General features: G+C 40.1%; 4 protein-coding genes, 1 non-coding gene and 1 gene segment (V, D, J or C); all 6 read left to right on the forward strand.

Annotated features, from left to right (window-relative positions):
* eomesa (eomesodermin homolog a) overlaps positions 1-1217 on the forward strand; it is a 10368-nt gene extending 9151 nt beyond the window's left edge. For both annotated transcript variants that reach the window (XM_053642246.1, XM_053642247.1), the window contains exon 6: positions 1-1217. This exon is cut by the window's left edge and continues 138 nt beyond it. In XM_053642246.1, the coding sequence (XP_053498221.1) occupies positions 1-625 (625 nt within the window). In that variant the 3' untranslated portion in view covers positions 626-1217.
* A 15144-nt stretch (positions 1218-16361) lies between these two features.
* On the forward strand, positions 16362-17282 carry LOC128618300 (immunoglobulin kappa variable 3-15-like). The segment is given in 2 exon segments: positions 16362-16629; positions 16736-17282. Coding segments are annotated over 2 exon segments (405 nt in total).
* Positions 17283-19226: 1944 nt separating this feature from the next.
* LOC128618285 (procathepsin L) lies at positions 19227-27748 on the forward strand. Its single transcript, XM_053641829.1, has 8 exons — positions 19227-19314; positions 21476-21594; positions 23953-24075; positions 24216-24371; positions 25204-25428; positions 25837-25996; positions 27178-27283; positions 27420-27748. The coding sequence occupies exons 2-8, from the start codon at positions 21481-21483 to the stop codon at positions 27514-27516; spliced, it is 981 nt and encodes a 326-aa protein (XP_053497804.1). The 5' UTR covers positions 19227-19314; positions 21476-21480; the 3' UTR covers positions 27517-27748.
* Positions 27749-29106: 1358 nt separating this feature from the next.
* Positions 29107-34063, forward strand: nrm (nurim). The gene is made up of 4 exons (XM_053641830.1): positions 29107-29409; positions 29976-30169; positions 30313-30489; positions 31011-34063. Exons 1-4 carry the CDS (start codon positions 29259-29261, stop codon positions 31332-31334), a joined length of 846 nt encoding a protein of 281 aa, XP_053497805.1. The 5' UTR covers positions 29107-29258; the 3' UTR covers positions 31335-34063.
* trnak-cuu (transfer RNA lysine (anticodon CUU)) lies at positions 29612-29684 on the forward strand. The gene has a single exon. It is a non-coding gene; the product is annotated as a tRNA-Lys (tRNA).
* A 5255-nt stretch (positions 34064-39318) lies between the features above and the next one.
* ppp1r18 (protein phosphatase 1, regulatory subunit 18) lies at positions 39319-51857 on the forward strand. The gene is made up of 3 exons (XM_053641828.1): positions 39319-42078; positions 49476-49671; positions 51293-51857. Exons 1-3 carry the CDS (start codon positions 39334-39336, stop codon positions 51310-51312), a joined length of 2961 nt encoding a protein of 986 aa, XP_053497803.1. The 5' UTR covers positions 39319-39333; the 3' UTR covers positions 51313-51857.
* Positions 51858-72089: the final 20232 nt, after the last annotated feature.

Consider the following 72089-nt stretch of genomic DNA (forward strand, 5'->3'; position numbering starts at 1 on the left):
TCACCGTTTATACGGCGGAGAACGTGCAGTGCCCCAGACCAACGGCCTCCTGTCTCCACAGAGTGACGACTCGTCCATCTCCGCCACATCCTCGTCCTCCGCCGCTCAGCGGTGGTTCGTCACACCTGTCCAGCAGAACGAGGCCGATTACTCCGTCCTTCCTTATGGCATCAAGCCTCTCCCACTTCAGAGTCCACACTCCTTTGGTTATTACCCAGAATCCTCTGCTTTTGCCTCGATCTCAGCTGGCTGGAGCAGCGGGAGAAGTTCCTACCAGAGGAAAATGGCTGCCGGTCTTCCTTGGTCGCCTCGTCCGAGTCCGCCGTCCTTCTCTTTTCCTGAAGATCCTCTCACCACGACGACAATAACGACGAGCATTAAAGATAAGCTGCAGGATGAAGGGACGGCAGTGACTGCGGGAGCTGGAGGAGTCTGGGGTCTGGAAACGGCCTCAAATTTGAAGCCGTTGGACAAATTCGATGCGCCCTATGCCATGGTGTGTAAAAGACGACGTCTCTCATCCGGCACCGACGCCTCACCAACCATAAAGTGTGAGGATGTGACGAGCGACGACTACGGAAAAGAGCAGCCCAAAAGCTACTACGCCTTTTACACCAGTCCTTAAATGAATATTTTTCTCGGGTTTTCTCTCTATGGCGCCATTCCCCTCGCTCTGCTATTTTAAAGTGCTTTTAAAATCTTTTTTTTTTCTTTTAAACATTTTTTAAAATTTTTTTTAATTTTTTTTATTTAAAACGCAGGTGCCAACGCTCTGTGCTCCTTATCGTGATCCTGATTTTCATTTTTTACCTTATTGTGAAAGATGGGGATTGATTTATTTTCCTTTATCTTTTTAAATAATCTGCTGTTTTTAATTTTCTTTTCTATTTTAAACATAGATATATATTATATATAAAATCAATGTGATGGGTTTCCCCCCCCCCCTCTCCTTTAATTTAAGCTCCTTTGGTTGTACAGTATTTGTGCACTTTAGATTGTGTCGTATCTTGTATAAATTGTCTACATGGCACTGGTATGAGATGTGTAATAAAATGTGCTTTTCATAAAGTTCTTCATGTCCTTCTTGGTTTCTTTTCTTTTCCTTTTTAACACACTCAAATAATTAAATGCCAGAGAAAAAAAAACCTATTAATCCAGGGTATTTATTTATTTATGTATTTATTTATTGGAAGCTGCATTATTATAATTTGAACAGTTTTTATTACCCAGAACTTAATTTTACCAGTTCTTCACAGTAATGTGGCTACTTTATTTATTTATATATATATATATATATATATATATATATATATATATATATATAATATACACACACACTGCATTAATTGCTTCAGTTTTCTCCTTTTTTTTTTTTTTTTTCTTTCTCTTCATTTTTAAAATCTGAATTAAATTAATCCTATTTAATGTTAAACAGCTCTGGTTTCATCGTGCTTTATTATTTTGTCCTGATGCTCACCAACCATTAATGATGAATAAATTCGTGATATTGATCTTAAACATGACACATTTCTTATTTCTAAATGATTGAGTTTTAATTATGAAGTCCTAATTCTTATTCTTTCTCTCCAAAGCTATTCTCCGACAGAAAAATCTATTCATGTTGTTAAATAAACTGATCAAATGCAGGGATTAAAACGGAACTTAAACGTTAAAAAAAACAAAAAAAACCTTTTCCTGTTTTTATATCTCTGTTAAAGCGCTTAAATCATTCTGATAATCAAGAAGGAAACGTCAGAGTTGTTTTTTTTGTCTGTAAAAAAACAACTAATTCTTCATACTATATTTGATTAATAATCGTGTTTATCTTGTGCGAGTTGAGTTTATTTTCTGGAGGAACTGTAAACGCGGTATTTCCGTTTATTTAGTTACAGTTTTATTTAAATTCAGACTTTAACCTGCCTCATTCTGCCTCCTTCTCTTTAGGAAATGAAATGGAATTAGTTGGGCTAAATAAAGCGGGTGAATCCACTGAAGCTCAGATTTCTTTTCTTCTGAATTTGCATTCATTATCTCACAAGGAGATCAAAGCTTTCCAGACAGATTATTAGAAACGCACAGATAAATATATATGAATAGATCCAACATGATAGAAAGAATGGTAATAAAGGAGTTGAATGGTTCTGCCGTTTATAGCTGGAAAACATTTAGGCTATTTATACGATTTAAGCAGTGTTCTGAATTCTAGCGCATACTAAATGAAACCGTAAAGTAATAAATCAATAAATAATAAACAGCTCATTTGAATCTTTCGTATCTCTTTCTACGACTCGCGCTTCTCTGTGGAAGTCAATAATGAGACCCTGCTGTAATTTTCACGTTTAAACGTTAATTATCAGATAAACAGCTTCACACAGTTTGGGTCTCGACTTCTGTCCTAATGAGACTTTAATAAATAAAGGTAATAATAAGCTAATCAAATAAATAAAGCGCTATATTTCAACATCCCTCATCTTAAATAATTTCTTCTTTCCTCGTCTTTATTCAATTGTTTTGTTGTCCCCCCCCCCTCCAAAATTTTATTATATATTTGCACATTTTTATTTTATACACAGAACAACGCCTGGGGAAAAAAAATCTCCAATTAACACCGGAATTACCATTAAAAGTAGACCAGTGTTCGCTTTTTAATCTCATCCAAAACATAGAGATTTACATTAATTACATTTGACACCTAATTTAAGTACTTTTAAATATATTTTAATAATTAAAGGATTTTTTTCACTCATAAACGCTAACAGGGACTGAAAGACGGTGGTAGGAGGCAATCGGCGCACATAAATGACATCATGCTCATTTGTAATAACTAGCATCGGTTTTTAATGATAGGTCTAGAACAGCCGTGAAATAGAGTTTTAACCATGTTCTGTTCACTGTTTAACATTAGATGTACCATTTAACATCTAACTTATATTAATGCGGTTGTTGTTGAAATGTTTATCAAAATATTTGGTATCGAAATTTCTTGTCAGGTATTAGCATATTAAGCTGCAGAAAGAGCCTTCCCTGCTGAAAATAACCCCAACAGAAACCATAGAAATGGTTTTAATGGCAATTGTATTGGTTCCTGTTGGTCTCTACTGGTAATTTGTTGCCACAACATGCCATTGGTGGCATGTTGTGTCAAGTGAATATCATTAAGGACCAATGTTGGTAAGGGTTTTAATGGTTAGCTGATGGTTTGCAGTGGTATTTGGAGTGAAAACCATTAGAATTTCTGTGATGGTTTCTGTTTTTTGTTTTTTCTTTTTTTCTTTTTTTCTTTTTTTTTTTTCTTCACCACGGTTCTCATGCTTGGTGCTCCTTCTAACAGACTGAAAGGTTGATTTTTTTTTTTTTTTTAATGAAACAAAGACACGTCTTTTCACCACATCCATTTTTGGATTTGTTATGGCTTTATATATAATTCAGACAGCTAGGCTACGTGAAAGATTGAAGATTAATTTCTAGATCAGTGCAGGAAGATCAGTCATTTCAGAAATCTTGAGATAACAAGGATAGGAATGAATAGCTGAGTGACCTCCATGAAGAGAAATGCTAAATTATGTCGAAACAGCACAGTAAAGGTGAAAAACATCACGTTAGACATCCATCTACCTCTCTGTCTGAATAGGTTTAGTGACTGTGTTATCCAGGCGAGAAACACAAGTGAGGAACAGCAGGGAGGGGAACCGTGCTCGCTTTTACAGCAAAGTCGATACACTCAGAGATGCTAACATTCATTCATGCACTGATGAGTTACACTGATCAATACACACTACTGACTACAGGTAAACCAAAGAGAGAAACGTCTGTCTGCCTGTCTGTCTGTCTGTCTGTCTGTCTGTGTAGTTTAGCGCTTAGGCCTAACTGTTTATTATTCCCCCTTTGTACACTTACACACACTTACAAAAATCACATACATTTCACACATGATCATATGTTCTTTACGTGTGATCTCTTGAATAATTTACTGGTGGAAAAACATCATGTGAAAAATGTCATCGCATTTGAAAATAATTGGATCATTCCAAATTCATATGTGAAAATAAATTCATAATTTAAAAATCCAATTATGAAACATGTAACTTCACTACATGTAATATTAGTCATTGTTTCGGTGCCCTACGTACTGCGCTATATATCCAACACCGAGCAGTTTTTGGAATCTTCTCTCAGATCTTTCAACATATTTTGACCAGTGACCCCAGGGTAAAGGCTCAAAATTCTTGTTGTGATCCCCCGCTCACACACCTACCCCCACCCCCAAACCTCCACTCAAATAATTCACAGTGGGAGTTAGTAAATATATATTTTTTAAATCATATATCGCACTATATTTAATTGTTAAACTCCTACTATTAAAGAGGGAAAGACAGCAAATGGGTTCTTTATATATTCTGATTATGAATCAGAGTGTGCAAGAGTGTGTCTCTAATAAAAGGGCTGGGCTTGTGCGTCACACTGCAGATGTAGATGTAGTTGAAATCATGTATCGCATCTTCCCTGTTACATCCAGCCTCCAACTATCCAACCTGATATTTTCTTGAGCGTGAATCCCATTTTTCACCAGAAGTGTCCGATGTAAAGGCACGTTGAATAACATGACAGCATGTTGGCTGTGGCGCCGCTGTGGTCTGGAGCAAAATGGGATTAGGAAGCACTCCAACTAATGAAGGCTAACAACATATAATAATAATAATAATAATAATAATAATAATAATAATAATAATAGGACAGTTATAAATACTATTAAATATTCCATAAATCAAGTTTATGTGCACAGAACTACATTATAAATAATGTCGGAGAACCTGACATTTGGTGTGGAACTATTGCATGCATGTCCTACATAGTACACTGCATGTCCAATAGGATATTTTGGGATTAAAGTCAGTCCATACAGTATAAAATAATGACGCCTATGCCCTAATTAGTGTACTATACTGTATGTCCAGTGTTATAGGTTTATATACAGGATAAAGGCTTCCACAACCTGCATAGCACACTATAGCACTCCTCTCTCAGTAGGTGAATTCTCCTGCTGATGATATTGTGTGGATTGTAGTCACTGTGTGAGTGTCACCCTGCACCCAGCCAAGAAAAGTGCACACTGCTGGTTTTTTTTTTTTTTTTTTTTTTATAACGAAGCAGTTGTCCTTTATTTTCATTAATTTTTTTTATCAGCTCCTCTGAAGTGCGAAGGCCGTAACAGTTATGTGTGTACTCTCTCTCTCTCTCTCTCTCTCTCTCTCTCTCTCTCTCTCTTTCGGCTGCTCTGTGGCATGTAAAACTGTAATAACTGATAGTTTTTTATTGATATGACACTTTCACGTAACACGAGCGTGACAGATCCGGTGTGATTGCGAAAGAGGAAGCAGACCATGGAGTGGTTGTAGCTCTTCTCTCTTTCACTCTTTTACATGTTACCATATAATACACAGTAAACTGGCCGTGCATCTGAGTGTCCTAGAATGCTGTTTTAGATGTTTTGTTTTCATGGTCTGAATAATATTCAGCCATTGAATGATACACACACACACACACACACACACACACACACACACACACACACACAAACACAAACACATGCTTTATCTGCCTTTTTGTCTCCATCTTTGTCCATCTTTACATATGTGTGTACAGACAGACAGTGTATACCATCGAAACTCTGACCTCCATGTATGTGTGTGTGTAGGTGTGTGTGTGGGTGGGTGTGTGTCTGGCTCACTAAGGTGTGAGTAACAGCTGCCCCCTTACGACCCCGTCAAGCCCCCCCCCCCCTTCCACCCCCGATTTCCCTGGTTCCTGGTTCCTGCACTTAACACTGAATTGATTTCAGACACTCCACATGATCCTCAAAGGGGACATGATTTCCCCTACAGACTCGGTCACACACTCCCCCCCCCCACACACTCAGTGGAACACTGGCCAAGTTGTTTGGAGGCGGCGCCCCCGTGTGGTCCCTTGGGAGAACCACAGACGCCCCAGAGCACTAAAGTAAAACCCGAGCCATGATGTGTGTGTAACGTGAAATCGCCAGGCCGTAAAAAAAGTTGTGCATAAAATCAATGCAGCGGCACTTTGAGGAATACCACAGATTTGGGAGTGTCCCTGTAGAGCTGACCTCTCTCTCTCTCTCTCTCTCTCTCTCTCTCTCTCTCTCTCTCTCTATCAATTTGGTTCTGTTTAAAGTATTTTACTGGCATTAATTTTTTTTTTCTGTCAACCATGTTCAGTATGGAACAGCAGGTCCAGATTCTACTGTAGACCCTGTTCAGTAGAGGACAGCAGGTTCAGGTTCTGCTGTAGACCCTATACGGCCACCTCTCCATTTTTTTTACTCCATCTCCAGAAATGAGAGAAAACATGCTCTCTCCATCATCAAAGGGAAGTCTCTCTTCTGTCTCACTCTCATGGGGACTGGAAATGACATGCTCAATAGTCATCACCCTGTGAAACATCTACTGAAACATCTACTGAGGTAGACACACACCTGCATTTAACCTCTCCAACACACACACACACACACACACACACACACACACACACACACACACACACACACATACTAGAATCTAGCTAATGTTAATTAATCGTGAAAACTAGCCTTGTTTCTGTACAGAAGAGCGTTTTTAGAAAATAACTGTTCTCTTGAGCATTATCTTTTGTAAATGTAAAGCTGACTAAGAATCCAGAGAAACAAAACATGAATATTAAATACTGATTGTGATCTGCTTGAAATTTAACACTCTTCAGCCTGTTCACATCAGAATATAAATGAAATATTGAATAACAAGTGTTGTATTAAAATACATTTTCACTTTCAGACCACGTTTCATATTTGGCAGAGAAAAACCTGCCATAAAAACTTAAACAATATGCCATTTACAGTGTTTAAAAAGCTGTGTTAACTCGGTGCTCAGTGTTCATGCACACTGACTTTAATACAGAAACACACACACTTGGCTTCGGCCGTCAAGCTGTGAATCCCGTTCTCTGTTCCACTGTTTTCACACTGTGTCAGGATGCCATTTTCACCACATACAGAATCTGAAAAAAGCAAACCTACAAGTATACAATATTCACCATTTTCTAGAAGATATTTCCAGTGATGGATCGAGTCCAAGCATTGTCAAGATGCAGCATTAATTTATGCGATTTGCCTTCATGAATATTGTGGCTTTTGTTGGGATTTTGGATTCCATGACAGCTTTGTGATTGGCCTAATTATGCCCAAAATAATTAATAAAACAAAACTATATAAAAAAAATATCTATTAAAAATGCAAAGATATTTGCCTTTGGTTTCACTGACATGAGATGATTGTGTGTGTGTGTGTGTGTGTGTGTGTGTGTGTGTGTGTGTGTTTAAATCTCACCTCAGTCTGCCAACTTCAGTGTATCTTTTATTATTTTTTTAATTATTGTTTTTTAAGATGGTAATTTCAACTGCTACTTGAAAAAAACACTTGTTCTGAAACATCTCAGCTGTTAGGTATTATATTGTAACCTTAAAGTTTAAATAATATTCTAGGGTTAGTGGATAGCATGTTTGCCTCGCACCTCCGTGGTTGGGGGTTCGAGTCCTGCCTCCATACTGTGTGTGTGTGGGGTGTGCATGTTCTCCCCATGCTTTGGGGGTTTCCTCCAGGTACTCTGGTTTCCTCCTCCAGTCCAAAGACATACATTGTAGGATGACTGACATCTCCAAATTATCCATAGTGTGTGAATGGGTGTGTGTTTGTGCTCTGTGATGGGTCAGTACACTGTCCAGGTTGTCCCCTGCCTTGTTCCCCAAGTGACTTGGATTAGACTCCAGGCTCCCCGTGACCCTATGTAGGATAAATGGTACAGAAAATGGATGGATGGATGGATGGATATTTTAAAATATATCCAAATGCCTGTTTGGAAATTTTGAGTTAATTGTTGATTACACCAGTGCTGCTTAATTCTGGATTGTGATTGGTCAGAAGCTGTTGATTAATTCTCTATTAATAGTGCAGCTGCAAATCACAGGTTTATATGAATCATTCTAATCATGTCTATAGTAACAGCTCATTCACAGGGATGTGTACAGTGGATACACTCTGCTAATAATAAATTACATTGATATGATGAAGTTTCCTTTAAGGACATTTGTGTAACATTTATGGAAGGAGTCTCCAGTGTCAGAGGTAAAGCTGTAACTTTAAGTTTTTCGACATCTTCAGGACAGAGGAGTTTACACTTCTTTGCAGTTCCTCGTTAACATGAGAAGCTACATTTTTAAAAATCTTATTAACTTCAAGAGAGAATAGAGAGAGGCTTGTGAGGGAATGACTGTTTGTAGCTGCTACAACGCAAGTGAGAACAGGAACTTGTTTTACAGACATTCCACAACAATAACTGTAACTATAAAGGTATAAAAAGTATAACCTGTTATTCTTTAATGAATATAATGTTGTAATTGTTGACAAATTGCTGTTGTATTGTTATAGGAAAATAATCAAGTCTAACAGTACCACACACATCAAATTTAGGAGGCAATCAGGTTTTAGTTGCAAACACAGCCTTGGTTTACCTGGTGAAGGGGGCGTGGCATATCAGTAGGGGCATGTTTGCATCCATCCATCTTCTATACCGCTTATCCTACAGAACCTGGAGCCTATCCCAGGGAGCATGGGGCACAAGGTACACCCTGGACAGGGAGCCAAGCCATCGCAGGGCACAATCACATACACACTCACACACCCACTCATACACTACGGACACTTTGGACACACCAATCAGGGTATGTTTGCATAATTATTGATTTTGGATTGGATTTGTTCCTAATGGAAAACGAATCAGTTGTTCAAAATAATTTTGACAGAAAATCAACATTAATGCTTTTCAAAATACTGTAATATAGATTTAAAATGTCTTATAACTGCAAAACTTTATTCTAGAAAATAGAAACAAAAAAATAAACAAAATAAATTAGATCACCCGAGCACCAAAATTCATCAATCAACTGATTTCATGGAAGATTCCACTGTTTCGTCTGACAATGTATTCTGCACCTGAAGTATTTGAGTCATCTGTGTGTGTGTGTGTGTGAGTGTGTGTGAGAGAGAGAGAGAGAGAGAGAGAGAGAGAGACATAATAAGCTCTGAACAAGAGTTGGCATCGGGGCACAATTAAGAGGTGCGATCAGCTCCCTCCTGCCTGATCAGTGCTATTTCCTTACTCTGGTGTGACTTGCCTTTTGGGGAACTGAACTATTTAAAGACAGAAAGCCTCAATGCTGAGAAATCTGGAGTCACGATCTGATCAGACAGCGGCAATAAATGAAAGACCAGTGAGACAGAGAGTATGTGAGAAAGGTGGACAGCTATCTCATATCATATCTGTAGTCAAAAGCCCTGTGTTTGTTAATAATAATTCATTATAATCTTTTAGATAACATTTGGGGTGTGTTTTTGGATGGGTTGAGGTGTGGCTTGGTGTGTGGTTTTGATGGTTTGGGGGTGTGGCTTGGGGTATTTGGGTTATTTTGGGATGTGGTTTTAGGGTGGTTTGGCGATAAAGACCTACCTCTTCCATGAACACGGGGGTCGGGAGTTTCGTCCTTTAAAAAACAAACAAACAAACAAAAACTTACTCTGGCTCTTGCACCTGTACTCTACACACTGCTTTTCTAGAACTCAATTAAAAGATCTTGTAGGGTAGCACTACTTGTATTGTTCTCCTCTTGATATATCGCCTTGCTTGTATTTCATCATTTGTAAGTCACTTTGGATAAAAGTGTCTGCTAAATGAATAAATGTCAATGAAAATGAGTGTGGTTTGGGGTATTATGGGGTGTGGTTTGAGGTGGTCTGAGGTGTGCTAGTTTGGGAGTATGGTTTTGGCTCATTTTGGGCTGTGGATTAGGGGGTTTAGGGTATAGTTTTGGGTGGTTTGGGGTGTGGCTTTGGTGGTTTTAGGGTGTGATTTGGGTCATTTCAGCATGTTCTTTAGGGTGGTTTGGGGTGTGGCTTTCAGTGGTTTTGGAGTGTAGTTTTGGGTAATTTTGGGCTGTGGTTAAGGGGGTGTGGGTTGTGGTTTTGGGTGGTTTCAGGGTGTAGTCTGGGGTCATTTTGGGTCATGGTTTAGGGTAGTTTGAGGGCAGGGTCTGACACTAGAAATAAGGTAAAGGCAACAACAACTTCACGTGAATAATCAGGAGTTAATTCTTTTTTACACAACCTTTGATTCATAGACACTTCCCATACTATATTTTATATTAAATATTACATCTTGTATGCATGTTTTTTATTACACACACACACACACACACACACACACACACACACACACACACACAGTGGTGCTTGATAGTTTGTGAACCCTTTAGAATTTTCTATATATCTGCATAAATATGACCACATGATACACTTCCACAAACATGTGTTGTGAAGATCAGACCTTGATAGATCCCTGTTCTTTAAATAAAACAGGACGTCACTCACTCACACCTGATCATCATCCCATTGATTGAAAACACCTGACTCTAATTTCACCTTCAAATTAACTGCTACTCCTAGAGGTTCACATACTTTTGCCACTCCAGATATGTAATATTGGATCATTTTCCTCAATAAATAAATGACCAAGGATAATATTTTTGTCATTTTGTTTAACCAGGTTCTCTTTATCGACTTTTAGTACTTGTGTGAAAATCTAATGATGTTTTAGGTCACATTTATGCAGAAATCCTACATTCAAAAGTGTAACCTTATCTGTTGTTTCAACCACTGATCATCTTTTCCTCTGCAATGTTGCCATCTTGTGGACATCACATGACAACCATCCCAGTTTATTTCCTTTATTTCCTGAACCCTTTCATACATAAATTAATTAAAATATTCTTTAGATGTTTAATGTTTTTTAAAAAAAAACTTTATATTGCATGTTATGTAAATTTTTCCATTTTCTAAATATCACTTAAACTATATTATAATATTATATATATATATATATATATATATATATATATATATATATATATATATATATATATATATATATATATATATATATATATATATAAAATCTTATAAGTTTGCAAATATACTCGAGAGACATTGGGCAATAGGCAATGTATGGAGGGGGTACATTAAGTTTATTTAAAGGCTTAAATTTAAAAAAAAAAAAAACACATTCAAGCTAGAGAGCAATGGAAAACAGGGAAACTATTTTCAGTGATTTGTACTAATAATAATATCTCAGCGAGTGAAGATATGTTGAATAAAGGAAATGTTATCTAATATTAGACCGTTACACATATTTAATCACTTAAAGCTTACAATGTTCTTATAAATTTAAATAAAAATATCTATTTTTAAAATTAAATATTATATTAGTTAAATTAGCTTGAATTAAAGATATGTTCCCTTTCAAAGGGAATTCAACGTTGCGTGAGCTCAGCGCTGTGGGAAGAGCCCTTGCACGAAACGGTATCTGAAGCTTGTGTAACATCATGCCTATTTATAGGCCTGCCATGATCAGGTGACATAGCAATTAAGCGTCGCATAATATAAAAATGGGACCTGTGAACTGTGCCATCAGTCTTATTATCTTCATCAAGACAGTCGTTTGGGTAACGCTCGCGTAAAGACGCTTCATTTCCTCTCTACGTTTTCAAAAAAAGAAAGAAAAATCTCTTTACTTTTGTGTCCCAAAAAAAGAGAAAAAAGTATTATGAGTGAGGGAGAATTCAGGAAGTGTGTCACGCCGTGCTCTCGTTTCATCAAGGGGGGAGGACAGAAACACTTTCTGTGTGAAGTGTGTAGGAGTGGGGCACGACAAGGCAGCCTCGAGGTGTCTGACTGTGCCCATTGTGAATGGCTTAGGTCCTGGAGATCTCGTATGGATCTGGAAGACGAGCGCTGCTCTATCTCTTGCTCTGTCTTTTGGGGTCTGGCTCTCTGCAGGATTTTGGAGTTCGCGTCACAACTCTTTCCACTATGGAAAGCCAAAACACCCACCCTGAACGTATGAGTTGTGTTAAAGTAAAGTTAAAGTTGTGCTGTTTGCATATAAAGAGCTGCTTGAAGTGATTACTGGTGCAGTTAAATCTACACTGACCCTGGGAAGCGGAAATGGCTCGTAGCAGGCTGGATGAGTGCATTCTGCCCAGTGAAAAGAAATCTCCCTCACACCGCAGAAGTTCATGATGAAATATCACGCTTCTAGGGAAAACAATACATTAGCCGTACTTATAACCGCACAAGATCTGATTATTCGGCCATCGTGGGGAGTGAATGGCACGGCTATTTAGCTATGCTGAAGGTGGAGGAGGTGCTTGCGAGCTACCTCTCTCTATCAACAGCTTTGCCTTGTAAGCCATGTAAGGCCACCTCTGCGTTGGTGGGCAAGGCCTATGTGACAGCGGGTCTCGCTTGTGGGTCACTGCATACAATGGCAGTGTTGCAGACCTACCAAGCAGACCTGCTGAGTGAGCTCGACATTTGGGAAGTTATTAGTACCCACAGTACTACTGTAGGGCCTCCCCTAGTCAAGGCCGTCCCAAGTTTTGAGTCTTCTCTGGTCAGCGAGCTGTCACAGGGCAACTATTGGTTTGACTCCAACAGAATGTGGAAGAGTTAATGCCACTAAAAGACCATCTGGCAGCATGGAAACTACTGCCATATGTGTCTCCATGGGTTCTGTCTACTGTAGAAAAGGGTTACCGGATACAGTTCAGAGCTCGACCCCCTGGTTCAGAGGTGTTCTCACACAGTAGTCAGCACAGAGCAGAACCCAAACTTAGCACAGGAAGTAAGATCCCTCTTGAACAAGGGGCCACAGAACATGTTCTTTGAGTGAGGGAGGTTTTCACAGCCGTTATTTCCTGGTCCGTAATAAAGATGGGAGTATGCGGCCAGTTTTAGATCTACGTTATCTGAACCTTACTCTTCAAACATACAGGTTCAAGATGCTGCCGCTCAAACTTATCATTCTACAGATTCAGTTCGAGGACTGGTTTGTGACAATAGATCTAAAAGACGCATATTTCCACATAGAAATATTTCATTGTTTGAAATTTGAAAAGTCGGGGGTTTCGTCCAAGGACGTTTCGTCCAAGGACGAAACCTCTTAGAGTAATCAGTGTCACGCGGCGATGCCTACGTGCTCTGAGCATTTGGAGGTGTCCCGGGTTTCTAGGCTCGGGTCACACTCTAGGGGCGTCTCCTTATCGCAACACGGTAATGACACACCTCACGGGCTGGAGCACGGACTTAGACAGCTGTCCAGCTCATGGTCTCTGGAGCGGCCCTTATCTGGAGTGGCATATAAATCGCCTAGAAATGTGGGCCGTATTTGTAGCACTGTAATTCTTTCTTCCTCAATTGAGAGGTCACCATGTGTTAGTTGTGACAGACAACACAACGGTGGTCTCATATATCAACCACATAACCACCAGGGTTATGTTCATGCACCCTATTCAGGCAGGCACAACTAATTCATCCCTGGGTGGAGGGGAAGTTTTTGTCAATGAGTGCAATGTACATTCCGGGCAATTGGAATGTGGGGGCACACATCCTGTCAAGGCAGGGGCTGAGGCCCGAGGATTGGAGGCTCCATCCACAAGTGGTGGAGTCCATATGGCGGCGGTTGGAAGTGAATGTGTTTGCCTCCGAGGAGACAACACACTGCCCGCTGTGGTTCGCCATCACTCTTCCCATACCACTGGGGCTGGATGCCATGGTGTACAAGTGGCCGAGGTCACATCCAAACGCTTTTCCCCCGCTTGCTCTGCTCACATAAGCTCTAGTGAGAGTTCTCCAATACCGTCTACATCTGCTGCTAGTAGCACCTTATTGTCCAGCTCGAATATGGTTTTCAGAGATAATATCCCTGCTAGACAGCACTCCTTGGGAGATTCCCGTTCGCAGGGATCTACTGTCTCAAGCCTGAAGAACTGATTTATCAGCCTCGGCACCAACTATGTAACTCAGAAGAGAGGTAATTAGTTAAAGCAGGAAGTGTTTCAGGACTCTAAACCAGCTGAGAGAGATTGTATAGTGATGTGCAACCCATAGCCCTGAAAGCAATATTTCACACAGCACAGGTCACAACAGAATTATTACAGTTTATTTAACTTTAAAGGATGAAAATAACTGCAGGAGGAATTCCTTTAGAAGCGTCCAGAATTAAAAAGCTGTCTCGTGCAAACACACCTCTACACTTCATACAGATTTATATTGAAGAAGAAAAAACTAAAAATATAAAAAGTATTTTCCCAGCATAATCTTGTACAGTTGAGTGTAGAACTGGAATCTAATCTAAAATATTGTCAAAATAACAAAATATATTTAGCTGCTTTCTAGACCGTCTGCCTCGCTGCAAATGCTAGTTCACACATGTCTGTATACCTTTTGGACCTGTCCATCAGGTTTCCATGTCAACTTAAATATTCCATCTTAACTTTAATATTTCATGCCTATTATTTTGGGACACATATTTATCTCAGCCTAAAGATGTTAAGCACACTGATGAGCACAGATTTATTTATTTTAACAATATTATGATAGCTGTCTTTAGCTAAGTCTTCAATAACTAACTAGATTTTAAATTTAAAAGTATTAACTATTCTAGAAGATCCACAACGTAGGTTTGAGGAGGATGTGGGAGGTTTTTGAAATTCAAATACTAACTATAATAGGAAAATTGTATAGTTATAATACTTAAGGAAGTGAGGCAGTCTTAGCACAAATGCACCCAGATGTAACTAAGCAGCTTTAACCAGTAAAACTGAGAGATCAGTGAAGTGAGAGAGAGATTTACATGAAGACGGCCGAGTGATCCTCTTTCTCCCAGAATAGAGCAGCACTTTCACCAGATGTTCAACTTCCTTCAGCCAAACTCACTGAAGCACAACACACAGCACTGAATCTACAGCTAAACACACTCTCTCATCACACTGATAATGACTATTCACTCTAATAAAAGAACACACAATGTCCAAAATGAAGCTTTATTTCAGCAGAGCAAAACTACAGGAAGAGCAACAGGACAGTGAAGAGAGTAAAGACAGAAATGTCAGCATTGTGTAGAATTGAAACTCTATTGTAGATGGATGTGTAAGCAGCTCAGTGTTCAATTCTATCTTGGAGCTGTTAGACTTCACACTGGCTCTTTCTGAACGTGACCGGATGATCGACGTTGTCATGGGAGACCTTACAGACAAACTCCTCCCCCTTTTCCCAGAGTGCTTTGCTGAGGGTCAGGGTGCTGCTGCGTGTGTACCCGTCCTTCTTCTGTTCTTCTGCGCTGGTCAGAACCCCGTCCTTCACCTCTGAGCCGTCCACTGTCCAGCTCACCAGCGCCCCCTGTGGAGAGTAGGCAGACAGCAGGCAGAGCAGCGAGGCCGATCCCTCAGACAGCTGCAGAGAGGAGGGAGGGAGCAGAGACACGGAGGGCTTCACCGTGGGACCGGCTGGAGACCACAAACACACAATAAACACACATTTACACACGCTGACACAACATTTACTCATCACTGCTGATTCACATTACTGCAGTTCAGTAGAAACATCTGGAAACTTCGATGACCTTCAGCAGCATCTATAAACTCTACCCATAGACATAAAAACAGAACCTAACTCTAAATGAACAGAGACACATGGGGGGCTTCAATTCGGGAGCAGTTTCAGAATCAGAATCGGCTTTATTGCCGAGCGTGCTCACACATACAAGGAATTTGTCTGGAGAAACATCAGTCCATTTGGTTTAAAGTCCACTAACAAACAAAGAGAACATGTGGAAGCCATCAGCTTTAACTCCACACCATAATCCATCTTCTTTCTGATGTAGTGTTCACCCAGTTCTATTCAGTACTGTAACTGCATCCAGTAGTCACACTGTATTCCAACACTGAAACACTCAGTGAGTGTATTCTGTAAATGTTCTGAACTCCAACAGAGACAAAACCGGAAACTCTGCAGCAGCACAAATGTGTTCCAGCAGCAGGAGAACATTTACTAGTTACTCTTTACATCGTGGACCGAGCAGAACTTTGATCAGATTTATTCTGGTGTTGATACTCAATGAAAATGAATCACTAGACTCTGAACTCAAGGTGAATTTAAACAGCACAAACATCTGGATTTATTCTCTCACTTTTAACGATGAAATATAATCATTACAATCAACACAAACAAATAAATGTATTTAAGATACTGATTTTTTACACACTAACCTTCATAACAAACATTTAAAATGATTCATTTTCAACTTTTCTAAAGTTTCTTCAATAATCAAATTAATAATAAAAATGAATTCATGAATTTATTCCATTTTAAATAAAGAAGAGAGACTTACTGACGATGAGTTTGGTTCCTCCACCGAAAGTGATCCACAGTGATACATTCTAATGAAGCCGTCGTACAAAAACCTCTGTTACACTACAGTGACCACACACACACACACACACACACACACACACACACACACACACACACAGTTGTGGTGTTTGCATATGTGTGCTGTGTCAGTGCTGCACACACTTTAAGAGCTGTAGTGCTGATCAGAGTGTGTTCAGTCCTTTCAGAGCCACTGACACGCAGCACAATGATGATGGTACTGATTCTACTGCTGGGGACACTGGGACTCCTCGCTCACCGTGAGACTCTCTCTTTACTTTTATTATTCATACACATCATCACATCACTCTCACACTCATTACTACATTTGTTGACATTATTTTAACTCTGCATCCTTTTCTTTAGAGTCCTTTGGGGAAATCGTCATGACTCAGTCTCCAGGGTCTCAGTCTGTTTCTCCAGGACAATCTGTTACTCTCACCTGTACATCCAGTCAGAGTGTTAGCAATGTCCTCGCCTGGTACCTGCAGAAACCTGGAGAAGCTCCTAAACTCCTGATCTATGCTGCAACTTCTCGTCAGTCTGGGATTCCAGATCGTTTCAGTGGCAGTTATTCTGGTTCACAGTTTAGTCTAAAAATCTCTGGAGTTCGGTCTGAAGATGCAGGGGATTATTACTGTCAGCAGGATTACAGCGGGTACACACAGTGTTATAGCATGGTACAAAAATCTCCCTCAGCTGTAGAGGAAGTGCTCTGACTCAGAAACACACACTGATCTGAGAACAGCTGCAGAGCTGCTAAAGCTGCACTCCACTGAACATCATCAAACGTGTTGATGTTTAAAACATAATCATTCCTGAAAAGCAGAAAACTCTTCATCAGCTGTTCCTTCTGTGATGAAAAATCAGCTGATGTGTGTAATGGTATATGATGATTTCCACCTTCTGCTAAGAGGAGCAGTGTCTATAATAATAATAATAATAATAATAATAATAATAATAATAATAATAATAATAATAATTTTAAAATTATTTAAAATGTGAATTTATGGGAATAATTGATGCTTAATAATTTTGGCAAACAAGTCTTTACAAAGCATTAGTTGCACATTTCTACACAACAGATCCCCAATTGTGAACTTATACATGTGTTTATAAATAAAGTTTAATTTATATTTAATAAATATTTATGAGTGTCAAATTTGGCCTTTTTGAACAAAGAACAAGATCAAACAATATAATATAACCCATTCAATATAATCCTATAGAATACTTATAGAATGTAGTTTTCTCCAAAAAGAGTGTTTGTATCTATTATTCAGGGTCTAAAGCTAGTGTTATGTGATTTTTTAATGAAGTAAACGTGGACTTTTATAGGCCCATTACAGAACAAAAAACACCTAAGCTAATATGGTACATTCTAGAGACATTTATAATTGATCCTAGAATAGAGCCTTGTGGAACACCAAACTTTACCTGTGTACACATATAGAAGTCACCATTAAAATTTTCAAAATGATAATGATCAGTCAATACGACCTGTGCCAGGAGACAGCCGTTCCAGTAAACAAAACATTTATAGTCTTTCTAAGAGATTATTATAATCTATGGTATCAAACGCTGCACCGAGATTGATCAGCACAAGGAACGAGACACAACTCTGATCTGAGGCCAATCTAGAGATTAGAAGCACATGCCCTAGTTTTTCTGTGTCTTGTAGGATTAACACATTTCTTTTTTTGGCTGCATCTTTGATGACACTAAGCAGTTTTAGTGATCTTACAACAGGTACATACATATCAATAATGAAAAAGCCACATAGGTTCTAACCTGGAGCTTACTGTACGAATAGGCAGCAAGCACTAGGATTAAATCAGAAATTACATGCAGACTTGGTATGCAACATCAGTACATCTGTTTTATTGCCAAGCTGTTTTGTAGCAGTATTCTGTTTGGTGTAGCTGTGCCATTGATTAATACAATTGTGCAACATCATCAAAAAAACAACAACAAATGTATGTCAACATTGTTTACAAAACCTATGTCTAAGTGGCTTATGCTTACAAATTATAACATGATATTTTGTAATTACAGTAATTATAAAATATCATATTTTCAACCTGCCATTATTGGAAATGCTTAAAGACAAGAAACGTATGGTTTTCTTAGACAGAAAGCTGTTCTTTTACTTAAAATAAATCATCTCTGTTCTAGATAGAGCAGGATGTGGTTTTGTATATATATATATATACAGATACACAGCAGTGAATATGCCTACATCCTGTGCTTGTGGTCATGTTGTTTGGCTACTTTTCAAAGCTGTGAGAGAGTTTTACATTTGAATGACTTTTGTGCAACTAAATAGCTATTTCACCACGCATTCTCAAATTTATAGATCAGTATTTCAGCTTTAATTTCTCTTGCACTGCTGCAATTCCTACAGTATTTCTCCCAATTTGGATGAAAATACCCTCATGCTAAGTAGGTTCATATTAAGCTCATATTCATTATACTATGTATACAATAACAGATACAATAACAACTTTGAAAACAGCCCCAACTTTTTTGGAATGTGTTGCATGCATCAATTTCAAAATAAACGTTTACCTTAAAAAAAAAAAACAAAACAAAACAAAAAAAAACCTATACAGTTGATTAAGTAAAACATTAGGATTTTCCATACTGTCCCAACTTTTTCAGAATTGGGGTTGTGATATTTCTGAGATGAAAGAAGGCTATTCTAGTAATATTATCTACATGAACTTCAAATGAAAGTCTGGAGTCAATAATCATTCCAAGGTCTTTTACTGCAGAAATCAGCATTTAAGCAAGATCATTTCCTCCTATTCCCTCTTTCTTGATAAAGAGACAAAAAGGAAAGTGAAAGGAAGGCTTTTATTTGAGATGATTTCCTTCTTTAACATTACACAGATTGAGACCTGCAACCAGACTTATCTCTCTCCTGAAAACACACACACACACAGGTACGTGCTGTCTCACACACAAATGTTGCGTGCTTATTTAGCAATATGTGGTTTAAAGATGAGTCATACTGTTGCATGTCAGTAGAGCCACAATCTCACACACCTGTCGTGTTCATTCCTCAAGAAAACAGAGAGCTGGGGTAGTTGACTTGCGTGAAGTTGGCCCCACACCCAACGCAAAACTTTGGCAAAATAGTATAAATTATTTGTGCTGGTTCGTGCTAATAAAAGCTTAGTTTGTGCTGCTTCGGTTTTGTAGATATTAAAAGAGTATTTACAGGTTATTCTGATGTCACTCAGCCCCCCCCCCACCCCCCCACCCCCCACCATGCTCCAAATTCACTCTAAATAGTCTTGTTTGTTGGTGCTTCATTTGTGCTGGTTGTGTGCTGATAAAAGCTTAGTTTTTGCTGCTTTCATTTTTCAAATATTAGACATTGACTTATAGGCGCAAATCTCCTTGGTGTGAGGACTCTTTTAGAGTCGAATTGCCGAAAATTTTATCAAGACAAATCATATCATCATTTGTTCAATAAACAGTTATCTTTATTTCATTCACTGGTCTCTCATGATTGAACTTTTCATTTATTTACAAGGAGAATCATCTGCTACACTTCACTGCCACCACTAGGTGACACTTCTGTTCTCGATGCTTTTGTGGAAATTAGTGTTAAGTTAGTATAGGAAAAGTCGATATAGTTACTAAATCAAAATTCTGGTCAGTGTAAGTACAATGTTTTAACACTGTCAGTTACAGTATTATTAGTTAACTTCAAGCATAATGGTACAACATTCAAGAGAGCTAAGATTGTCAATGTTTATTGAACAGAAAACTCATTGCTAATACTAATATGGCTAATGGAGCTATGAAATGCTAATTACAGCTGCACATGTGACTCATGTTAATTTTTTGAATACGTTGTGCATTTATAGGTAAACATTACCATATTGGTCCTAATATAAGATATAATATCCTTATATATTATTACTATATTATATTTTTCTTGTATTCATGCAAATACAGTCATACATGAAAATAAGTTCATACTGTACATGACATTTTTTGAGTCAGGAATATTTCAGTGGTTAATTATGTTTTGCTCATGCCGGATGCCCATGAAACCAGCAGTGGACAGGGATTCATCAAAAGAGGCCATAGTCCAAAATGGCAACATAGCTACATTGTAGCCCCTTTGAGGTTATAAGCTGGGAGATTCAGGAGAAATTCAACTTGATGAGCACAGGAAATCAGCCAGACAAGAAGTGAGGGTGCCCTCTGGTGGTCTGGGGGTAGAACATCAATGTCCATTGTGCACATGACTGAGTCATTCAAAGTCAAAGCTAGCTTTATTGTCATTTTTAGCACATTGCATGGCAATAGATAAAAGGGGAGGGGGGGGGGGGGCGGGGGTGTTCACATTTAGACATGGCTGTTCAGAAGTCTGTCTGCTTGTGGAAAAACTAACCCTAACCCTAACCCAGACTTCCTGAGTCTGGATGTTCTGACCTGAATACTTCTTAGCCTTTTCCCAGATGGGAGGGGCTTAAACCAGTTGTAAGATGGGTGAGAGGGGTCCTGGTGAGTACACTCTCATTGACACATCTGTAGAAACCAGTGAGGATGGAGGGCGGCATGCCAACTCTTCAACCTTCTTAGAAAATACAGGCATTGTTGGACTTTCTTTACTGAGGAGGAGGTGTTCAGTGACCGTGTCCAGTCATTGGTGATGTGTACGCCAAGGAATTTGAAGGTCTGTGTTGTTTCAAGTATCATCTCTTTTGTCTTGTTTACATTCGACGGAAGATCATTATTGCTGATGAGCCTCACAACTGTGGTGTCATCTGCAAACTTTATGATGCTCTTACACACCATCATGAGTCAGCAGGGTATATAACAGTGGGCTCAATACACAGCCCTGTGGTGCACCGGTGCTCAGTGTGATGGTACGGGAGGTCTGTGTGTTGACAAGTATCCAGTTGCACATTCTGTACAGTTGTGTGCTTCCAAATTTGTGGCAACAGTTTGTGGAAGAACCACGTATGGGTGTAATGATGTGATGGTGTTTATATCTATAATTATATTCAGACTATGATCTTATAGGGGGGAAAACACAATAAGAAATGTTACTGTTCTTTTGTTAACTTTAGTTTGTGTTTACAGGTACAATGATGCGCGTCTTGCTTCTGGCTCTGCTGCTCACTCAGGTTTGCTGTGGTATGAACCTAGACACCGACTGGATATCCTGGAAAACTGAATTCAATAAAAACTACAACAGTGTGGTGAGAACACTCACATTAAATATTAATTTATGATATAAATAAAAATAGACAATAACATTTCAAAATGCATAACACTACAATACACAAGCCAGCCACTCCACCATTAGATATACACCCTGGCATGAATCTGCAACTGCTCCTCCCAGAAACAACAAGGTTGTTATAACGAAAAGCAGTAGCTACTATAATTGCTGTATTTAAAAAAAGAATTCCATGAGCCTAGCGACAAAAAGTTGTAAAGACAACCCTTATGCAAAGAAACTAAAGCACAGAACCTGAATGAAAGATTAAAACAGAGAGAGAGGGTCATGTGCAATACAAAAGCTTAACGTTATAGGTAATAGTCATAATAAGACAACAATATAAAGTTGAGCAATCAGCATCAATTGCTAATAATTATTTAAACATTCATTGCATATTCATTACAAATGCAAGATTATTTTATTCTATTAAATATGCCCAATGGTGTTAAAGAAGGTACTTTTTGTTGTACAATTAGCTACTGTTCTAATGACATGTTCTAATTCTTCCCAACAGAAAAAAAAAAATTACTGTGCTAATTACTGTGTCTGTGTGTGCAGTAGTTTAGTTAGTGAAGTAGTTTGCATGTATAGCTCCTATGCAACAACACCCTACTGAAATCAACTGGTTGTTAATATCAAACTTTATGCACTTTTCTTTTTCACCACACTTTAACGACAGTCTCTTAAATTTCAGCAACACAGTTGCTTGGGAGATGCTGAAACAGGAGTTTCCTTAAATTGATCAAATGGATGTAGTTAGGTCTCCCTTCAATGTCACATTCAAATCCATCCATCCATCTTCTACCGCTTACTCCTTCTTCAGGGTCACGGGGGAACCTGGAGTCTATCCCAGGGAGCATCGGGCACAAGGCAGGGTACACCCTGGACAGGGTGCCAATTCATCACAGGGCACAATCACATACACACTCACACACTCATTCATACACTACGGACACTTTAGACACGCCAATCAGCCCACCATGCATGTCTTTGGACTGGGGGAGGACACCGGAGTACCCGGAGGAAACCCCCGCTGGAGGTGTGAGGCGAACGTGCTAACCACTAAGCCACCGTGCGCCCTCACATTCAAATCATGTAGTTTAAAATCCAGCCTGGGGCTGCGTCACCAGCTAGGCCGCCTTTGGCCACCAGAGGGAGACACAGGACCGCTCTGAAATAATCAGGACCAATGAGCCACACCTGTCCCCCTGGCTATTGAAGAGCAGCACGCAGGTACTTGTGCACTAAGAAAATTCCTACGTCCCAACTGGCGTACTAGCTGTGTTAAATAGTGTTCCAAATGGTAGTGTGTAGAAATAAGGATCCCAAAGATACCCAAATGGTCCACTATTTCTAGTAGATTTTTAAAATGTGGATACATGGACACTTTTTCAGCTAATATTCCCCACAACTCCATACATGATTGAGGCAGAGCTTTTTGACAGCTTGCTTTGCCGAATTCAAGGACAGAGAGAGGTGTAAATGAAATATGGAAAAATAAATCAAGGGAATGATAAATGAAATGATATAGTATAAATTATATAAGGAATAATGAAAGAAGAAAAGCTGAAATGCCACAAGGAGTGTGTTTACTGTGACAGCGTTCTCTTCTGTTAAACAAAGTGTTGGTATGTCGCAATAATACTCAAAAGTAGGTACTTTTTCTTTACAAAAAGAGTACATAGTTTAGTACATAGAATAAGCATGCCAATTGGGGCACAGGGTTTGTTTCAGAGTCCTGGCAAAAGATTTGGTCAGTATTTTGGGGCATTTAGAAACTTAATATTCCATGAAGCAGAAGGTATTATAAAGCTAGTCCATATGAACTCTCTAAAATATAATACAAAGGCAGGTCCTTACCTTTTAGAAGTTATGTCAACAGGTTTTATTGCAGTCATTAAAAAAAATCCACCTCATTATATCCAGGACAAAGTTTTTTTTCCCCCCTGTACTCAACTTCGTATTTTCTGTGGTCCAACATTATGACCGTTAGCTAGCTAATATTAAAAACCAGTAAACCAAAGACAAATATGATTAACATGCAACTTAGCAAATTAAATGTAAATATTTATTCACAGATTTATTATTCATTTGGGGCAGCTTAAGTTAGCCTGTGCATAAATCCGGCCATGCTAAAAGGATGTCAATACAGGAAGGGTCTCGAGAATGGAATGTAGTCCAAAACTGGACTTGAGTCCTCCGGCCGTACTTTATGGAGAAAAATAATAAAAAGTTGCTTTCCAAATGAAAGGTTAAGTAACTTATTAGCATTGTTTTGTGTTCAGTTGAGACTGTTGTGTGTGTGTGTGTGTGTGTCTGTCTGTCTGTCTGTCAGCGGGAGGAAGCATACAGGAGAACAATTTGGGAGCAGAAAGTTTTGGAAGTGATGAAGCACAATGAAGAAGCTGCAGCAGGACTACACACCTTTACCATTGGGATCAATCACCTTTCAGACATGGTATGATCCTGTTTGCTCCCATGGTCCTTTGTGATGCCAATGGGGTTATTGGGGTGTGAGGGAAAGAAAAACTCTTTCTCTCTATCCATTTGACCTTTGTGTGTGTGTGTGTGTGTGTGTGTGTGTGTGTGTGTGTGTAGACAGCAGAAGAAGTCAGCGCTAAACTGAATGGTCTGAGGGTGGAGAATTTTCCTCCTCAGGATGCTAATGAGAATTTCACCTTTCTGAATGATTTCCCCCTCCCTCCCAGTGTGAACTGGACTGAGGATGGATTTGTCACCCCTGTCCAGAACCAGGTATATATGTGTATTATGAGCTTTTCAACAAACACAATAACAAATGTTATATGTGCTTTTTCTGTTTTGTGTAAAACTCAGGAAATATAGCATTTCACTTCACATACACTGACCTTCCAATAGAATAGGAACACCTGTACACCTGCTCTTTTATGCAGTTATCCAATCGACCAATCATGTGTCAGCAGCACAATGCATACAATCATGCAGATACAGGTCAAGAGCTTCAGTTAATGTTCACATCAAACATCAGAATGAAGAAAAAGTGTGATCTCTGTGACTTCAACTGAGGTGTGGTTGTTGGTGCCAGATGGGCTGGGTTGTGTATTTAAGAAACTGCTGATCTCCTGGGATTTTCACACATAACAGTCTCTAGAGTTTACACAGAATGGTGCAAAAAAATAAAAAACAAGTGAGTGATAGTTCTGTTGGTGGAAATTCCTTGTTGAGAAGAAATGCCAGAAGAAAATGGCCAGATTGGTTCGAGCTGCCAGGAAGAATATAGTAATTAATATAATCACACTTTACAACCATGGTGAGCAGAAAAGCTCTGTCAGCCAAGAACAGGAATCTGATGCTGTCATGGGTACAGACTCACCCAAAAATGAAAATTAGGGCAAAAAATCACCTGTCCAGTTTCGGTGACTGGATGGTTTGATGTAAATATTAACTGAAGCTCCTGACCTGTATCTGCATGATTTTATGCATTATGCTGTTCCCACTTGATTGGCTAATTGGATAACTCCATAAATGAGCTGGTGTACAGGTGTTCCTTTTAAGGTGGATGGTGAGTGTATATCTTTATTTTATGTGTGTCTGTGTTTCGGTGTAGGGTGAATGCAACTCATGTTGGGCATTCACTGCAGTTGGAGCTTTAGAAGCTCAAATAAAGAAAAAGAAGGGACGGCTGGTTCCTCTGAGTGTTCAGAACCTGGTGGACTGCAGTGATAAAGAAGGAAACTATGGCTGCCTTGGAGGACTCATGACTAATGCCTTTAATTACATTATAAACCATAGGGGAATCGGCAAGGCTGCTGATTACCCTTATGTAAAAAAGGTCTTTTTCCCCCCTTTTTTTGCTATTTTATGGATTCCTACAAATGTTCAATCATTTATCTACATCCTAATTTCTTCTGACAAACCATTATATCACTCAGTATATAATAATGAGGAGGAGATTCTTATTATTATCGTTAGTTTTACTATTATCATTGTTATTATTGCTGTGTGTATGTACACTTTATTGAAGTCCACATCACCACCATCACCACAACCGCCAGATTTTAATGAAATCTTCACACAGTTAACCAAATAATATGATAACACCACATGTCCTTTGTTACCAGTTTAGTTTATTTTTCTGGAAACATCATGCCAAAGACTTCATTATCCAATATTTTTTAATTCTCTTACTGTGAAGAACATTCTGTTAACTAAAATTGTCATTTTAATGTTTATTGTGTAGAACGGGACATGCCATGACACTCATAAATATGGGCATTGTTCTGGTTTCTGGGTTCTTCAACGTCATAATGAGTTCGAGCTGCAGAAGGTGGTGGCTAACATTGGACCGGTTGCAGTGGGAATTAATGCTGACCTGGATTCATTTCACCAATACAAGACTGGTAAGCCACATATACATTGAACAATGAAGACCTTTCTTGCAACGACTGTCATCATATCTGATAATGACAAGTAGTTCTCTGATCAGTGTTTAGATAATGAAATGCATGTTCACACCTGGCGGCTAATTAGTTTGTTTTAGTTGTAAACCCTGTTTGGCATGGTGTATGAATTCTAGCTTTGACAGTTCCTCAACCTCAGCTACATCACTCTAGTTCATAATGGGTCTCAACTAGAGATGTGGGCAGGACTGTTTTTATGAATCGCGTGGTTATTACATGGATATAAAAAGTCTACCCATTCCTGTTAAAATGGCAGGTTTTTGTGATAGAAAAAATTTAAACTGAGATAAAATAATGTCAGAACAGTTTCTACCCAAACTATGAAATTATAACGTATAAGAATTATGTGAAAAACAATCAAACATTTTAGAGAAAAATGTCGGAAAACCTCCCAAAAAACTAATAATAACCTGGTAGCATAAGTGTGCACAGGCTTTAATAATTGGGGGTGTGGCTGTGTTCAGAATGAAACAATCACATTCAATCTCATGTTCAAATGCAATTATCATACAGCTGTCATCAATTAAATTATTCTGATTAACCCCAAATAAAGATCAGCTGTTTCTGAAGGATTTTCTTCACATCATCTTGGTTTCATCTGACTGCTGAAGCCATGGTCCACAAAGAGCTTGCAAAGTATGCATGTTATCTCACTTGTTGAAAGGTATTGTTCAGGAGAGGAAAGAAATTCCCATACATTAAATGTACCATGGAACACTGTGAAGGCCATCATCAACAAATAGAGAAAATGAGCATCACAGTGACATCACCAAGAACAGGACGTCCCTCCAAAATTTACAAAAGGAGAAGACAGAAACTTACCAGGGAGGCTGCCAAGAGACCTACAGCAACATCTAATGAGCTGCAGAAACATCTGACATGTACTGATTACTCCCTGCATGTGACAACCATCTCTCATATTCTTCACATGTCTGGGCGATGGGGTTCTCCTGTGTACATTTCTCCGACGCATGTATATGTACAAACCCTGTGTACATTTCTCCGACGCTTTCTAAAAAAAAAAATTGTCTCCTGTTTATATCTCTACCTGCTTAGTACACATTATCTGTTCTTTCCGAATAATATGTGTGTGTGTGTGTGTGTGTGTGTGTGTGTGTTAGGTATTTATAGTAACTATTCGTGCCCAAGGCATCCATTGAATCATGCTGTTCTGGTGGTTGGATATGGAAAAGAAGAAGGGCAGCAATACTGGCTGATCAAAAACAGGTTATACAGACACACACACACACGCGCGCAGTTTCACTGCTATTCATTTGTGCTACTGTTGGAAATGATTTTAATCTAACAAAGTTTGATTATGAAGTTATTGGCTAAAATACCCCCCCCCCCTCTCTCCCTCCAGTTGGGGTACTGATTGGGGAGAGGGGGGCTATATTCGAATGGAGCGAAACAAGAATCGGTGTGGAATCGGCGGCTATAGTGTTGTCCCCATTGTCTGAACTTATTTCTCTCATATCACCTTTTAATCTGTTTTTCTTTTCTTGCTATTATCGACTAATTCGTAAGTTTGAGTTTCTCTTATGTATTTTAGCATCTGGTGGTCATAATGAAAAAACATTTCTGTTTTTGGAATGAATGAAATCCAGAGTTGCTTATATTGTATACTTATATTGTTTACAATTATATTGTAATCCATTCTTCATATAATTGAAAATAAATGTTATTAAATGTTATGGTATCATGAGTAGTTCCTCCACTGTGGCTCCTCTAACCCTCTGGACCTGTCTGATTCATCCTGAGCTCTGTTCTCCATTCTCTGTTCCCAACCCTACATTCACACTAGAAAGTGTGCCATGCCTTAGCCGGCCAAGGTAATGTCAACAGATTTACCTCAGCCTGTTAGAACTGCTCACATTAGACCATCAGGCTTTTTAAAATTGCTAACTCAGTTAACTTTTTTATGTGATTGGCATTTCACAATTGTCCATAGTGTGTGAATGTGTGTGTGATGTGCCGTGTGATGGGTTGGCACCCTGTTCAGGGTATCCCCCTCCTTGTGCCCCAAGTTCCATGGGATAAGCTCCTTGTGACCCTGTGTAGGATAAGCAGTAAAGAAAATGGATGGATGGAAGAAAAGTGAGTGAGAAGGGGGGTAAAGGAGAGGGAGCAAAGGTTCTTTCTCCTTTAAGAAGAATTAGTTTAAAAAAAAAAAAATTACACATCTCACAAAAGTTGTCTGTGTTCATGGAACGCAAGATGTTCATTGTATTGTGCTGGTTTGCCTAGCAAGCTTTTAATACAAAATGTAGATTATATCTTATACTGTATATATATGTATATACATATATCTTATACTGTATTATATATATATATATATATATATATATATATATATATATATATATATATATATAATGTAGACTTCATTTTGTCTGTGTTGATGTCTGTATTTGACCATATTACATAATTTAGTAACTTACTACAGAAACATACTCGTTGTGTGCCAGTTTAAAGCAATCACATTTTTTCAATTTTGCTATAATCATAATGTTAGGTTAGATTTGATCACATGTAACTTTCTCACTGTGCAAGTACGTAGCCAATGAAATACAGTTAGCATTTAACCAGAAGTGCTAATAGCAAGATATTATTAAACAGTGTTGTGGTTCAAGTTCGAGTGTTATGAGGCACAGCAGGTAGAAACCAGCTCTGTTTAAAGAAGGTACAGTGTACAGTGAACTGAGGTAAAGTTGCAATTTCAGTGCAAATGACAGTTACTTTATATTTACACGGTTTACATTGATCAAAGCGACATTGAGTTCTAGTGTTAAGCAGAAAGAGGGTGCCCCCCCACCCCGTGTTCGTTGTACGTTATATACTGTATAGAAGTGCACAACTTACACCACAAAAATATTAATTTACTTATTACACATTCGTAAATATTCGCCTAAATGTTCACCGTATTATTATGACACAAAATAATAAATAGTTGTGGTACAGCAATCTTGAGGGGAAAACGGCCTTTGTCTCCACCGTGTGCTCAGATTGTAAACTACACCTGCAATTCCCGGAAGTTAGGGCAGAATTCAAAATGGCTTCCTTTTTTCTACATAAGCGTCCTGTATAGTGTATAAAATGGCTGCGCTCTACAGCCTACGCAGTGCACTTCATGTACAGAAGGAAGTGGTTTGAGATTCAGCCTGTTGTTATACGGAAATAAATATAAACACGGTCGGACACCATGGCGCTGCTGACGGCTCGTAACTTGACGCTGTGTGTTTTATCATTAGTAAACTTTATTTTTGTGTTCGTGACCGGAGCGGATTTCGTCCGTTTCATTTCATTTCGCCCGGTTTATCACAACATCACCGGCGGCGCGCCCCTCTGCGACGGTAAGCTAGTTTACTTTAGCATAAAAGCGACAATACTTTTAACTGTAACTTTTTCACAACTACAATCTAATAATGCAGCCGAACGAGGTGAAGCTGGTTATTAGACATTTACAAATCATTTAAGACAGAAATGAAAGATTTAAACGCATTAAAGTGGGAAATGGAAAGAATGTGGATTAGATGAATGGGTTGGGAGCTGTTAGCCCGGCTAGCTCAGTCGGTAGAGCATGAGACTCTTAATCTCAGGGTCGTGGGTTCGAGCCCCACGTTGGGCGATGAAACTTTTTCTGTTTTTATTTCAAAACATTCCTGGACGAACAATTAGCGACCACACACACTTTTACTTTCTTACTTTACTTCATTATTACTTAATTATCTGTCCATCTTCATCTGTCCATTGTCCAAGCTTCACTTACAGCAGCATCTTTACCTCAGCGCTGTTATTATAGTGTTTATTACTTACCTAATAGTTCTTTAGTGTGAATTAATGATAATTGTATAAATATCCTACCTGATGTAAGTGTGTTATTATGTATAAATATTTTTAAAACGCTTTCCCCCCTCAGATGCGGCGTGGTGGTCCGTGGCCCTGCGGGACGCTGCGGTGTTGAAGTGTTTAGCTGTAGACTTGTTACTGTTAGTGATGTTCAGTGTGCAGCACAGCCTGCTGGCCTGGACGCCTGTTAAACGTGTGTGTCAGTCTGTACTGGGAGTGTTAAACCGGGCCATGTACTGCTTCACTACTGCGCTCGTACTGCAGGTAACACACACACACACACACACACACACACACACACACATCTATGTGTACATATATATATAGCAAGCAAACTACAGCTCAGTGATGTTTTCAGCTTTATACGAATGTCACTGTAAGCGGACTTCTCCTTGTGTGTGTTGCAGCTGTTGATGCGTTACTGGCAGCCTGTGACCAGCGCCCCCTGCCTGTGGTCAGTGCGCAATGCACCATGGGATATCTGGTTCCCACTCATCTGTTTCACTGTACACTTCCTGTGCTGGGCCGTGATCTGCAGCATCCTGCTCATATTCGACTACGCAGAGCTGCTGGGACTCAAGCAGGTACACACACACACACACACACACACTATACCCATACTACACAAACTCTTCACACAAACACTATACACATGTTATACACACATACGACAGGCCATATACAGCACTTACATATACAACATATACACATTTTAAAGTGTGCTATATAGGACAAGCCCTATAGCGCTATAGGATAAGAGCTAGTGGTAAAGTCCATAGTGGTTATTTCTTATATTTTATTCTATATATGTAAAAAAAAATAATAATAATAAAGCATTATTTAGCACATGGGCTAGTGGCCAAGACCAACATATACCTACCCTGACCCTAACCCTAGTACTAATGACCTGAATGGGTCCCTACTCCCTCTGATGTGCGCGTCCTACTGAAGAAACTGGTGGCCAAGGCCAAAATGGGCCATTACCTGCTTTAAAGTTTACTCTATAGAACACAAGCTCAAATGTTCATTTCACAGGGGATAAAAGCATGACCACACCTCTCTTTCTCTCTCTTTCTCTCTCTCTCTCTCTCTCTCTCTGTTTCAGGTGTATTATGAGTGTTTAGGCCTGGGGGACCCGCTCTCCCTGAAGTCGTCCCGTGCCCAGCGTCTGTATGCCCACCTTCGCCACCCCGTGTGCATGGAGCTTCTGCTGGTGCTCTGGTTTTTGCCCACTCTGTCTGTGGACAGGTGTGTGTTAGCGGCATACCTGACACTTTACCTGGCTCTGGCCCACTCTCTGGATGCAGAGGACTGCGTGTACTTGAGTGCTCAGCTGCACAGCAAGCTGCAACTCTTCTCCACATCTGCAGGGGGCGACACACACAGAAACAACAACAATGATGATGATGATGGGTGCAAACTAGATTAACATCATCCACCTGAGTCCCAGTACTGCACTTAACACACTCGCATTGACTTCCTCTATAATGATTCACAAGCCTTGTGATTATCACGGGGATTTAACCAAGAGCAAGAGGACAAGGAGAAGTCGATAAGGGTGCGTTAAAAACTGTATTGGAACACAGTACCTGGTTTTCTGCACACTCATGTGTTTAATATGTTAATAATGGATAGAAAGCTAAATTCATGGAAGAATGGAGAGATAGAAAAACACAGATGTTTTTAAAAAATATTTTTATTAGATTTTTGGAAATTTTTTTTATATAAAGTAGTATTTTGCGCTATATGGATGTATATACCACAAGCCCAGTGTTTCCCCCGTCCGGTTCCTTTATTCACCCGGGGCCTTGTTCTTCATACACTTAACAAAATCTTAGGTGACTTAAGCCAGATTTACTAATAGTTCAGATCTTCAGACGCACCTGAGAAGTGGATTAGTTTAGCAGAGTTATCTGAGATAACTGCATGCTCTGGACATGTATCGAAACTTAAAACCCTGATCGGCGAGTAAACAATGGGCTAATGCAAGCTGGATGTAAGATTTTTTTCTTTTGTAAACAATATATAAGTGTAGTAAGATGTGCAGATTAGTTTAATGTGGCTGTGGGATGTTAAATGAGAGCCTGAAATCATAATGCTAGCACGATTTAGCTACTTTATTCATGCTCAATTAGCTATTTCACTTTCTGAATTTAATACAATTGTGCACATGTTTTGGATTATTGTGCCTATAGTAGGCATAGTTGACCCATAACAAAAGTTTAAAATCTATAATAGTCCTCGCAGTGGGAAAACACTTTAACTGAAAATACCTATCCATACTTATGAACTCCTCCTAAGTAGCTGCTTGTTTAGAACATGTGCGCTTTATCTCTTTAGACGAGAACAAATGTCATGTTTCTCGTCATTTTTCTCATGTTTCTCGAAGTGTAAGAGCAGTGCACTATAAGTGCAGATAGGGGTTAGTTAAATGTTTACGGAGGAGGTGGGTCTTTAGCCACTTTTCCAAGATTCTGTGACGGATTCTACTGTCCGGATTGAGGGTGGACGTTCATTCCACCACGGAGTGACTGTCAGCTTGTGGTTTATAGTGAATAAGATGCTCCTGAGTTTACATTCACTCAATGACAAGTCTGACAGTAGCGTCAAAAAACGAATAAATCTAGAATGATGTCAGCAATCCAATCTGGTTAACTCGGTAATCCAGCTATGTCAGTTATCCAGCTAACTCAGTAATCTGGCTAACTCAGAATTCCAAAAAAAAAAAGAATTACAAGAACTCTGTAATTCAGCTAACACAGTAATCAGACTACCCTGATAATCGGACTAATTCAGTAATAATTTGTCTAATCCACATATGAAGAACGAGACCTTGTTCTGCCAATGTCAGTATATTTGCTGTTTTAACACTCCTGATTCAGGTTAATTTGCATGTGTGTGTGTGTGTTATAGGGTGTGTTCCCACAGTATTCATGAATACGAGTCTGTATTTGCTTATTTTTCACACCTGTCACTCCATGGCTGGATTTTTATGTACTTTTTGTTTTGCTTTCCTACGGATTAGTCAGCACTATTTCCACACTATACTGTGCTTACTCTGGGTAAAGGCATTCTGAGACTGAAGGCAGTTAAACAGGAAGAGACTGAGTTTATTCATGGCAGGTTTAAAAGATCAAGTTCATTCAGATTCAGGAGGCTCACGTGCAATCAGAATCTGATACCGGAAGAGATGTGTGGCTGAAGGGGCGAGCCAATCACTGAGGCTGTAATTTTATCCGATAACCAGCTTTTAAAATACCGATGTTACCTACATGAGAAACGCAAAGACGCTACAGTTTTACATCTGCACAATAAAATCTCAAGATTTTACATCAACTGGAAAGTACAACAAACTTAATCTGATCTTTCTGAGCTAAACCAGAACAGGAAATAAAAGCCTAAAGTCAGGGGAAATTAGTAACCGGGTAAACACTCGTGCTGATGATGAGTTTTTATGAACAGAACAGTCCAGGACACATTGAAGCAGGGTATAAAAACAGAACAACGATAAACCTTCCCCTGGCAGCCTCCATTACAATCAAAACAGATATGGTGCTGTTTTCAGATATGATGCGTCATGTAATACATTTATGTTTGTAATTTAAAGTAACCTTTATTCAGTAATGATCGGTGTGGTTTTAATGCACAAAACACAAAGACCGAGGACCTTCACACATCTACAAAAAGAGAGCAGCAGTATTTTCACAGTTAGATTTCCAGTATGGAATTACCACAACGTGTCAACACTGATCAGTCATTACTACGTGAAAATGATTTCCCCTGATTCCCTTTGTGTCAGCATTGAATACAGCTTTTAACATGTTACAGCTTTTCACTGTGTGGGAATGGAGAATTCTTTTTGCATATTTTTTATTTTTGTTATGAATGTGTGGTCAGCCATTAAAATGATTGGTTTTACAGATATTTTGAAATAACTACTGGTTCTGTTGCTTTTTTGTGTAAAACGTCAGAACAAAGTTTTTAATCAAAGTTTAAATAAATATGGGTGCTGAATTGGTATACCTGCTTTTGCCTAAACATTATTGCTTTAACATAATATATACATCACTTATAGACAGAGGAACAGATACACATCCAGTATCCACTTTATTACGTTTATATCTTACTCATGACTACATTCACTGGATAGTTTACGAAGTCCAGCTTCATGCATGTGGCCCCCACTGAGCAGATATGATTTGGCTGATGATTTATTCTCAGTACAACACTATCAGGGTTGTGCCAGAGGGTTCCAAGACATTATGTAGAGCAACAGATCGACAAAAGTCAGCTATCCACTAGGAAATGTGTCGCTCTTGCATGGCTTTAGTGGACAATATGACATCATTGCAGGGAAATTGACTGTAGATGTCATGTTGAGGTTTCAAGGCCTCAGCATACTTCATACGGAGATTGCATCTGTGAGGGGCGTGTTAGGACCAAATCACCTTAAGCTTTACAAAGAGAAAAGAGAAATAAGAAGCAGGTGAAATCAGACCTTGACCAAGAATCATGAAGGTGTCAGTATCATTAAGGAGTTAAAATTTCATCTGATCTGTCATGGGACGCCCACATCAAGTATATGATTGTGAAGTCACATCCAAGGATCTATTATCTAAGTGTTGCAAAGAGAGCCGGTCTCCCATGTAATGTTTTAATGCAAATATATTTGACTTTTATACGGCCAGTTCTTGAGCATGCCAGCTGAGTTTGGGATGGACTGCCTAAAGGTCTCTCTGATGAGTTAGAGAGGGTTCAAAAACGCTGTTGTCGGATAATACTGAAGGTATTCCGACTTCTTCTCTCCCATTGTTGAGCGAGAGGTGTGATAAGACCACCATACATACAGTACCCTCACTAACATACTCAAGGACAGGTCATCGCCATTGTAGTTTCCTGCCCATGGCTCCAACAACCAATTATTCACTTGGTTGACATAGGGAATATGTTGTGTCCAGGAGTAAAACAAAAAGGCTCGTCTTTTATTCCCCGTGCTCTTAAATTGTTTTAAGTGACATATATTGTACTTTATGAATTGACTATGAGATGTTTTAATGCATTTCAGGTTGTGTTTGCTAATAGAAAAGGTAATTGGTCTTTTATTTTTTGTGCATTTAAATGGTTTTTATAAATGACCTAGTTATGACACATGATTGTGTTTTATGTTTGACGCTTTTCAGGTTGTGCTGCTAAAAGGAAAGTAACTGTTCTGTTGTTTTTCTTTTTGTGCTGCAATATCAAGTCTTTTCAAGATTCACATTAACGGTCAAAAGTTTGTGGACACTTGACTGAAATGTTTCTCATGATCTTAAAAACCTTTTGATCTGAAGGTTTGTGATTAGATATTTGAAATCGTGTTGTAGACAAAAATATAATCGTGCCGACGTACTTGTTTCTTTCATTAGAAAGCTAACATTTTATTTACAAAAATGTTTTGACTCGGAGCGAAATATTCTGAAACGCAGGTGTTAAGAGTCCAGCGTCGGTGTGAACTCCTTTAATACTGTTTAAAAAGCATCTCAGGGAAATTCCTCAAGAAATCAGATGATAAAATGCCAAGAATTCATTTCTGCAAATTCTAGGCAAGAAGGGTGTCTACTTTGAAGATGCTAAAATATGAAATTATTTGTATCTATTTTTAATTTTTATCACAACATAATTCCCATGGTTCCATTTGTGTTATTCCAGAGTTTATTATTATTATAAAATGTGTGTGGGGGTGGGGGGTGGGGGGTAATAATAAAGAATGATTGTCTCTAAACTTTTGACCGGTAATGCATTTGGAATGAATTGGTTTGGGCACACGTCATTTATAAGGACTGTTCATTCATCCACCATCTGCATGATCTCTACATGACGTTCTTTCATGGAACCCAGCGTAACATCATCTCAGCATGTAGATTACTGAGGCCTTCACATGCATAACTGTTGGGCAAACTCTGCAGATGAACATCCTATGCAACAAAGCTTGTGATTGAAGCATTCACACATAACCAGTAAAACAACCACTACCACTAAGAGTGTGTGAGCTTGAAAGCTTGTGAAGGCCTCTCATGACTTTGTTTTTTCTAAAAATATACTGAGGGTTTAAGTGTATAATGAGACGGGTTCAGTCATACTCGGTCCACGGTTTTGCATTTCTAAAACCCATTTTGTCAAGAAAAAACAGAGCTAGAGAGGGAGGAATACAGAGAGAAAGAGACTAAGAGAACGTAATATAGACATTAAAATAATGTCTGATAAGACATAAGGACAGATGGACAGACAGGTGAGTGTGACAGAATAAAGGCAGTAGCCTGCTGAATTAAAAGCTTTTGCTCAGGAGCAGTGGCGTGGTGCGGGCTGGTAAATCCGCTGATGGGTTTGAATGAGATTATGGGATTAAAATGAGCACACCGAGGTCTAATCACGCTCTCTGCCACTACATACTCTGTCAGATCACACACATTTGTCTCCTTCATCATCATCATCAGTGAATGGTAGGACAGAATTTGGATAAAGTGAGGAGTTTCTGCTTCAACACCAATAGAGGAAGGATTAAATTTAATTAACTGAAAGGTATGATGAATATATGTAGTCATCAGCATACTGAAAATACTAGAATAATTCCACGTCACTGTACCGGTGTCTATTTCCCATCGCATATCCTTCCCTGTGTAAGTTAGAGAACTTGTAATTTCTTTATTTGCTTCTCTTTATTTCTTTTACTTGTTTCTGAGCTCCTTCCTCAGAGGAAACAGAAAAAACATACAAGAAAGGAAACACGAGTGAGATGTTCTCGCTCACTTTATAACAACTTTCGTGTATTCACTTGTTGATTCAAACATTATCACATGTTTAAATGTTGATTTTTAGCCTCATTGACTTTCATCCAAGGATTTTTTTTTTTTTTACCTACTGTCTAGTTAAATAAAATTAGTATTAGTATTGATTAGTAAAAAAGATTTGTGCATAGGAAGCACCCATGTGTCCTTGATCCAGAGCCCTCCTCTGTCCTTATTCCTTGATCCTTCTGATTTGAGGAATCATAGCAAAAAACATGGCAGACACTGACTGCTTTTCAGGTCATGTGCTGAGGGAGGTAGGATCAAGGACACACTGAACAGTGCTATGACATGCTAGGCTAGAACAACCATTCTAGCCTCTTCTTCTTCTTCTACTTTATTGTTCAAATTGGTGGTTGTTTGACGAGTGAATGTTCATTATGAGTCTCTTTGACTGATTATTGTTCCACCAACATGTCCCTGTATGGTTCTTTTGGCAAGAACTGGAAGCATATTCATCGCAGACACTTAGCAATGGCAGCAACGACCAAATGAGTGATGTTTGTGTTTGTGCACTCTTTAGAATATTATATTTCTGTAATATACATTTCTGTATAAATATGACCTAAAACATAATCAGAAGTCCTAAAAAATGTGTGAATTTTTAGGATTAGCAGTTACTTTGAAGATGAAATTAGAGTCAGGTGTTTTCAATCAATGGGATGATGATCAGGTGTGAGTGAGTGAGTGTCTTGTTTTATTTAAAGAACAGGGATTTATCAGAGTCTGATCTTCCCAACACATGTTTGTGGAAGTGTATCATGGCACGAACAAAGAAGATTTCTGAGGACCTCAGAAAAGAGATTTTGAAGCTCATCAGGCTGGAAAAGGTCACAAAACCATCTCTAAAGAGTTTGGACTCCACCAATCCACAGTCAGACAGGTTGTGTACAAATGGAGGAAATTTAAGACCGTTATTCCCCTCTCCAGGAGTGGAGACCAACAAAGATCACTCCAAGAGTGATCCTAAGTGAACCCTAAGACGTGTAATAGTCCACGAGGTCACAAAGGAACCCAGGGTAACTTCTAAGCAAGTAAAGGCCTCTCTCACATTGTCTAATGTTAATGTTTATGAGTCCACCATCAGGAGAACACTGAACAACAGTGTTGTGCATGGTAGAACTGCAAGGAAAAAGCCACTGCTCTCCAAAAAGAACATTGCTGCCCTTCTGCAGTTTGTTAAAGATCACGTGGACGAGACAGAAAGCTAATGGAAAACTGTTTTGTGGACGGACGAGACCAAAATAGAATTTGCATCTGGACCAGGATGACTTGCCATCACTGCTGGAATAATGAGTTCTGAATGATACCAGTGAATTTTAAAGGAAAATGTCAGGACTTGAGTCCATGAACTGAATCTGAAGAGAAAGTGGGTCATGCAGCAAGACAACGATCCCAAACACACAAGTCGCTCTACCAAAGAACGCTTAAAGAAGAATAAAGTGAATGTTTTGGAACGGCCGAGTCAAAGTCCTGACCTTAATCCAGTAGAAATGTTGTGGAAGAACCTGAAGCAAGCAGGTCATGTGAGGAAACCCACCAACATCCCAGAGCTGAAGCTGTTCTGTACTGAGGAACGGGATAAAACTCCTCCAAGACGATGTGCAGGACTGATCAACACTTACCCCAAACGTTTATCTGCAGTTATTACTGCACAAGGAGTCACACCACATACTGAAAGCAAAGGTGCACATACTTTTACCCCTCACAGATATGTAATACTGGATCATTTTCCTTAAAAAAAAAAAAAAAAAAAAGACCAAGTATAATATTTTATCTCATTTGTTTAATTGGGTTCTCTTTATCTACTTGTAGGACTTGTGTTAATATCTGATGATGTTTTAGGTCACACTGTATTTATGTAGAAACTTAGAAAATTCTAAAGGGTTCACAAATTTCAAGCACTACTGTAGGTTTACCCTTTAGTTATGTGGGAATGAAGAACATATTATAGAACATATTATTATATTATAGTCTATAGAAGCTCATTGGTCCAAAAAGTTGCATCCACCAATAGCAGCATTTTATCATACATTGTCAGTATGTTGCATGGCTGGATTTACGATAGAACCGCATCATTAGTTATTGTTAGCTGCTATTATTTTGTGCTTTACGTGGAAGCAGAATACAATATTGATATTCCCATATGACAGAATGAAACAACAAAACAGGACACAAACTCCAGCTAGTCAGTGAAAGAGTGGGCTAAAGCTGACAGGAGCTCAAAACACAGGTGTAGCTCTGACCTGACAGGTGAAGAGGCAAGTAACCAAGGATTAGGGAAAAAATGACACATTGTTTTTGTCAAGGGAGCTTATAAGTCATACCACATACCTATATCTTCCTATATCTCCTATATCTTCCTATATTTATTTGTATCTGTTTAGAACACATTATCTGTCCATCTTCAGTGACATTCCTAGTATTCAGTATATAGTTTTGCATGGTACTTCAGCTTTTGCATATATCCCATACACACAGGAAGTCGAAACACAAAGAAACTACTTTGCGCTTTCTTGTATTTATTTTCAACAGGACTAACAGAAACTCAAGTGAAAGAAGTGCATTCATTTATCCTTCCATCCATCTTTTCATCTGTCTGTAATGTCGGTCTCAATACTGCCGGAATGGAAGCAGCAACTCCTGGAACGAAAGAGAAGAGAAGAGGAGGAGAGAGAGAAGAGAGAGCGAGAGGAAGAAGAGAGACTGGCCAGTATGCCAGCTTGGAAACGACAGATCATTCAGCGTCGCAGGGCGAAGCAGGAAGATGGAGGAGAGAAGGAGAGAGAAAAAGTGAGAGAAGCAGAACGAGAGTTTGAACCCGACACCGTGTCTATAGACCCCATTGGGAAAAATTATTTTATTTCTTCACAGAATGGTTTCACAAAAGAACAGCAGATGAAAGAAATGGAGAAAGGGAACAATGAAGGAAAGAGACAAAGAGAGAGCAACTATGAGAGGATGAGTGGAGAAGAAAAAGAGAAGTACAACGAGAGAGAAGACAACAGAGGAAAATGGAGGGATAGAGAGATAAATAGAGGGAAACATAGGGAAAGAACAAGAGAGAGAGATATAATTGAGGGCATGAAGGAAAGAGAGGGTGATGCTGATAGAGAAAGGAAAGTAGGAGACAGAGATTATGTCCTCTTCCCTCTTGTCTCTGCTATTCACACAATTAAAGCAGAAAACATATTCATCATTGAGAACAGAAAGAACCAGATAGAGATGATAGAGAGGGATGGAGAGAGAGAAACTGAGGAGGGAAAGAAGCAAGGGATAAGGATGGACCTGAAGGAGTTTCTGGGTGGTGGACAAAAAGTGACTGAGATCTGTGTATCAGAGGTGCTGATCATCAAACCATCCATGAAAGAAGAGAGAATCAAGGAAGACAGGAAGCAAATGAATGAAGATGAAAAGAAAATGACACTGGGAGTAATAGAAAGAGAGGGAGAGGTAACAGAATGCAGAAGGGTAAGCCAGTTGATTAGTAAATTTGGTAAGAATTGTAAAACTCCCTGCAGATCCAAAAGCAGTGACTGCTTCATCCCTGTGGAACTGGGGGGAGAGATGAGAAAGGATGAGAAAAAAGGGGGGGATAGAAAAGATGGGTGTGGAACAAGAGGAATCATAAATGCATTTAGAGGAGTACCAAAACGTTCATTTAGTTTCTCAGAGCAAGTTTGTAAGGAGAGAAGAGTGTTGGAGAGAAGTTATTCTGATCGGAGAAAAAGAGAGATTGAGGGAGGGGTGTATAAAGAGGAAAAGAGAGAAGAAGAGAGGAACGAAATTGGGAACGAGGCAGTGAATAAGACAGACAGGAACTCTGAGATCTCCACTTTTAAAGGAGAATTAAAGAGATTCAGGGAACAGAACAAACAAAAAAGAATAATAAAGAAAGACAAGTTGAGTAGAGAAACAGAAAATGAGATAGAGGAGATACAGAGAGAGAGAAATGATAGAAAACAGCAAACGGAATTTCAAAATGAATCCATGAAGATTGTGAAACATGGACAGGCGGTAGCACCAGTTCCTCAGTCCATGATAACGTTCTCAGGTGGAGAGATAGAATCACAGAGCAACAGAGAGAAGCAAGGGATGAGTATGACCTTGAATGAGGCACTACATCACAGAGGAGAGGTACTCATCCCTAGATCTGTCTTTTATGGGATCAGTGAGCAGAACTCAAGAAAAGATAGAGATGAAATAAGACGAGTGGAGAGGAGGTTGAGCTGGAAGGCTGGAAGACCTTTGACCAGAGTGGAGTCTCTAAGAGAGAGAATATGGCAGAAAGAGAGAGGAGGAACCGAGGGAGAAGATGATCGAGTAAGAGAGGCTGAGATGGAGAGCAGACAGGAAGTGGCCTCACCACAGTCTCTCAGCCAGTTTGACGTCACAAGGGAAGTAAGTAAAGAGGAACTTCCTGTATGTGTTCCTCCTTCTCTCTCAGTTAAGCGAGAGTCCTCTGTTCTCACAGAGCAACATGACGGAGTGATACAAGCACCAGAAAGAGAAAAAGAACGAGAGGAGGATCTGTTGGGGGAAGACTACATCCCTCCGTCTCAATCTTCATCCTCTTCCAGTTCTCCACCTCCTCCTTTCGGCCACACCCAACCTGCCATGAGTCGGATCTATAACCTGAAGCCTGTAACCTCCAGGGCCAATGTGTGTATCACCGAGAGGAACTTGGACATCCAAGCACACAGTGGAGGAGTGATAAAGATCCGACCTGGGGGACAATTCACGCCTGGTCCTCCAAAAAACCAGACAGAAATATCTTCACTGCGATCGGTGCAGCGTAAAGTGGAGCAGCTTCCTCTGAAAGAACAGGAAGTCCGGAGACAAAACGATGGAGAGACATCGCAGAGACAGAATGCGTGTGAGACATGCCAGGACCAAAACCTTGATATGCAAAAAAGCCAAACACACACCATCTCAAAACCTTCCTCAGAACTGAGGGCACAGATTCAACTTCCAGAAGTCAGCACTTCCACCACAAAGAGCATAAACGCTCAGATAGAGCCAAGTGTCAAAACTTCATCTACTCCGCTCTTCACCATCCGGAGCGCCTCTGGAGGCCCAGGAAAGAGAGGCACCACCATTACCATCACTCCCAGGAAATCAGGCCCCTCAGGGACACCTGTGTCTTCTGTCACAACTCCTAAAATGCCTTCATCTTCTGTCACAACTGCTAAAGAGCCTTCATCTTCTGTCACAACTGCTAAAGCACCAAGTAACAAGCCAGAGCTGCACAAGAAACGATATCCAACTGCAGAGGAGATTGAAGTGATTGGTGGTTATCAAAACCTGGAGAGATCCTGCTTGGTGAAGAACCGAGGGTCTCCAAAAATGGTAAGTATAGATGCAACAGCTGAAAGACATTGCCACAGTATGAGTTACTTAGTAATCCTGAGTTATGCTGTTTCTCAGACAGTAAATATGTCAGATATTGAATAAATAAGTGGTTGACGTACATAAGGGATAAGGCTCTGCATTCCTGATCAAAAGGTTGTGGGTTCAAGCCCCTAGCACTGCCAAGTTGCCACTGTTGGGCCCTTGAGCAAGGCCCTTAACTCTCTCTTCTTCAGGGGTGCTGTATCATGGCTGACCCTGTGCTCTGATCCTCAGCTTCCTAACAAGCTGGGATATGTAAAGAAAATAATTTCACTGTACTGTAATGTATTTGTGACAATAAAGGCTTCATTGCTTTAGTGGAATTAACAGAGATCTGCAGTGGCATTGGCCATTTTGACCATTTGAATTTGGCGTATGCAAAAATAATCTAGAATAAATGTGTCACATGAATTCCTCAAACGCAGCAGTTGATTTACTGACCAACTGGGAAACAGCATATAGAATAAGAAATATAAACTGACATTCAATATTTTTTTCTCATTGATAAATTGTGGGGTGCTTTTATTAAGTCAACATAATGAGTTTATAATGAGTTATTAAGTGAAATGTAACAGAAGATTTTGAAATAAGATATGAACTTATAATAATCAAATATTAAGTTGAAATTATAAAATGGAAAGTGGAAATAGCTTAATATTTTATCATTTCAACTTAATATAATACAATAAGTCAAAATAATGTGAAAAATAAGATATTACATCAAAATAATGAGATATGTAAAAATATCGAGATAATATCCTGAAGTAATGAGTTATTGAGTCTAAATGATGAAATATTATGTCATAATAATGAGGTATTAATTCATATATATATATATATATATATATATATATATTAAGTTGGAAGAATTAAATAATATCTTGAAATTACAAGTTAGTAAAGTAAAATAATGAAATGTTACATGATTAATGAGATGAATACTACGATGAATTTTTTATTTTATTATTTTATTTTATTTTACAATTTGCAGTGCAGTTCTTCCCTAAAATATTTCCTAATTTCTTTTTTTAAAATTGTGTGTTTTATTCACATGGGAACACTGTATGACCTTTAATGAAAGTGGTCTCCTAACTAACACTTGGTACTGACTCAATGAGTATGATCCTTAATGCATACGTTATGTTTTCACCAAGATGGATGCTGGATTTAGATATGATGACGTTCAAGTGTTTATGAGAAAATTCGACATGCATAGACCTTTTTCTCTGACAGCTCAGAGTTTCTGAGTGATGCAGTGTTGATGTTTCTGACTGTAATGGAACTCATGTTATATTGGTTAGTGTTTGATGTTAAGTGTAATTACACTTTAATAATAACCGAGCTTGGCATGATGATAGCAACAGCTACACACCTGAGGGAAATGTTGATGTTTCTGATGGTTCTGTTTTGTTTCCATTGCCCGTATCCATATTTCCCAGTTAATCCCTAAAACACTTAAAAGGCAAGTGTGTTTGATTACCCATATTAAAAGCAGAAATACCTGAGTTTCATTTGAGCGTAAAAAATCATACAGTGTTTTCACAAAAGCTCCCGCAAGTTACACCAGATGAAAAGACATTCTAACATAAAGCTAGGTGTAAAATCAGTGCTAATAAACCATACATTATGAGGAGTTTAAAACCAGCATGGTAGAGAATTTTGGCCAGATGCAGATACTTAAGGTAGATCTTTGTCGCACAGAATAGTGTTTCACTATCACCATCCAATCAGACCGGTGGTCACCAGCATTTTTAAGCTTCCCGCCACTAGGTATTACATTTTCAGGTTGTCCGTCTGTCCATCCGAGATTCTTGTTAGTGAGATCTCAAGAACGAGTGGTTGAATGTTTGTAGGTTTTTATATGGAATTATCATTGTAAGCACCACATGAAGTGATTAGATTTTGGAATTGATCCAAACAGGGTCAAGGTATATACAGTATCTCACAAAAGTGAGTACACCCCTCACATTTTTGTAAATATTTGATGATATCTTTTAATGTGACAACACTGAAGAAATGACACTTTGCTACAATGTAAAGTAGTGAGTGTACAGCTTGTGTAACAGTGTAAATTTGCTGTTCCCTCAAAATAACTCAACACACAGCCATTAATGTCTAAACTGCTGGCAACAAAAGTGAGTACACCCCTAAGTGAAAATGTCCAAATTGGGCCCAAAGTGTCAATATTTTGTGTGGCCACCATTATTTTCCAGCACTGCCTTAACCCTCTTGGGCATGGAGTTCACCAGAGCTTCACAGGTTGCCACTGGAGTCCTCTTCCACTCCTTCATGACGACATCACGGAGCGGGTGGATGTTAGACACCTTGTGCTCCTCCACCTTCCGTTTGAGGATGCCCCACAGATGCTCAATAGGGTTTAGGTCTGGAGACATGCTTGGCCAGTCCATCACCTTCACCCTCAGCTGCTTTAGCAAGGCAGTGGTCATCTTGGAGGTGTGTTTGGGGTTGTTATCATGCTGGAATACTGCATACTGATCATGCTCTGCTTCAGTATGTCACAGTACATGTTGGCATTCATGGTTCCCTCAATGAACTGTAGCTCCCCAGTGCCGGCAGCACTCATGCAGCCCCAGACCATGACACTCCCACCACCATGCTTGACTGTAGGCAAGACACACTTGTCTTTGTACTCCTCACCTGGTTGCCCCACACACGCTTGAGACCATCTGAACCAAATAAGTTGATCTTGGTCTCATCAGATCACAGGACATGATTGCAGTAATCCATGTCCTTAGTCTGCTTGTCTTCAGCAAACTGTTTGCGGGCTTTCTTGTGCATCATCTTTAGAAGAGGCTTCCTTCTGGGACGACAGCCATGCAGACCAATTTGATGCAGTGTGCGGCGTATGGTCTGAGCACTGACAGACTGACCCCCCACCCCTTCAACCTCTGCAGCAATGCTGGCAGCACTCATACGTCTATTTCCCAAAGACAACCTCTGGATATGATGCTGAGCACGTGCACTCAACTTCTTTGGTGGACCATGGCGAGGCCTGTTCTGAGTGGAACCTGTCCTGTTAAACCGCTGTATGGTCTTGGCCACCGTGCTGCAGCTCAGTGTCAGGGTCTTGGCAATCTTCTTATAGCCTAGGCCATCTTTATGTAGAGCAACAATTCTTTTTTTTTCAGATCCTCAGAGAGTTCTTTGCCATGAGGTGCCATGTTGAACTTCCAGTGACCAGTATGAGGGAGTGTGAGAGCGATGACACCAAATTTAACATACCTGCTCCCCATTCACACCTGAGACCTTGTAACACTAACAAGTCACATGACACCGGGGAGGGAAAATGGCTAATTGGGCCCAATTTGGACATTTTCACTTAGGGGTGTCCTCACTTTTGTTGCCAGCGGTTTAGACATTAATGGCTGTGTGTTGAGTTATTTTGAGGGGACGGCAAATTTACACTGTTACACAAGCTGTACACTCACTACTTTACATTGTAGCAAAGTGACATTTCTTCAGTGCTGTTACATGAAAAGATATAATCAAATATTTACAAAAATGTGAGGGGTGTACTCACTTTTGTGAGATACTTTATATATATATATATATATATATATATATATATATATATATATATATATATATATATATATATATATACACGCACAGTATCTCACAAAAGTATATATAATATATATCCATCCATCCATCCATTCAGGCACTGACCTTCATCCAAAAGGTGTTCAGTGGGGTTGAGGTCAGGGCTCTGTATAGCCTTCTTGAGTTCTTCCCCTCCAACCTTAGCAAACCATTCATGGAGCTCGTTTTGTGCACAGGGACATTGTCATGCTGGAACATGGTTGGGCCTCGTAGTTCCAGTGAAGGGAAATTGTAATGCTACAGCATACAGAGACATTCTATACAACTGTGTGCTTCCAACTATGTGTCAGTTTGGGGAAGAACTAGATATGGGAGTGATACTCAGGGGTGCACAATTGTATGGATTTCATGGACAATGTTTCCAAAGTGAGAAATATGAAGGGACGTGGAGATAATAACAAACACAGCAAAATACAGTCCAGTGGAGCCTAAAAACTGTTATACAACATGTAGTCATGCATGACTGTGCCATATATAGACAAGTTACACAAACTGTATGGGGTCATTGAAGTTAAAGTGTGTAATGAGTGTGTGTGCATGTGTGTATGAACAGAAAGGTTATAAACTTTCTCTCAACTCTCATTTCTCCTTGCATACACTGTTCAACATTGACACACCATGTAAAACATTGCCTTTTTTAATACTATCACAAAACACTTTGTTTATCTGCTGTCCATGACACATGTCCTGAAACTTTACTGCAATTTATTCTACTTCTACACTTATTACTAATAAATACACTACAGTTACTCCCTTAATTATTTTTCATGTATATTTCATTTATATTGTAAGATGGGACAAATAAACAGAGAATCACACTAGGAGAACCCACTGATTGGCAATTCACCCAACACAGTGAAGCTCAAGAGCTATAAATATACAATAATGAGTATTAATGAGTAACTGGTGAGAATAGTTTATTAGAACAGGAAACACTGACCATATAAGAAAAGTAGAGAGGTGAACAAAAGACTCTGTATGAAGGTTAACGGGTAAAGAATAAAGACAGACTTCACATACTACAGTCATGTGAAAAAATAAGTATATCCCATATATATTGTTTAAATATATATATTGTATATATATATATATATATATATAGTGCAGGTGGAACCTGTCTTTTTATAAATGGTAAATGGTCTACACTTACATAGTGCTATCATCACGCCAAGCTCTAAGGAGTTCTCTAAAAAGGTTGTGGATGCCTATGAGTCTGGAAAGGGATTTAAAAAGATCTCCAAATTATTTGAAATACATCATTCCACTGTAAGGAAACTCAACTACAAATGGTGCAGATTTCAAACAACTGCCAATTAGTCCAGGACTGGCCATCCCAGCAAATTCAACCCAAGAGTAGACCATCTGATGCAAACAGAAGTCTCCAAGAATCCCAAAATTTCATCACAGGATCTGCAGTAAGTCTTGCAGCTGTTGGTGTCAAAGTGCATGCTTCTACAATCAGAAAGAGATTGCACAAGTTTGACCTGGATGGGAGGCGTGTCAGGAAAAAGCCCTTGCAAACTATAGTTTGCTAAGGAGCATATAGGCAAAGACCAGGCCTTTTGGAATAATGCGCTCTGGACAGACGAATCAAAGATAGAGTTGTTTGGTCACAGTAACAGCAGACATGTTTGGCACAAACCAAAGACAGCTTTTCAGGAGAAGCACCTCATACCAACTGTGAAGCATGGTGGTAGAAATGTTATGGTTTGGAGTTGCTTCGCTGCCTCAGGGACTGAACAGCTTGCATTCATTGATTCAACTATGAATTCTGCATCATATCAAAAATAGCTTGAACATAATCTGAAAGTTGAAGTTGAACTGAAAGTAGAGCTTTCAACAGGATAATGATCCTAAGCACATTAGCAAATCCACCAGTGAACGGCTCAAAAAGAAGAAATGGAGGGTTATGGAATGGCCTAGTCAAAGCCTGGATTTGAATCCAATTGAAATGTTGTGAGGGGATTTGAAACAGGCAGAACATGCAAGAAAACCCTCAAACATCTTAGAACTGAAAGAATATTGCTTGGAAGAGTGGTCAAAAAGTCCAGCAAGCCTGGTGAACAATTATGTAAAACACCTACAAGAATTAAGTTATTTCTGCTAAAGGGGGCAATACTAGCTTCTGATGCTAAGGGTGTACTTACCTTTTCCCACAGAAGAAGATCTTATCTATTGATATTTCTGTTTAATAAATGTTAGAAAAAGCAAACTTCCCTTCAAGTAAATCAGCTTCATTAATCGGCGGTGTTTCAAAGATGATAAAATGTTTGCTTGTCCAAATATGTCAAAATCGCCAACAGTTTCCATGGGGTGTACTTATTTTTTCACATGACTGTATATACCAACACTTTTACACACTTCATGTATATTCACATGACTTGTTTGCATGAAACTTCGTGTTAGAAGTTATAAACATTAAGGTTTGGATTTGGGCGGGGTTACTGACTTACTGACTCTGTTACGTTTATAAATTTGTGTATGTAATCATGAGCTGTGTGTCTTTGCTCCAGAGAGGGTTTTAACACTGTTTTGGGCATTTTTCTGATACACATCACAAATCTGACAGAACAGAAACAGCATTCTGTTGAAACAATTAATTTGACTCGTGATCTGCACATTAAAACAGAAGCGATTAATGGTGTTTATGTGAATATGATGTGAATTTTTCATTTGAATCAGTGTTGAGGATAGTTTTAGCAAAAACAAACAGTATTTACAAAAACCTTGTTACAGTGGAGGTTTATTCTCAGCTACAGCAGTGGTGTTGTGAAAATAAGACTCCTAATTGATGATAAGACTTGGAGAAGAGGCGATAAATACTTAAATGAATCAAGGGAAAATTAGGAAGAGGTAAAGCCATTCAAGGAAACAAACCAATAACAAGATGGGGGAGAAACAGGACCCCATGGCAACTGTAACAATCAAAATATATGTAAAAATATAAGAGTTATTTATGCTGAAGTATATTCTGTGTATACACTCACTGACCAGGACACTATCTGCATGAGTTTATGTGTTGCGATGCTGCCACATGATTGACTGATTGAAAAATTGCATGAACAAGCAAGAGGACAGGTGTTCCTAATAAAGTGGACGTTGAGTGTAATCTTGTAATATACTGTATACTGTTCTATACTATATACTGTACTTAAAAATAGTGACCATCACATTCTTGAGCTCTTTTTTTGCCTCCTCTTTGCCTTCTTGTTTTTTTTTATCGTCGGGTAACTTTATCACACACACACAGTGCAGTATCTGCTTCCTCTTTAACACTGCCTCACTTCCTGTTCTGTGCAACACCACAAACAACACCACAGCAAAACCAGGTCAGCTGACAGCACTGAGGTTTTAATTTCAATAAACAATAAACAAATGAACACTCGCAGCCACGCCCACTTGTCTCACTTTCAGGCACACCCACCTGTATCATCAATGTCTGACAGTCTGACTCATACATACACAACTGTCTCTTTCTAATACAAGTCCTCCTGTCTCACACACAGCCATGCCAACCTGTCTCACACACAGCCATGCTCACCTGTCTCACACACAGCCATGCCCACCTGTCTCACACACAGCCATGCCAACCTGTCTCACTCTCAGACACCCATATCTGTCTCACTCTAATACATGCCCATCTGTCTCATTCAGACATGGACATCTGTGTGTGTCTGTGTGTGTGGGTGTCTGTCTGTCTGTCTGTCTCTGAATTTCTGTCTGTCTCTCAGGTGAGAGTGTGTTTTGATGACTCTCAGTTGGAGTGTGTGTGTATGTACCTGTCGGAGACGTCTTTGCTCGAAGAAGAGGGAAGCAGTGATGATTTCAGGAGAACGGAGGAGAAAAAAGAAGAAAATGATGAAGAGGAGGAGGATGACGATGGAGTAATTGGAGCAGGAAGAGGAATGAAGAGAGTACTTCGAGTGGGTCTGTACAATAATCCTCATTTCACTAACAAATAAACGACTCATCATTTTTGTGCTTACAATTAATAGACAATAAAATCCAATCACACAGCAACAAGGATGCTGGTTATTATTATTATTATTATTATTATTATTATTATTATTATTATTATTAATAGTAGTAGTAGTAGTAGTAATAGAAAACATCACAGTGCACAGAACAAGTTTTAAATGGTCATGTACCCAGTGGCCACTGATAAATCACACACATTGTAATGCTGGATTTGAGTAGTACAGGGGATGAGTTCCTTCCCCATTTACTGAGTGACAACAAATCAACATGGCTGCTCTCACTGTGAACAGTGTACAAATGAGTTGATAGCAGTATTGACTTAGAATACAGACACAGTACTAGGTTAAACCTATAACTCTGAACATACTAATCACTGGTTTGAGAAGATTATTATCAAATTAGAGCTATCACTAACATTATCTGGCTAGCTTGTTGCTAAGCAACTTGCAATTGTCTGCTGGCTAGCTCGTAGAATGTTTGAAGTTCACTACAGTAGAACAGGACTCAGGCCTGTAAATGTAAAATTGCAGTTGAAGTTGCTTTTTGTGAGCTCTACGTGCTCTGACAGCAAACAAAATACACACTTTCAAAGAGGTGTCCATGTTTTATTTATTTTATTCCCACTTCACACATTGAACATCTCGATGTTGGAAAAGATCTCATTACTGCTTTCACATTACAACTAACACTTAGAAGGAACCCTGAACACAGCATACAGCATTTAGGATTTTATTAGCTACATGTGTGCATACTCATGTTCATTATGCTGATACGATGCATAATAAGCGGAATAAGAGATCCTCATAATCTGTTTACTCGCTACTACACTTTTCTACCACTAGGGCTTTCTACATACATGTGGAAATATTTACATCCTCATGCACAAGAAGAAACTGATAAATAAATGTTCTGTGCGTAGACACATGTGTATTCTATAAAAACTATGCATAAGCACGGTTTATAAATGAGACCTCAGATCACTTCTTCAGACAACATGCTACTGGTGAATTGTAATTTTGACATAAAGATGAAGGTTTTTTGTTTGTGTGCAGGAATAATAATAATAATAATAATAATGTTTTATTTTCTGTACAGAAAAATCACCATTAACCATGTATCTGAAAACATTTGTGAGAAAGGGTCACTGCCGAGCGTATTTATTTATTTATTTAGAGATAAACATATGATAATGCCTTTGAATGTACTAAAGATGACCTATTGAATAACTCTATAACAATAAATATAAATGCAACAGACCACTTTAACTTACCATAATATGTGTGTGTGTGTGTGTGTGTGTGTGTGTGTGTGTGTGTATTAAACAACATAAAACATAGAACCTTTTGTATCAGACCACCCAAGTTTTAGGTGAGCAAGCAAAAGTATAGGAACAGATAAGTCTTGAAGTAAACTAAAATGAAAGTAAATAAGACTGAATATTTGGTTTCATATATCTTGCTTGCAATAACTGCATCAAATGTATTCAATAATTATTTGTGTTGGATTTATATATAACAGCTCTACATGACATGCTTTATTAACCTGTTCATTTCTTCTTGCTCTTTTTCAGATGAGTCGTGTCGCCGTTAATTTCTGTCATCTGAACCTGAATTTTTTTTTTTACAGTTTAATGGCTGACTGAATCTGATGATGAGGATATTTCTGTGTGAATATAATACTGTCTGCACAATTCATTTTTTGAGACAGTTAGTTTTACTATGTACTGTACGAATGCATGCGTGTGTGTGTGTGTGTGTGTGTGTGTGTGTGTGTGTGAGAGTGAGTGTGTAGAGACAGGGGTACTTTAGTACTTTAAGAGGTTTGCATATTTTGTGGCATTTTTGTACAATAACAGTATGTGATATAATATGTAATAATAAAGAGACCTGTGCATAATCATTTAATATCATTAATAAATTAATAGAAACAAAATACAGCTCTTTCATGTTTACATGGGGCTTTGGCGTTGTGATTTTTTTTTTTTTTTAATTACTGATAGTTGTTTGGATCTGGGTAAACTTTAATATTGCAGTATTTCTGATATGTAAGTTTTGATAAGTCTGTTTTCTTTTATGGTTCCAGAAGCTGGCTTCAAATAAAAAAAAAATGTAAATAAAAAGTAATATTTTCCAGCAGTGTTTGTGAGCAGAGTTTGTTTCCAATCATGAATATATGCACTGACTAATAGCGTTATGCAAATAAACTTTGTCTCCTTGAATTTTTATCCCACACTGACCCCTAGTGGCTGTAAATAATACAGCATTTCTAAATAAACAAAACCGGCCTGATTAAGTCAGCGTTGATCTGCATTGGTGTGTTAGATGCATTGAGTCTTCACTCAGGTCCCACCAGTCGAAATACTCAACGATTGTTTTAGTAAACCAATTAACATAAAATTATATTATCCTGAATTCACAGCCAGCACCTTTCATGTGCTAAATAATAGAGATCTTACATCTGAAGTGTTTAGTAAATAAAACTATTACTGATTCAGGATTTAATGTGTAATGGTCCTTATTCATTGCTCAATAGTGTCTAACTAAGAATTTACCTGAGACTGAAATAAAATGGCTGTCTTTGTGAACACTTCTTAAACACTGCACATGTGCACTTATTCAGAACATGGCCAATATACAAATTAATATTATACATGGCTAACCACTGCAGTCTCAGTAATGAACAACTCTAGTCAAATAATATTGCTTGGATTCAGTGTGTGTGTGTGTGTGTGTGTGTGTGTGTGTGGTCACTGTAGTGTACAATCTATCACTGTGGTTGACTTTCATTGGAGGAACCAAACTCATCATCAGTAAGTCACTTTTGCTTCTAAAATGCTAAAACAGTATTTACTTCTGTTTATTAATGATATTAATAAATAATTACAATGAAATATAACGTGTATAGTTACCAGTAATTTGTTGGGGATAACTCTAAACCTTAAAGTAGTAAAATAAATAATAAATGAGTGAATATTGAGCACTGAATAAATATCCAGTGTGTTTGTGTTGGTGAGTGGAAACCTGGCACTCAAAGTCCGAGTCGCTCCACAATATAACGAGTGACTAGTAAATGTTCTCCTGCTGAGTAGTTCTACTGAACTGCAGTAACGTGAATCAGCAGTAATGAGTAATTGTTGTGTAAGCGTGTGTAAATGTGTTTATTGTGTGTTTGTGGTTATAATGTTCTCGTGCAGGGTGTTGAAACGCTGACTAAACATCTAATTAAACCATAGCCAATGAAGACAGAGATGTAGTAAGGTTTTTCAAAGAGTCTTTTACTGTTTGTTCTGCTTCAAAGACATTGAGTGGTGAAAACTGAAATAAACCAATACAAATATAATCAGTCTCTGTCATTTGTTACAGCATACTTAACACTGTAAACTATTATTTAAATGCACATAAATTGCTGTCTAAACAAAAATAAAGTTAGCATAACAATTAGCATCGCGATTAGCATAGCTTCACAGTAAAGGTTAGCTTGTAGCCTACATGCTTGAAAAATAGTTGGATTTAAATGAGCATATTAAATATTATATTTTCTCCTCTTTAGACATGTCCATAAACATGTCCACTTTTAGATACATAAACTTACGACATTGTTTCTATGAACTTCTTAGCAGATTGGCTTGGATAGTTTTCAGCTCTGCTTGACATTTTTGCTTCGTTCTTTTACATAACAACCAGGAAGTGACGTCATCACGTGACACAAACGGATGAAACGATTTTAACAAATTAATTGATAAACTGTAAAGCAATTATTAACTTTTATAATTAACTAGATAATTGTCAAAAACTTAAAATTCAAGAAAATAAATGTAATGCCTTAAGGCAACACAGTGGTCTCCAGTCCCACGGTGAAGCCCTCTGCCTGCCTGTCTGCCTGCCTGTCTGCCTGCCTGTCTGCCTGCCTGTCTGCCTGCCTGTCTGCCTGCCTGTCTGCCTGCCTGTCTGCCTGCCTGTCTGCCTGCCTGTCTGCCTGCTGTCTGCCTGCTGTCTGCCTGCTGTCTGCCTGCTGTCTGCCTGCTGTCCACAGGGGGTGCTGGTGAGCTGGACAGTGGATGGCTCAGAGGTGAAGGACGGGGTTCTGACCAGCGCCGAAGAACAGAAGAAGGACGGGTACACACGCAGCAGCACCCTGACCGTCAGTAAAGCACTCTGGGAAAAGGGGGAGGAGTTTGTCTGTAAGGTCTCCCATGACAACGTCGATCATCCGGTCACGTTCAGAAAGAGCCAGTGTGAAGTCTAACAGCTCCAAGATAGAATTGAACACTGAGCTGCTTACACATCCATCTACAATAGAGTTTCAATTCTACACAATGCTGACATTTCTGTCTTTACTCTCTTCACTGTCCTGTTGCTCTTCCTGTAGTTTTGCTCTGCTGAAATAAAGCTTCATTTTGGACATTGTGTGTTCTTTTATTAGAGTGAATAGTCATTATCAGCGTGATGAGAGAGTGTGTTTAGCTGTAGATTCAGTGCTGTGTGTTGTGCTTCAGTGAGTTTGGCTGAAGGAAGTTGAACATCTGGTGAAAGTGCTGCTCTATTCTGGGAGAAAGAGGATCACTCAGCCGTCTTCATGTAAATCTCTCTCTCACTTCACTGATCTCTCAGTTTTACTGGTTAAAACTGTCTCTGTGTGTTTAGCTGGGTGTGGAGCAGGAAGCTGCTTTCATGTCTTTCTTTAGTGCAGGATTTATGGTTGAGGTAACTGACAGTGCACACTTATTTTATATTAACAGTACGGAAGAGTCGTCATCTCCTTCATCCGTTCCTACTTGGTGTCAGAACTGGACACTGAATTTAAACTGAAAATGATCGTCTGTGTTTTTCTGACTAAGAATTATAATTTTTTTCCTCACATGTAACTTAAGTGTAGTATTTAAAAATTTAGCCAGACATAAGGTTAACTATTGATTTAATCAGATCCAGATTTTAAATGTATTAAATTATATTAAACTGATTATACCTAATTTGTCATTTCTCATGTATGTTCACATTCACATTGATTATTATAAAGATCCACAAAACACTGAACACTTTCACTCTCTCTAAACACATCAATGCAATTCACATGACTTTATTATCATATTAATGATTATAATGTAATTAAATCCAGTGAGTAATAGACATCAACACTATGTTTAAGGGCACATGTGTAAATCCACTGTATTGTACATTCCCAGGTTATATGGGGTGAACTCTGCTGCTCTTAACTATTATAACACTATAACTGAAGGTGTGTAACATATAAACTCATGTGTAACACTGGGGACTGGGTGGGTCCTGATCAGTAACGCAGTGTGTGGAACTAGCACCAGACACTTCCAGGTATATAGTGTGTTTTTGAGAAAGAGGAGGAGGAGGTGTTGGAATAAAGCAGGACGGTGTGTTAGGTAAGCTGCTGTCTCCTCACGGACTTACCTCTGGAACAGAAGCTTGATGATCCCCTGAAACACCTTCAATCAGGTGACAATAATCAGTGGGGGGGGGGGGGAGTGCAAGGCACGATGGTGTTAACTTTCTCACATGCTGACATTATTATGGCTGTATGAGGTGAGCTGCGACACCGAAACATGGTACAACGTAACCTGGAACATGTATCACCTCAAACTCTGTAAAAATGCAGAGAGGCGGTTCCTGTTTGTCTGGCTATTGTGGTGGCAAGGATGATATGGAACAGGAAGCTCCAAAAATATCCAACTTTACTCCCTTCCCTTTGGGGGCCATGGCTGATGGTTGAGATGAGAAGGGTGATGGGTGATGGTTGAGATGAGAACGGTGATGGGTGATGGTTGAGATGAGAGGGTGATGGTTGATGGTTGAGATGAGAAGGGTGAAGGGTGATCCACAAAACACTAAACACCTTCACACATCAATGCAATTCACATGACTTCATTAACATATTAATGATTCAAGAGTTCGTCCGTCGATTTCGACGAGGACCGAAATTTTCCATTTTTATGCCTCCATTATGGAGAAGTTTGAAGTGGAGCGGCATTTCTATGTATGCGCAAATGTCTAACAAGCCCGATGCGGGCAAGAAATGTGTGACCACAATGTGGGCAGACTGGTTGATTCCTGTGTTGGGGTATGGGCCTTTGGCTTCCGGTTTGTTTTCTGGCTTGGCGCTTCCTTCTTGCTTCATCGATTCTTTTTTCTTCATAGGCTGCGGTTCCTTGTTTCACTTCTCTACACCAGGTGTTCTGACCTTGTGCAATAATTTTCCCAGTTGTTATGATCGATGTTGAGATCCTTCATGTTCATTTTCAGAGTGTCCTTGAAGCGTTTCTTCTGTCCACCACGAGATCATAATCCAGCTACAAGTTCGCCGTATAGGATACGTTTGGGAAGGCGCGTATCCGACATTCTGCTAACATGACCGGCCCAGCGCAGTTGAATTTGTTTCAGCGTTGCGAAGATGCTGGGTAGTTTTGTTTGCTCCAGAACTTCAGTGTCTGGGATTCTGTCCTGCCATTTGATGGCGAGTATACGTCGAAGGCAACTGAGGTGGAAGTGATTCAATTTCTTGGCGTGCCGTTGGTAGACGGTCCACGTTTCCGAGCCATAGAGCATGGAGGATAGGACAACGGCCTTGTACATACAGAGTTTCACAGAGAGGTTAACTCCAGGTCAATTTCAAACTGATGATCTTAGACGTCCGAAATCGCAGCTGGCTTTTGAAATCCGGAAGATCATTTCATCATCAATTAGCACATGCCGAGAAACTGTGCTTCCGAGATAGGTGAACTTGTCAACGGCAGATAGAAGTCGGTTGTTGACCCGCAACAAAGGTTTTTCGTAGGGTGCGCCTGGAGCAGGTTGATGCATCACAACTGTTTTGTCGGTGCTGATGGTTAGTCCGAAGTTGTCGCAGGAGGCGGAGAACAAGTCCAAGCTTCTTTGCATATCCACTGCGGTGGTGGCAAACAGCAAGTCGCGCACATGCTGAAAGGAAACCTTGGTCACTGCTTGAAGCCTTCGCAGATTGAACAGTTTACCGTCACTACGGTATCGAAGTTCAATGCCAGGGTCCTCGTCCCTGTATTCATCCCACAACATGTCAACATCCCACAACATCCCGTCTTTCGCAGCGTCTGATGATAATGTAATCCAGGAGGTGCCAATGGTGGGACCTTGGATGCATCCAAGTGGTTTTGTTTCGATTACGTAGTCGAAACAACGTGTTTGTGATAATGAGCCGGTGTTTTCTGCGGGTTCTAAGAAGAAGGAGGCCTATTGCAGTTGCCAATGCCATGCTTCCCTATGACTCCATTCCACATCTGACTGTCCGACCCAACACGCGCGTTGAAATCTACAAGAATGATCAATTTATCCGTCTTTGGCACATTCAAGAGGATAGTATTTAGGTCTTCGTAGAACTTGTCCTTTGCTTCTTCCGGGTTTGACATCGTCGGCACGTAAGCACTAATCAGTGTCGCATGACTTTCCTGAAAGAGGAAGCCGAAGAGTCATCAGACGGTCATTGACGCCGTTAGGAAGGTTGCTGAGTTTCTTGGCAATTTCGTTCCGGATGGCGAAGCCGCCTACCGCTTCTCATCGCACCTCCTTTGGACACCCACTCCAGAAGAAAGTGTAGCCGGCACCAACTTCCTCGATTAGTCCTTCTTCCGGAAGTCGAGTTTCACTGAGCGCTGCGATGTCCACTTTGTACTGTTCAAGTTCTTTATCCACCAACACAGTTCTCCTGGCGGGTCTGCTGCTTCTTGTGTCATCTAACAGAGAATGGATACTCCAAGCCCCAATCATGATCGGAACTGCTTTTTTGTATATATGCTTTTGTATTGTTTTTAGACCGCAGGACTACATCCCCAACAACCGCGGTGAGCTGAAGGGTGGTGAAGCAGACAATGTTTGGGGCACCTTTTCTAGCCCCTTCCTCAGGCATGGAGGTGAGCAGTGCGATCCAAAAGAGGGCTGCTCAGACGCTCAGGATGCTACCAAACTCCGCTGCTGCTCCGGGTCCAGCGAAGAGCGACCAATGTCCCGAGCCACCTGCGTGGAGGTCCGCGACTACGGTTGCCAGTGTGTCCACACCTACCGCTTTGCCGCTCGCCAATCGCCGCAGGACTTTATCGTTACGACACAAAAATGGAACTCGACTTGCACGTGAATTGGATTAAAGTGAGGAAGACTTGCTCAGCATCAGCCTCACTCTCACTTCCCGGTGACCACCATAATCCAGTGGCAAGACAGAGTCAAGACGACTGAAGATGGCTCCAGGCGCAGTGGTTGACCAGGATTTCCTTTGTACCTCATCCTTCTCTACGCGTACCACGGACACGTCTCTGTACCACCTGAGAGATCGTTGGGTCAATAGTGACCTCATCCGCGCCTCCAGCTAAAACAGACTGTACATGCTGTACATGCTGGGACAGGTATATCCCATTCATGGAGGTTTCTTTGAACCATTCTTAGTCTGGCCCCTCCCCTGAGACCACTTTGCCTTGAGAGACCCTGCCAGGAGCACAAAGGCTCCAGACAACACAGCCCTCAGGTTCATAGGGACACACAAACCTCTCCACATCGATAAGGTGATGGTTCCCGGAGAGGATATTAATGATTATAATATAATTACATACAGTGAGTAAAAGACATAAACATGGCTTCCAGGTTGAGCTTGATAGTTGACAGAGCATCCCAGAGAGTCTCCTGGAATTTCTTTTAAAAAATATCGGAAATGTCTTTCCTCAGCGAAGTCAGCAACTCGAGCCTGAGGGCGGTGATGTCGGGGTCAATGCGCGGCAAGGCGGATTCAGGGGAAGGAGGTGATTCACTCGAGGCTGTGGACGTGGCGCGTACACTAGGCCTCAGTTCTGTCTGAATAGTACTACGAGTTTTCATGTTTATTTCAGACATTTTAACATAGTTCAAAGTTAAACGTGCAAACAAAAAACGGAGTAGAGTAAGTCAAAATCAAATGTATGACTGAAAAGCGCAAGTTCCTACTCCATTGGAAGCTCAGCAGTGCCCCCAAGAAGTAAAAGAACATTTACATGCGACAAATACTCATGTTACAGTGAGGGAGATAAAAATCAGTAGAGAAATCGACAATTGACATTAGAGAAAAGACAGGAAGATGTGACAGAACAAGAACAATACAGAAAGTAAAAAAAAATGAAAGAAAGAAAAAAATCATTATGATTGTAGGTGTTAATGTTGTGGAAAACAATCTTTTCAGCCTAAGTCAAAAAACTTCAGAGACAGAGGGTTTGTAGATGTCAAAATGTAAATAAACTTTACTGAAACAATAAAGTGAGACGGTCTGCAGAAGGTCTGAATTGTACACACACACACATGTCTTTATATACCTCTCTGAAGCAGTAAAATTATCCCTGGGCGGAGCATTCACCTTTTCTTTCTAGAAACAAACCAGTCTCCATTGCCTTAACTAATTATTCATATCCATATGATACCTTATATATGCGGCGCATGTGCTGTCAGTTGTATTTTCTTTAAAAGTTTTACCAGACCAGGGTTTTTTACTTTGTCCCATAATTCACCCTATAGTCTCATCTTGGTACTCTTCCTCCTGGAAGTCTTATCTTTTCTTTTGACACTGATTTGCAAGCTTAGAGAGCTTTGTTTGAAAACCCAGTTCTGGCATGTATCTGTGTGTTTATTGCCATAGAGTGAAGCTGATTTAGACAAACACAAGGTTCTAAATGCACACACTTAGAATGTCACTTGTTAGAAAGTGTTTTATAGTTTTAGATTATGCCTGCTGTGCAGAGGTACGGACTGACACAGAAAACAATTAGGCCTAAAGAATTAGACACAGAATTCATCTAACTCAGTACACTTAGTTTATAACTCGATCAACAAGTCTACTATGAATTTAGATAACGCTTCCCACAAATAATTCCAACTGTTGGCTATACACACCAGATTATACCCTATTAACATATCCAAACATTAGTAAACTTTGTAGTTATGCACGTTGATTGCACTTTATCTATACTATATATTTCCCTCCTCTGGGATTTACTAAGTCCCACCTACCTCAAGAGAGTAATCTCACAATCCAGTCCCTTCTTTAAAACTAACTAGTGATCAATGAATGATCACATCAGCCATCTACCAATGACCAAAACCACTTGCTCTGGAGACCAGAAACAAACATCTCCTCTCCCATTGGCTAGAAAGGAGTAAAAGATTCTGTCTCCCTTTCCCTATCCATAAAAATCAAGCATAGTGTTCGTAAGCATGAGCATTCATTTGGTTCAGCACTTGTGGTTGTCCAGGAAGGGACGTCTGCTTGGGCCTCTTTCTCCTTCAGCAGGTGTATTAGGCTCATCAGAATTGCTCTCAGCAACAGGAGCACTTCTTTCCTCCTGCTCTGTTGGTACAACCTCTGACTGATCTTCTTCTTTGCTATCTCCTGAGACTGCCATTGGTTCTCCCTTACCTTCATTTCAGACCCTCTCTCGCGTCTTGACTTGTTCTTTCTTCTGAGATGTCAGCCACTGGATCGTCCCCTCTGATCACCTGATCCTCTTTTCTCCTAGGTCTTAATCTAGGGGCTCACTTTGTATGGCCATTCCCTTCTGGGCTCGAACACACCTAGGTACAGTGCGGGAAAAAAAGTATTTGATCCCCTGCTGATTTTGGACGTTTGCCCACTGACAAAGAAATGATCAGTCTATAATTTTAATGGTAGATTTATTTGAACAGTGAGAGACAGAATAACAACAACAACAACAACAACAAAAATCCAGAACAAAGCATGTCAAAAATGTTATAAATTGATTTGCATTTTAATGAGGGAAATATATATTTGACCCCTCTGCAAAACATGACTTAGTACTTGGTGGCAAAACCCTTGTTGGCAATCACAGAGGTCAGACGTTTCTTGTAGTTGGCCACCAGGTTTGCACACATCTCAGGAGGGATTTTGTCCCACACCTCTTTGCAGATCTTCTCCAAGTCATTAAGGTTTCGAGGCTGACGTTTGGCAACTCGAACCTTCAGCTCCCTCCACAGATTTTCTATGGGATTAAGGTCTGGAGACTGGCTAGGCCACTCCAGGACCTTAATGTGCTTCTTCTTGAGCCACTCCTTTGTTGCCTTGGCCGTGTGTTTTGGGTCATTGTCATGCTGGAATACCCATCCACGACCCATTTTCAATGCCCTGGCTGAGGGAAGGAGGTTCTCACCCAAGATTTGACGGTACATGGCCCCGTCCATCGTCCCTTTGATGCGGTGAAGTTGTCCTGTCCCCTTAGCAGAAAAACACCCCCAAAGCATAATGTTTCCACCTCCATGTTTGACGGTGGGGATGATGTTCTTGGGGTCATAGGCAGCATTCCTCCTCCTCCAAACACGGCAAGTTGAGTTGATGCCAAAGAGCTCCATTTTGGTCTCATCTGACCACAACACTTTCACCCAGTTGTCCTCTGAATCATTCAGATGTTCACTGGCAAACTTCAGACGAGCATGTATATGTGTTTTCTTGAGCAGGGGGACCTTGCGGGCACTGCAGGATTTCAGACCTTCACGGTGTAGTTGTGTTACCAATTGTTTTCTTGGTGACTATGGTCCCAGCTGCCTTGAGATCATTGACAAGATCCTCCCGTGTAGTTCTGGGCTGATTCCTCACTGTTCTCATGATCATTGCAACTCCACGAGGTGAGATCTTGCATGGAGCCCCAGGCCGAGGGAGATTGACAGTTGTTTTGTGTTTCTTCCATTTGCGAATAATTGCACCAACTGTTGTCACCTTCTCACCAAGCTGCTTGGCAATGGTCTTGTAGCCCATTCCAGACTTGTGTAGGTCTACAATCTTGTCCCTGACATCCTTGGACAGCTCTTTGGTCTTGGCTATGGTGGAGAGTTTGGAATCTGATTGATTGATTGGTTCTGTGGACAGGTGTCTTTTATACAGGTAACAAGCTGAGATTAGGAGCACCCCCTTTAAGAGTGTGCTCCTAATCTCAGCTCGTTACCTGTATAAAAGACACCTGGGAGCCAGAAATCTTTCTGATTGAGAGGGGGTCAAGTACTTATTTCCCTCATTAAAATGCAAATCAATTTATAACATTTTTGACATGCGTTTTTCTGGATTTTCTTCTTGTTATTCTGTCTCTCACTGTTCAAATAAACCTACCATTAAAATTATAGACTGATCATTTCTTTGTCAGTGGGCAAACGTACAAAATCAGCAGGGGATCAAATACTTCTTTCCCTCACTGTACACCTGTTCTCCAGGAGTCACTGGACAAGGAACTTCTGTCTCCTCTCTCGGTCCCCAGCTCTGTTCCTGTGAATAGATAGCTTCATACATAGCAGTTAGTTATCACTTACATGCTCTTAGTTCCATCTGTAATTACTCCAGCGTCATAAGGACCTCTCAGTTATGGCACAGACATGGGTCGACCCGTAAGCATTTCATGCGGTGTTAGATGCATATTTCTGTTAGTCTGCATGCGACAGGTCATTCGTGCAAGAGGTAGAGCATCTACCCAAACCAGTTTAGTGTCGGCACAAATTTTGTTAAGCTTAGCCTTAAAGGTACCACTTACCTTTTCCACTATTTCCTGTGACTGAAGGTGATAAACACATCAAAATATTACAGTATTCACAGTTACTGTAACACTGTTTTTTAAACAAACGCTGAGCCATTGTCAGAGCTAATCTGAGACGGTATGCCATATCTAGGAATTGCCTCTCTGGTCAAACATTTAAGCACTGTTCCTGCAGTTTGGTCTGCTGATGGCCTTGCTTCCCTCCATCTGCTAAACCTGTCTATCACCAAGTGCTTAAACGGCCCTTCTGGCATTGATATGTGCCTTATTGGTGCTGATTTTCCCTTTCTGACATTGTTTTGAGCACAAATTTTACACTCAGCCAAAAAAAAATATCCACCATTGCCTGAAAGTACAGAGACCAATACTCTCGCTGTTTTATCTTTCCCACAATTCTCCTCGTGCACTGGTTAAAACCATGCGGATCTGAAATTCATACAGTAAGAAGTGCTGTAGGTACAATCAGAAATCAATTAAACTATTTGTTTGGTATGTTAAAGTGGTGTTCCAACGCTTTCTCTAAAAACTCATTGCTTTCAAACAGCTCCAAACAGAGGCCAAATCCATGGGCATATGCAGAGTCAGTGTATATATATATATATGTATATATATATATATATATATATATATATATATAAGCAATGCTACCCTTAACCTGTTCACACTCTTTAGTGATAGCATGTAATTGAGCCAACTGGGCAGAGCAAGGTGCTCATTATGTTTGTGAAATTTCAGAGACAAAATCTTACAGATGGAACGTCTAAAAAGTTCAATCTTAGGCTCGAGGAAATATGAATTTCGGCCAGGCAATCATGAGTGTTCTCAGTGACTGGCTCAACACAATTAATTAGGCAATACAACACTACAGTTGGTGTATTAGACACACTAATAGGTTTAATAGTTAAATTTTGGGCGGCACATACAATAACCTCATATCCTGTTCTTTGTTGAGCTGTCATGTGTTGCATTTGGATATAATTCAAAATAGAAGTGACCTGGTGTGATGAATGTAAGATCAATGTATGAGAGAGCCATTTTCCCAGTGATCTGCACTAAGAGAGCAGCTCCAGCCTTCGCATGCAAACGTGCTGGCAATCCTGTGCCACCAAAACCAATGTTTTCGATAAATAAGCTTAAGACCTGCAAGCGCCCCCATACTCCTGAGCCGGGACCCCCGCAGTGGCGCCCCCTCTCTCAGTCACATATAAGAGAAAGTCTTTTTTGCAGTTTGCCAGCCATAGTACAGGTGCAGAGCATAAGTCCATTCAATGTCAGGTTTTTCCTTAGAACACCCGACTCTCAGGATTTTGTCATGAAAGAGCAATCAGTGATCCACTGAAGACCATAGTTGATAACATCCAGGAAGCTTAACATTTGTTGTGTGTTATGGGGCGGAGGATGACCCCAATCATGTCCTGTTGGCCTTGGGAGCATGCGAGGGAGTCTCTGACCACAGAGGAGTAGACCACAAGGGAGTCCGCAGCCCCTGAGGCAGATGCACCCAGGCATATTACTGATCTTGGAATGTTCAGGCGAGTAATGGCCTTGAGCTTTCACATGCAGGCACGGTGGAAAAAGAGCCGAACACAGGTCAACGACAGAAAAATAATAATTATCATGTGGAATGGAAAAGGTTACAGTGGGGACATCAGGCAGTAATGCAGTTACTGGGATGACTAGTTCATTGATTTTGCAAATTTTGTGTAAAATGCCATCCTCTTCCAGCCTTAAACATCGGTTACTGGGTGTATTATATAGCAGAACTGTTGGCACAATCACAGCTTGCTGTAATATTGCTAGAATAATTGGGCGTATCCCTTCCTCCTTTTCTGAGGACGGAGGGTATTGTTTACAGGACACAGGATGACTATTCTTCACTTTAGCTTGATAATGGTGTACATGTTACCTGTCCTGCTTCATATATACATACACATATACACATACATACATTAACACATACATACATTTAAGGGATGTACGTGGCATCAATCTGTATTTATTTTAAGTTGGAAATGGTTTCCAGTTTTCCTCGAATTGCGGCATGCAGCTTTTATTTTTGCCATGGGTATGTATTTTATTATTAGATTAGTGTCACAGATATCCCAGAAGGGACTCTGGACTACAGTTCCCAGCAGCCACTGCACCACACAGCAACTTCATCACTTAAGAGCACCTATGTGTATACAGCCACAGTTTGTGCTGCACTCCTAGTCTTGTGTTGGTCTTTCATTACTGTTGGTTCAGTCTTTGTGTTCATAGTCTTTGTTAATGTTTGATTCTTTCTCTAGTGTTTTGTTGTCTGTTCATAGTTCTTGTTTTGGTATTCATTAAAACTGAAAATCTGCTCTTGCATCCATCTCTGCCTCCAAACCTTGACGGAATGCAAGACCTTAACATGGATGAGGCAGTTTTTTTTTTAAAGTTCAAGAGGACCTGTATGAAAGACAAAAGCTGAGGGGGGAGGATTCTCCCTCGTTCAAGCCAACTGGGAGGGGCTCGACATGATGTACTCCATCATGGGGTATGCCAAGGAGGAGCCTTCCAACCAGGCTGGAACCATCTCCCACCCTCCCTCCCCCACTGTGGATCTTGTCCAGCCCGCCGTGTCGACTGAGAACGTTGTTCAGCTGAGGACACTGTTCAGTTTCCCGGTTCAGCTGAAGACACTGCTTTTCCTCCCGGTATGGCTTTTCTTGCCTACTCCACCTCGGACGTCACCTCGCCAGGCTCCACTTCGGACATTGCTCTGCCCTCCTACTACACTGAGGACATCGCTCAGCCTCTCTGCTCGATTGAGGACGTCGCTCAGCCCCCATGCGCCGCTGAGGACATCGCTCCCCCCATGCTCCGCTGAGGACGTTGCACTGTCCCCATGCTCTGCTGAAGATGTCGCTCAATTTCTTTGCTTTGCACCATATGTCACTCCCCCTTCCTGCTCCACGGAGGACGTTGCTCACCCCTCATACTTCACGGAGAACCTCGCTCCTCCCTCTGGCCTCGCGGAGAACCTCGCTCCTCCCTCTGGCCTCACGGAGAACCTCGCTCCTCCCTCTGGCCTCGCGGAGAACCTCGCTCCTCTCTCTGGCCTCACGGAGAACCTCGCTCCTCCCACTGGCCTCACGGAGAACCTCGCTCCTCTCTCTGGCCTCGCGGAGAACTTCGCTCCCCTCTCTGGCCTCGCAGAGAGCGTTGCTTCTACCTCTAGCTCCGTGGTTAACATCACTCCCCCTTGGGGTCTGCCTTGGGCTTTGTTCTCCTCGCTGGCTTCGGGGTGGCTATTGCTCCATGCCCAACCAGGGTGGGGATATTGTGTCATATCTTTGTGGTATGGAAGAGACCTTCCCACATCCGTTCCCCAGTGAACACGTTAAGTGTTCTCTTTGCGGTTTTGTGAGAGATTACATTCAAGGGAACTTTGGAACACTTGGGGACCTCTGGTCTGGGTATCCGGTGCCCCATCGCAGACTTGGTACGTGGGTCGAGAGCCACGGGCTAAGGGGGGTTTGTCATGGATATCCCGGAAGGGACCCCAGACTACAGTTCCCAGCAGCCACTGCACCACATAGCATCACATGACCATCAGCACCTGATTCTCATTCAGTTAACGAGCACCTATGTATACATATCCACAGTTTGCATTGCACTCCTGGTCTTGCGTTTATCTTTTGTTGCTATTGGTTCTGTTTTTGTGTCCATGGTCTTTGTTAATGTTTGATTCTTGCCTTAGTGTTTTGCTGCATGTTCATAGTTCTTGTTTTGTTTTGGTATTCATTAAAAATTTTAGAAAAATTGCTTCCTTAGTAATGGTTAAAAAAAATCAACAAACTGTCCTTGAATTTGGTTGATGTATTGATCAATATAAATAGGAAGGGAGTTTGGGAACCATTTTGTAGGATGTTTTTTTTTTTTTATGTTTAGGGAAGGCAGTTTTGTTTGTGGAGTTAGTGTTGGGTTTAGTTTGATGTTTTGGCTTTGCTAACCACTGGAGAAATGGCTTTGTGTTTTTGGGGTTTACACTCTTAGCTGTGAGGCAGCAACACTACATACTGCACCATCGTGCTGCCACACACCAAAAAAAGGTTTATACCCAAGTATCACTCTTGCGTCTGTGGATAATCTCCCCTGGATACTGTAGATTTGTAGCCTGCAGCATAGCTGGACCTTTAACACAGTGTAAATATCCTACCTCACTCCCTTCCTTTTGGGGGCCATCTTTTACTATCAAAGAGGGCAGAGACTGCTGAGTTGCTGAGAAACAAGCAGAAAGGGTCATATTTGATGAGATGTGTGTAAGCGATGCATGTATGAGAAGGACACAACAGAAAGGAAGAGTGAGCTAGAAAGCCCTAATCTACTTTAACTATAAAGTATAAATTAATTAAAAGTTTCCCAGCGTCTGTGTGCAGGGTGCAGCCAAATCTTTTTACACACTGCCTTTTATTTCATTTATTTCACATACAGTATCTCCATAATGTTTGGGACAAAGGCATAATTTATTTTTATTTGTCTCTGTACATAGTTTTAAATTTGTACTCAAACACTTCACATGTGGTTAAACTGCATTATTAAAATTCTCAGATTTTAATAAAGGATATTTTTATACATTTTAGTTTTACCATGTAGGAATTACAGCACTTTTAATACTTAACCCCCCATTTCAAGGCACCATGATTGGTGATCCAAGGCACCACAGTGATTGGGCAGCACAGGTGTTTGTGATTACTCATGTAACAGGGGAGAACTCAGAGAGGCGGATGCAGAACGTCTTCATTGAAGACAACACAGGGAACAGGATCAATGAAAAGGACTTAAGGGACAAACACGGGGAGAAGACACATTAGAAACCAGGATTATCAGAACTTAATGAACTAGAAAGTAAACACTAAGAAAAATGCTAAATAATCAAAAACATGGTGCAAATAACACAAGCAGAACCAACACAAGAAAACCAGAAACTCAAACATAACCTGACATGAGTGAGTACTCCAGGAACTAAGGAAGAACCACAGGGGACTTAAATAAAGCACTAACCAACCAGGGAAATAAAAACCACATGAGTAAACAGAGGAAGAAGTTCTACAAGGACAGTCAGGGTGGCCCAAGGTGGAATAGCCCTGGGGGTCGTGACAACTCAGGTGTGTTTAATTGTTTCAGTAATGTAGGTATACACACTACTCTCAGCTTTCAGCATCTGGTCTTGATTCAAGGCTTTTGGTCACCCTTGGCATCTGCTTCTGCTGTTTGTCAACATGAGGACCAGATTTGTACCAGTGAAAGTCAAGAAAACTATTATAAGGCTGAGAATCGAGAAAAAAGCAGTCAGACACATCGGCCAAAGCTTAGGCTTACCAAATCAACTGTTCGGAAGATTATTAAGAAGAAAGAGAGAACTGGTGAGCTTCGTAACCATAAAGTGAATGGTAGGCCAAGGAAGACCTCCACAGCTGATGACAGAAGAATTCTCACCATAATGAAGAAAAAGTGCGGCTTCTTTGTGACACTTCCAAGCAACGCGTCGCTGGATATTTACCCTAATAATAAGATCGCGCACTACACTACTAAATTCGCCAAACCAATCGATTTGAGCGGGATATGGGAAGTCTCGCTCGCGGAGGTTCAATATATCCAGAGTTGGTACTCGTTAACAGAGGAAGACTGTCCTTTTCATATTATCCAGAGGGATGGAAAGAAAACACAAAACAGCTACTTTAATATCACTCAAGGATATTACAAAAGTATCGAGGAACTGGTTAGTGAAATCAACAAAAACATGAAGAAATTGGAACTTGGAATAGAGATAACCTATAACCCTATGAAAAATAAAATACACATTGCATCCCAAAAACATTTTGTGTTCAAAGCTAATGGAAAATTAGCATATATGCTCGGTATGAACCCCGGTGTTCCGATAACGGCCCGAGAACCAGACGCGCCTAACCCCGCTGATATTCACGCAGGCTTTTACACGATGTATGTATATACAGACGTTATCGAGTATCAGCGAGTTGGTGACAGTGTTGCCCCGTTACTGAGATGTGTACATATAACGGGAGAAAACAACAAAGTCGTCACAATTACTTATGATAAGCTGCATTACGTACCTCTCACCAAGAACCACATCACCGATATAGTAATCGAAGTCAAATCGGATCAGAACAAGCCTATACCTTTTAGTTACGGAAAATTTATAGCTAAACTACACTTTAGACCCGCTAAACATTCGTTCCGTATGTAAAATGATGGATAGGGGCTACGTTCACCTGCAGATCTACGTGGATTATCATGTCCATCAGGCTGGAAATGGCCTTCCGGGGTTTCAAGGCGCCCCCACCATGTATGGGTCGGGGCTAGGAGGTCTGATCAAGGGTCTTTTTAGAATGGCTTTTCCGTTCCTCAAAAGGGGGTTTGCTATTGCAAAACCTCATTTAAAAACAGCGGCTAAAGGTTTCGTAAGCGACGTAGTGAGCAACATTATGAGCAAGACACAAACTCAGAATCAAGACGGATCAGGCCTTGCATTGATTGCGCGTAAAAAATCTAAAAGGCTCCCAGGACGTCGACACGTGATTCTGAATAAAAGACGTAAGGCTACTAAACTCAAGACCAGTGTGAAAAAGACCGAGCAGAGAGGCAACAGACATCCTACCATCTCTCACAAGAGAAAGCAGCTGAACATTTTCTAACATCATGGCTTTCTTACACAGTCTATCCTCAGAGTGTACCAAGACAGAATTGGATATTTTCACATTACCTTATACTCAAACGAGTATCGAGAAGTACACTTATGTCGAAATACCTCCAATTTCCGCTCTTACGGACAACGGGCCCCTGGAGTTCTACGTGGCTGGAAACGGGGAGGATTACCTCGACGTGAACAACACTTTTTTACATCTGTCCTGTAAAATCGTGAATCCCGACGGTTCCAATATAGCTAACGATGCAAAGGTTGGGGTCGTTAACTACCCCGTAGCCTCACTTTTTTCACAAGTGGATGTCATGCTCGGGGATCGTGTTATTTCTCAATCTAGCAGTACATACCCATACCGTGCTACCTTTGAAAGTCTTCTCAACTATGGAAAAGATATCTTGGAAACACAATTTTGCACCGGGCTATTCTACAAAGACACAGCTGGGCATATGGATGCCACAGACCCAGACGGTCGAAACGAAGGTCTCAAAAAAAGGGCCAGTTTCAGTGCTGAAAGCAACACCTTTGACCTGATTGGACACATTCACTCGGATATATTTTTTCAGGATAAACTTTTACTGAACGGAATCGATTTGAGGATTAAAATGGTTTGCAGCAAAGCTGAATTCTGCTTGATGAAGGAAGATTTCCTTCTGAAAATACTCAACGCTTCTCTTTTTGTGAAGAAAGGAACCGTCTCACCGTCTGTAAAAATCGGTCACGGGCAAGCTCTTCTCAGTGCCACAGCCGAGTACCCGATCGAAAGAGTCTGTCTGAAGACCTTCAGTCTAGCTGCAGGGAGCCGCATTTGTTCACAAGAGAACCTCTTCCTCGGCCCCTTACCTAAAACCATTATCTCTGGGATGGTAGACAACGATGCCTTCAGCAGGTCGTACAATAAAAACCCTTTTAATTTTAAACATTACGACGCAGAGTCTATCGCTCTCTATGTAGACGGTACTCAATATCCTGCAAAACCTTTTCAGCCTGTTTTTCAGTCCGGTAACGCCGTCCGTGAATTCCCTTCTTTAATTTTAGCATCAGGAAAGCAGCTGAAAGATCAGGCACTGTCGATAAACAGAGAAGAGTACCTGAACGGATATACTTCATTCTCATTCAACCTGAATCCTGACGACGATTGTGGGCAACATTTGTCATTAATAAAGTCGGGAAATATGCGATTGGAACTCAGATTTCGACAACCGCTTCCGAGCACAGTGAATCTAATCGTGTACGCCAGTTTCGACAGTATTCTAGAAATAAACAATCGAAGAAACGTGCTCATCGATTACCAGTAACGCATGGATACCAGAGAACTAACCGAGGTTATGAGAAGTTGTCCTGAAGTAGAAAAAATAGTGTGATGGCCTGTGACGAGCTACCTACGAGTACGCTGAGAAAGTTTCCCGCTTTGTTCATCGTAAACACACATCCGAGACACATGCCGGGCGAACACTGGCTAGCTTTATGCCTTAATGACGAAACCACCGGAGAATTTTTTGACTCGTACGGAAACCCTCCAGACTACGAACTCTTTCCTCGATCGGTTCATTATTTTTTGACAAAGAACTGTTGCAGAATAAAATATAACCCTGTACAAGTTCAAAACTTTACATCAGTTTGCTGCGGGCAACACTGCGTGTTTTTTCTGTGTCACAAAGCTAGAGGTTATTCGTTTAACCGTATTATGTCTATGTATAGCAATGACTTAGATAGAAATGATAATGGTGTCGTGTCTTTTGTTAAAAAAATGTACCCTAGAGTAAATAAAAAGCGTTCATTTACTTGTGTACAATGTGCTAACTGTCTAGATATGTTTCATTTGCATGTGTAGTGGAATGATAATTGATGACGCTTCACAAGAAATTGTTAAACAAAAGTTATTTATTGAAATAAAGGGTAACACAATATAACATTCGTTGTCCATCGTCATTTCAAAAACCAAACCATTCAGAACGGTTAAAAACGAGGGATTTGAAAACTGGCTCAGAATCATAGTCTTTGCTTTTAGGTGGGGAAACAAGATGAGAGATATCTTTAGATCTTTTTATGTCAGATATTTTGCGTCGAACGCCACCATTAGGTATTGCTGAAAAGGGTATATTTAGGTTGGGTACTGTCTGTAAGAACTCTTTCCAGCCTAAAGGCCTCCGATCGTCGGCTACTCTATGATGTGCAGTGAGATTTTTAAGCAGATCCACCATGTGAGATCCTTTGATAGTGTTTCCTTTAAAAGTAAATTCACCGCTATCGTTCCACCATGCACCGGCTTTTAAAAGTTTTTCCATAACGTACGAAGCGTTTCTTTTGTTTCTCGCAGAAATGTTAGCGAGCACCTCTTGTACGATCTCGTCTTTGGGTGGTTCGGTCACCGCTGCTTCCGTTTTGCTTTCCGGTATTTTAGGTAGGGACAGGGTCAACTGAGCGGTCTCCTGCTCTCCTACTTTAACCAAGGTTATAAAAATTTGCAGCACCGACGCGTAGAGTTTCGCCTTATCGTAATCGTTCAGATCAGTCCTCGGTAAAATACCTCGTATTGCATCGTCCAAGTTGTTTTCGACAGTCTTTCTTAAGCTTTCCTTCTCTGCTGTGATGTTTCTAAGTTTATCGATCTGATGTTGAGGGACTAAATCCATTTTCTCTGCAGTCTCCATGTTAATTGTTGCGGGATGCGATTAAGCTGCTTATAAAAGGAATGGCTACACTGAGCAAAGGCAGAAGAAATCCTCCGGATTGATTAATAACTTTCCTTTTTCTTTCTACGGACGCTCTTTTATCAGCAAATAGTTTGATCCATTTTTTTTGTTTTTTTAAAACCCTGTACTGTTTTGTCGTCAGCAGTATGTTCCCTCTGAGTACGTTTAAAGCTAGTTCACATATGCTCAGTATGAGATCTGTGGGCGCATCACGTAATATACCCTTTCTCCTTCGGGGTGGAGACCTGTGTAATGAATTCAGTAGCGGGAGGGTTTTTTTCAATCGATCAGACATTTGTTGTCGATACTTTAAAGTATTTTTTTCTTCTTCTTAGGAACATACACAACCGGATTCTCCCCCAGAAACACCCCTGACCGGAGACGAAGTTCTTCTGGCGTTTGTGCTTTCAGGTCAACAAATAAATACCCGTAAGGTCTAGAG

The sequence above is a fragment of the Ictalurus furcatus genome, chromosome 14 (genome assembly GCF_023375685.1).
Source record: "Ictalurus furcatus strain D&B chromosome 14, Billie_1.0, whole genome shotgun sequence".
NCBI classification, from domain to species: Eukaryota; Metazoa; Chordata; class Actinopteri; order Siluriformes; family Ictaluridae; genus Ictalurus; species Ictalurus furcatus.

What these genes read in the sequence shown, in the direction of transcription:
- nrm (XM_053641830.1), top strand. Translation starts at nt 29,259, where the DNA reads ATGGCGCTGCTGACGGCTCGTAACTTGACGCTGTGTGTTTTATCATTA. An exon ending in CGGCGCGCCCCTCTGCGACG is followed by an intron (nt 29,410 to 29,975) that starts GTAAGCTAGTTT and finishes TTCCCCCCTCAG; the next exon opens with ATGCGGCGTGGTGGTCCGTG. An exon ending in CTACTGCGCTCGTACTGCAG is followed by an intron (nt 30,170 to 30,312) that starts GTAACACACACA and finishes TGTGTGTTGCAG; the next exon opens with CTGTTGATGCGTTACTGGCA.
- LOC128618285 (XM_053641829.1), top strand. Translation starts at nt 21,481, where the DNA reads ATGATGCGCGTCTTGCTTCTGGCTCTGCTGCTCACTCAGGTTTGCTGT. An exon ending in TCACCCCTGTCCAGAACCAG is followed by an intron (nt 24,372 to 25,203) that starts GTATATATGTGT and finishes GTTTCGGTGTAG; the next exon opens with GGTGAATGCAACTCATGTTG. An exon ending in ATTTCACCAATACAAGACTG is followed by an intron (nt 25,997 to 27,177) that starts GTAAGCCACATA and finishes TGTGTGTGTTAG; the next exon opens with GTATTTATAGTAACTATTCG.
- ppp1r18 (XM_053641828.1), top strand. Translation starts at nt 39,334, where the DNA reads ATGTCGGTCTCAATACTGCCGGAATGGAAGCAGCAACTCCTGGAACGA. An exon ending in ACCGAGGGTCTCCAAAAATG is followed by an intron (nt 42,079 to 49,475) that starts GTAAGTATAGAT and finishes TCTGTCTCTCAG; the next exon opens with GTGAGAGTGTGTTTTGATGA. An exon ending in GAAGAGAGTACTTCGAGTGG is followed by an intron (nt 49,672 to 51,292) that starts GTCTGTACAATA and finishes GCTCTTTTTCAG; the next exon opens with ATGAGTCGTGTCGCCGTTAA.